At 39.0% G+C, this 72,089-nt stretch overlaps 4 protein-coding genes and 3 non-coding genes across 7 annotated transcripts in view; 4 read left to right on the top strand and 3 right to left on the bottom strand.

The window, feature by feature from the left end:
- The window catches only part of LOC115823846 (butyrophilin-like protein 2), a 24,750-nt gene extending 10,411 nt beyond the window's left edge, over positions 1-14,339 (top strand). Inside the window, exons 2-7 of the mRNA XM_030787869.1 lie at positions 10,690-10,744; positions 11,282-11,338; positions 12,547-12,900; positions 13,071-13,229; positions 13,408-13,557; positions 14,248-14,339. Of these exons, the coding sequence (XP_030643729.1) occupies positions 10,690-10,744; positions 11,282-11,338; positions 12,547-12,900; positions 13,071-13,229; positions 13,408-13,557; positions 14,248-14,339 (867 nt within the window). The remainder of the gene's footprint in view (positions 1-10,689; positions 10,745-11,281; positions 11,339-12,546; positions 12,901-13,070; positions 13,230-13,407; positions 13,558-14,247) is intronic.
- A 17,310-nt stretch (positions 14,340-31,649) lies between these two features.
- On the top strand, positions 31,650-45,761 carry LOC115823845 (butyrophilin subfamily 2 member A1-like). Its single transcript, XM_030787868.1, has 9 exons — positions 31,650-31,704; positions 34,077-34,430; positions 34,767-34,925; positions 35,122-35,286; positions 35,427-35,516; positions 36,811-36,843; positions 39,532-39,624; positions 41,221-41,561; positions 45,483-45,761. The coding sequence occupies exons 1-9, from the start codon at positions 31,650-31,652 to the stop codon at positions 45,759-45,761; spliced, it is 1,569 nt and encodes a 522-aa protein (XP_030643728.1).
- On the bottom strand, positions 43,288-43,360 carry trnav-uac (transfer RNA valine (anticodon UAC)). The gene has a single exon. It is a non-coding gene; the product is annotated as a tRNA-Val (tRNA).
- On the bottom strand, positions 43,517-43,589 carry trnav-uac (transfer RNA valine (anticodon UAC)). The gene has a single exon. It is a non-coding gene; the product is annotated as a tRNA-Val (tRNA).
- trnav-uac (transfer RNA valine (anticodon UAC)) lies at positions 44,295-44,367 on the bottom strand. Its single transcript has one exon. It is a non-coding gene; the product is annotated as a tRNA-Val (tRNA).
- A 4,730-nt stretch (positions 45,762-50,491) lies between the features above and the next one.
- LOC115823844 (butyrophilin subfamily 1 member A1-like) lies at positions 50,492-56,611 on the top strand. Its single transcript, XM_030787867.1, has 7 exons — positions 50,492-50,579; positions 52,890-53,243; positions 53,603-53,758; positions 54,219-54,404; positions 54,584-54,673; positions 55,951-55,977; positions 56,070-56,611. The coding sequence occupies exons 1-7, from the start codon at positions 50,492-50,494 to the stop codon at positions 56,609-56,611; spliced, it is 1,443 nt and encodes a 480-aa protein (XP_030643727.1).
- Positions 56,612-68,411: 11,800 nt separating this feature from the next.
- The window catches only part of LOC115823843 (butyrophilin subfamily 1 member A1-like), a 7,924-nt gene continuing 4,246 nt past the window's right edge, over positions 68,412-72,089 (top strand). The window contains exons 1-4 of the mRNA XM_030787866.1: positions 68,412-68,469; positions 68,575-68,928; positions 69,207-69,365; positions 69,830-69,982. Of these exons, the coding sequence (XP_030643726.1) occupies positions 68,412-68,469; positions 68,575-68,928; positions 69,207-69,365; positions 69,830-69,982 (724 nt within the window). The remainder of the gene's footprint in view (positions 68,470-68,574; positions 68,929-69,206; positions 69,366-69,829; positions 69,983-72,089) is intronic.

Below are 72,089 nucleotides of genomic sequence, written 5' to 3'. Positions count from 1 at the left end.
TGAAGTAGAAGATTGCAGAGCAATTGCAGAAGTATCTCTTGAGAAATTCTACTGAATCCCACTGTACTTTACACTTCAACTCCCTCTCACTCTCTCTCTCTCTCTCTCTCTCTCTCTCTTATGATGAATCAGCAAGAAATAGAGAAGAGTTAAATTCATAGTTTCATTAAGTGAAATTTAAATATAGCATATCACTGTAATATTTACTTGTGTGTTTGTACAGTTAAAAATTGCTTTCAGTGATCATTAGAGACTAATACTATGCGTTATAGAGTAGACTTGTTGTCTTATTTCAGAGCACCCTCTTGAAAACTGAAAAACAGTATACCTCAGAAACAGAAAGTCAGTTTATTACTTTTCCTTAACTAATGCTATGACAGAGTGTAATAAGAGGGCATACAATTACATCACAGTTTGCACAGTCATAACTGACAAAATTTCATAGTCAACAAGCTATGTCATCTGTCATAGTGTAAACTGGAGTCTTTGTCATAGACATTAAACATTATTCTGATTATTTGCCAACAGATCAAAGACCCACAGAGGAGGTTGAGGATCAGGGGTCACAGAGAGCAGCAGGTACTTACAATATTTTCAGGCAGTTTCCCCTGAAATCCTATATGTGTGTGTGTGTGTGTGTGTGTGTGTGTGTGTGACAGTATATACAGTTCTGCTCATGAGTTTACATACCCCGGCAGAATTTGCAAGATGTGTACCATTCTTTAAAGGAAACATGAGTGATCAGGCAAAGCACATTTCTTTTATTTTTAAATGGGATTCAAATTAATCTATAATCACAGAATAGCACAATCATTAAAGAAAACATAGCAATAAAGAAAATAATGAGATGGTCCCTGTTGAAAAGTTTGCATACCTTTAGTTCTTAATACTGTGCATTGCCCCCTGTAGTATCAGTGATGGCTTGCAGTCTTTTGTGATAGTTGTGGATGAGGCCCATTATTTTCTTGATTGCAAAAGTGGCCAGTATGTTTCACTGTGGAGACGAGTGTTGGATTGTTTCCGGCACAATTGCTTTGAACGTTTCAGTGTTTCACGAAGCCTCGCTTTGCCCACCACTACATTCAAGGGTATGTAAACTTTTGATCAGACCCATTTGGGTGATTTCAGTTTTCATTATTATTCACAAAGGGCACACACAATTATCTGACAATAAATGGCTTCACCTGACCAGTATCGCTAAATAAAATAGAAGTTTTCTGCATGATCAGTAATGTCTTCCAAAGAAAATGACCAATATTTCACAAATCCTGCCAGGGTATGTAAACTTATGGGCACAACTGTATATGTATGTATGTATATATGTTTTACATAACATTGATGTGGAAATCATTTAGATGATGTCCATTGTATGTGTTATTGGTCTCACTTGGATGTTTTTACATCATATGTCGGAGGGAGAAGATTGTGCAATGGTGTGCAAGAAATATACGCATTGGTTAATATAATGAACAGGGCCAGCACATGTCTAACAGGCATCCAATAACTGTAAATATAGGCAAAATTATAACTGCCATCTTTCAACACTTGAGGACCACAAAACAGAGGAAAGCATAATTTCATCAGCAATTTTGCCTGACACCATACCAAGACATCACCGTGTAAACGTCACCACATATACAAAGAAGAAATTGCTATTTACTCATTTCCAAATAGGCTAAAAATGAAAAGTGAATTATGAAACATCTATCAGTGCACCCACATCCAAACAATGAAAATAAGCAAATGCTAGCAACATCGTTGTGTTCCTCATTTAACACCCTACATACCAACTGAAACAATTGACTCACCCTAGAAGTGAATGCCAAAAAATCCTAAATGATTGAACAACTGTCCAGTACGTGAGAATTTTGGAATTTGTACTTTGTCACATTTTCAGCCATTGTCAGTCGAATATAATTCTTCTCAGATTTCACCTGAGAAAAACTTGGTGTCAGAGGAAATCAGAACAATGTTGAGATTTGGATTGAGATCCAGTGGGTTTTCTCTGTAAATGTAGTTAAGGATATCATAGGGTGAATGATCAGGTGTACCTTTGGGGTAGCTCCTAACAGCTATGCTACTTTCAAGGCTCAGCTTACTGGCATTGATGCCACCCATTGCTTCAGATAATGTTGGGCACTTGTCACTAGGTGGTTGTCGTTGATTGCTGTTCTCATATCTTTGATGCGGAAGAGAACTCTAAATAAGTCTGAAAAAAAAATATCCAGACCTCCTCTGATTATTGCTGGTTATTGCTGGGCTGTGTTTTGAATTTTAGCCAGAAAACATAGCTTTTCTGTTCTGTCATCTTTGTTCTGGGTCCGCAAGTTCCACTCAAACTTTGCTTGCAATTTCTTTACTGTCACTATAAGCAAAGCAGCAAAACCATTCACTTCTCTGTCAGTTCTGTTCCATCTTCATCTGCTGGTCACTGGGCTACATCCATTTACTGTGGTGACATTCCAACTGTCTGTGCAGTTGATCCATGTCTTCGTCCCTAGCAACAGGATTCTCATGTTCCACTCTAGCCTCTGCCTCAGTTGCATGTGAGCTTTGAGTTGACGAGCTTGAAAAACTATAGTGAGGATTCAAACTGTTTTGCTCTTTCCTGAGCACGGCACCTATTTCAAGCTCCTCTTAATTTTAAATGCTACATCTTAACATCAGAGAGGGTGGAACATTCTTAATTAACCGGATAACAGTCTGTCACCCTACTGGTGCCATAAACACAAAGTGCCACTTTCATTGTAAACTTGCAGCAGAATGGCACCCATCAAGTCCTGTGCCCCCAGTTAATTGCCCATTCTACCCTGCCTATACGCTAACCCTGCTAATGAAGTCTAAGTTGTCCTGAGCTTTTCCCAGGTCATTTCTGATAATGAGTTGTTCTTGTTCTGTTAGGCTCTCTGTCAGGTTTACAAGGTATAACACTGTGCTTTCTTCTAAGAATGCCAATCAGAAGAAGATGACAGCTATACAATGCTTCAAAATGGTGGTTTGGGCCCTGAAAACACTATAGAGTGTACTCCTGTCGAAGACAATGGTAATAAACCGTTTCTCACTCATATTACCCTATTTTAATTTGCTGGAGGACACGGCCCTTGAAAAGCAGACTGAGCAGTGGATTTGTCTTGATCTGTTTTACTGATAAATACTGCGATCTGATGATATGGCCTTCAAATAAATGCACTTACACATATCTCTATATTTATGAGATATTCTCCCACAGGCTGAAATTATTCTGTGCTCTGATGGTTCCCAAAGGCATGTTTCAATAGATTTTAGTGAAACATGGAATCATCAGGGCACAGAGTAATTTCAGCCTGTGAAAGAATTATAAACAAATTGTGTATCTCACAAGCTTTTTGTTTTATGTTATATTTGCACAAGGGAATTATTTCATGTGAGATATGATTTTTGTCTATATCTTTTTATGTTATATTGTTTGTTTTGTCTCAAGTTTCTTCAGAAAGTGGAAACATCAGTTATGCTTTGGAGGAATTCAGTCAGTCAAAAGGTATAAAACATCTGCAAATTTCATGATATGACAGAAAAGCACAAATAATTACGTCACAGTTTTTAAAATGTCATAACTGATAAAATCTCTCACACAACAACTTCTTTGTCATCTCTTATAGTGTAAGTTAAACTGATGTAAGACATTAAACATTATGTGTTGCTAATTGTTTGCCAGCAGTTGAAACACCTACCAGGAGGAAGCAGACAAACAAGTGACACAGACAGCAGCAGGTATTCACGGCTTTAAACGCGCAGAGCATTAATTTTCTTTCTTTCACTTCAAATCTGAGCTAGGCCACCATTCATTGATATAAAAATAATTAAAATTGTAACGACTGACCTGGGAATTGAACCCTGGGGCTCTGGCATGGAAGCCCAGCGCCTTACGCTTGTGCCACCAAGATCCATCCTGATACCTTACTTCTGGCTGGAGTTCTCCGCACTAGGAAACCACTCGTTACTGCTTAGGATAACCCCTTATGGAAAATGGGGCTGTCTATCTATCTGTCTGTCTGTCTGTCTGTCTGTCTGTCTGTCCGTCTGTCTGTCTGTCTGTCTATTACTTCTTTAACTTGATAATGCAGATGTTCATTTTTCATAGCATTCCCTCAATCTCCTTTATTTCTGTTCTCAGGCATTATAGGCCTTTATGTCAATCTGCTTTTGAAAGACTGGTCATTTTATGAAATTTTAATGTCTTTTCTGTTCAAAAGACTCTGTGGCTGGCCTGACTGGAGCCCTTGGTCGATTAAACCTGGGGTCCATGTCGCCGTAGGAGCCTGCTTTATTCAAAGGTGATGTACAACATCTGTTTTATGTTTAGGCAAGTTAGAAAATTTAATAGATCACTGGTTAAGATAATACATACATCATCTAACATACTGGATACAGAGGACAGTATTAGTTTAATTTATGAGAATGTACATGTAATGTTGACAACCTGTACATAGAGGATATTTTCAGTGAAATATTGACTGTAGACAGACACACTCACATAATTTCAATTAATGGATTTACTTCACAGCAAATAAGAAGCAAAACCTAAAAACATGGAATTTAATTATATGAATGCTTTGACGCATCCCAAATGACACAAAACAGAAAATACTGAAATCAGTTTTGATTTTGTCCACTTTTAGGTCAAAAATATATTTCTCTAGGCTCCTACTCTAAAAGAATGGCAGCGACCGAAAAGCCCTGCAGACTGTGCAGTTATTTCGCTTGTGGATAATACTTAAAGTACAGTTTATGCACTGTTTACTAATACATTCACTACTTATTCAACAGTCTCACCACTACACATGCATGACCACCTGACCCGGAGGCCTGCCATACACTTTGTCTCTTCAGAGGAAAAAAACAGTTGAATGAATGGAGTTGAATGAAGATGAAAGTCTGTGAGAGCAGAAGCTTCAGCACAGAGCAGGACTATGGGGGAGGGGGTGACACTGATGATGATGATGATGATGATGATGATGATGATGATGATGGACAGAAGAAGACACTAGCCATGCAGGACCACTGGAATGATGGGGTGGCCACTGACACATCTAAGCACATGTAGACTGCCACTCTATTCCCATATACAAAGGAATACAAGTTGAAGTTGAGATGTGTTGCCCAACTTTTTAAATCATGCTCTATCTGTCTGCCTGTCTGTTTGTCTGTCTGCTTATCTATCTGTCTGCCTATCTATGTGTCTGTCTTTCTAAATACAGCTATGTAACTATCAAATGAAACTGAGAAATGTTTATATTTTGCTAGCTGCTGTACTGTTTTAAACAAGACCTGTGACTTTTTGTTTGTTTGTTTGTTTGTTTTTACTGCATGTAAATATCTGACCATCAAAAATGATTTTTTTGTAGGTCAAAAGAAATACATGTAATTTGTTCATTATTGTGAGTTGCTTAAGAATAGTGCTTAAGAATTCTCTCTGCCCATAGAAGCCATACATTTATCATACGTATGTAGTAATAATTAATTCCAAACACTCCTTCTATGTAGTTCCTAATAGAAGCTAGTGTTTGGGTCTACATCTCTACTTGCAAAATGTTAATATCATATTCATAGAGGTCACTTTGCTGACTAGGCCATTGCAGGTCATAGTAGTTATTATGTATGCTCTCTCTCCCTCTCTCTCTCTCACTTACACACACACACACACACCTTGTTTTCCAATTATTAGCACATCCTACTGCCTACATACTGAGAAGTCTTATATTTTAATTTCACAGTTATCTACCTTTGTGTACATCATTAACCTTTTATTTTTATTTTTATTTTTATTTTTATTTTTATCTTCATTTTTATGGAGTGGTGATGCATTATTCATCATTCCCAAACAAAGAGAAAATTGTTAACAGTGTACAAGATAGGACAGCTGGTCCCCTAACCGCACACCAACATAGACCACTACAGTAAGTCACACAAAGGTTTATGATAAGTAAAGGGATGGGTTTTTTTTTTTAACGTTTAAGCTACATGCAGAAACATCTGGTTCTCTGTCTCCAAATAAACAAGGTTAATCATGAAAAACACATTTCTGAGCAAATGCTTATCTAATTGTTTTGTAAAGATGAATTTGTAAACTTAAAATAAAAAGTCGAACTGTAAAGCAGATTCAGTATGCTAACGTTCTAACAATACATTATAAAACTAAAACTTACAACTGTTTTGTTTTGTTGTTTTTTTTCCCCCGAAGAGAACAGTAAAGATAATTGATACAGGTGAGAAATCAGGACTCTGAAAACCAAAGACTGGAAAAAGACAATTGCAACTTTCTTCTTTTCTATGAAAATCGACCTTAACGAGGTTTTAAAATGATCCCTCTGTAAATGGTCATTTCTTGGCTATGGTCTCCTTAAATCCAGTTAAAGAGCTGGGAAAGCAGGAACATTTTGGCAGCCCACTTTGGTGGGTTTTCAGTACCTGATGTCTTTTGTTTGGAAGTCCTTTATCTATATAGAATTTAAGGCATCACAAGGAAACAAGAAAAAAGTGGATGAAAAGTGAGTGTTATGAAGGGGTCATTATTAGTATTAATTATATGTAAGTGTCTGTGATATCCATCTCTCTAGCAGTCTGAGGTGTAAGACAAACTGTATACTGGCTGAGAATAATTGGTTTTACTATAGTTCAACCTCTGCGATGGACTGGCGACCTGTCTAGGGTGTTTCCCCGCCTCTCGCTCAATGAATGCTGGGATAGGCTCCAGCACCCGCTGCGACCCTAATTAGGATAAGCAGCTTTGAAAGTGAGTGAGTGAGTGAGTATAGTTGAAGCTGATGTGACCATAAAGGAGAAGTTGATCCTGGTTCCACAGTCAGACTGAGTTAGCATCACAGGCAGGCCTCTGGCTTAGAATGGATGCCATTGCTGGGCCCATAGGCGCTGATTCCATGGGTGCTCAGGAGCTCACTCACCCACAGGAAAAGGCAAGCACTCACCGGGAAACTATGCTATGCTCAGTGAACTTTTCACTTTCAGACCACTCTGGAAATGTTTCTGTTGTCCAACAGCTCACCACTCAGTTTTTTCTAAAAACATCATCTTTAACTGACAGGTGATGCTGTGACCTTATTGGCTCTAGGCCACACGGTCCAGAAGTGAACAATCAAAAGTGCTACATTGCTTTTTACTTTGAGATTTGAAATCAAGGTTACTGCAAAGGTAACTAATATTAGACACATGTCATCATCCATTTTAAACATTACGGAAAATGGTTTAAGTTTTTAATCAAACTTAGAAAGGTCAGCGGTAGCACCAGGACAAGTGCCAGCGGAAAAAGAATTGGGGGGCGACTGAGAGGGGGTGGTGACTTAACCCAAAAAATTACACACACCGAGCACAGCTATACTATTGTTTAACAAAAATTAAAGAGTGGGCCAGTGTCCCCCTCACTGTCTGGCAATACTTGAGATCTCTGTACATTTGTTTATTCCTAGGCTAACATTTTCTTGTACATTTTGCAACAGCTTGACATAATTAAAGAGATGGCCAATTTTCAAAATGTTGTTTAAAAACTATTTATTGAAAACATTCTTTAAAAAAATGACTGCTATACAGACAAAAAAAAAATTGTCAAGAAGGACCACAACCAGACCTTTATCATATTCGTCTTTATTAAAGTATGCTGCTGAAATAAGGCCTGACACATTAAACATGGTCAAACGAGCATTCATGACAAAACAGCCTAACACACTTTTTTACACAACAAATGTAAAGAATCCTGTAGGTTATTTGCATTAGGATTACTATTGTTTGCCCCTGATGAAGACTCATGCTGAAGCTTCAGGCCTCTTTTCAAAAGTTCATCTTGAGTAAAGAGGAATTCAGTAAAGTCTGCTTGTGGTCCCTCTCGACGCATTTTTACGTTCACCTTACGTTCCGAAGCCATCAACAACCGGTGGAAATTATATTGGGTTGAGCTATGTTTCATTTTGATACTCTAAAGAACAGAGCAGAACAAACAAGAGCAAATTGAAACAACAAGAAAAAATACCACTTCTGGTCTGGTGAAGTACAAACCTTTATGTTATATCATTATATCATTTTGCCTTTTCAACCTCTCTCTCCCAATTTAGCTCTGGCCAGTTCCCTTAAAATGTGAGTAACCCTCTGTTGTGTCCTGAAGCAGACACAGAAAAGGTAACTAGAGGCAGCAGAAAAGACAGCAGAAAAGACAGTAGCCCTCCACTGTATTGACTCAGGTTCAAATCCCCATCACACAGATATGACAGTGGTGATGGCAGATGGGAAACTGTTAAAAGATTGCCTCCCCATCGCTGCGGTGGGTCTACCTACTATCAAAGCTTTTAGCGGGATTATAGGGAGGAAAAGAGAAAACACACATCTCAACGTTGGCTTTACGTGGTGTCGGACTATGTCGGATCCTCACAATAGCCGTAAATATTACTTTTTGACTGCATAGTTTTGAAACGCACATTATCCAGACGTGGAATAAACGTCTAAGCAATGGCTTGCCCACGTATAAAAGTGATTATTGGAGCACACATCGCCCAGAGCACAACCACATGTAAGTTAAGCATCAGACAACGCTGTGTCTGTGATGTTGAGATAGTATGAGCAAATGGCATAAGATAGATGCCTAACGGATGAACGTGCAGGAGTCGAATAGACGTCTCAAGGGCTCATGGATGTGTCCTGTCAGGAACATGTCCTTCCCCTCCCTGCCACAGTCATACATTCAGAACATATGTGGAGTGACCAGCGACGTGCTTCCATTAACAGTTTTACTGAAAAAGGAGACCAGGAATGCAGGACACTAAGTTAGAATAAATTACCAAGAGCAATTAATAACTAGTTTATCATAAAAGACCAAGGGTTAAAATCCACCGCACCACTATTCAGTTTTAGCTCAGTTTAAGTTAGCCAATGAAAACTACTGCCCACAAACACAAAGAAACGAAACAGGAAAGGGTGAGGGGGCAGTGCAACCAGGCCAATACTGGCAACTGATGGAGATATTACACACAACACAGCTAACCAACACTACTGCGTTCAGTTACCTCAGCCAGCAATGCAACATGCAGTACACCCAGACTGACTGACACTCAGCCGCCACTGGAGGCAGGCTTCAAACATAGACGAGTAAATACGATTACCTAAAATTATAAGAATCAGGTACGGACATTAAACAAGGGCCTGAAATGTACCTTGCTAGTTGGGACTGCCAGTCATCAAAGGCAAAGACAGGTACCCACTCAAGAAATGCTCTATAACGTTTTAATGCCTCTGTCTTTGTTTTAGACCAGTTTATTATAATTTTATTATTTTATTTATGACCAACAAGAAAAGGAGGGACTGACATCTGACCTCTCACACAGTGTTTCTTCTAGACTGGTGTTTTAAAAAATCTATCTGCTCCACTAATCGTTAATATTTTAATATTAGACAGGGGCAACCAACATCCAAGAAAGAAAGCTTCAGTACGCATTTTGACTGCACAGGGTCCTTAGGAATGCCTTGGAGTCATGTAATGTCTAAATGGCTTATGACAAGCAGACTGAACTTTCTGGTTGCATGTGCAGTGTCACTCCGTTTAATGAGAGAGGATATAACTTGTTAAGGACCTGTCTTTTTGTTAAGCGCTGTCAGTCTTCGGTGGAATGTATGAACAAGAGGAAAGGAAAAGTGGGAGTGTAAAAAATTAGAGATATATACATATGTTTGTGTATATATGTATACACATGCTAACACACACACGGTATATACATGCACAGATATATACACAGTTATCTGTAGATATGGTTACTAACGTCCAAGAAAGAATGCTTTAGTCTGCAGTTCAACTGTGTGTGGAGGGGCAATAAGGGGAGAATGTGGAAAAGAGCGACTATGCCACCTGGGCACTTACACCCCAAGAAATACTGTTCCAGGACGTTTGAGTATTATTTTGGAAATTAATAAAGCACACAGATTTGTTACTGATGCAAGACAGAAACATGTTTTCAAAATAAACCAATTTTTTTTATCAAAAGGATCAAATTAAAGAGGCAGGGATTGGAACTGCTGATGATGGAAAAAAAGACAGAAAACTAAGAATAAGGGGAATAAAAGCAACATTTTATTAGAAATAATAAAGGCCTTTACAAAATCTAAAACAGTAATTAAACTAGATGTATAAAAAACATGTCTAAAATGCCAGTCCCACGGAAACTAAACAGAATTAAAACAGACCTGAGGCCACTTGTGGAGAGGCAGACTATGATGAGGAGTGCCCAGGAGTGCTACCCTTACCCCGCTCACCTCAGGTGCAACACAGCAATCCTCACAGCAAAAAGAATGATGTCATCTACCTTTGTGTCCCGGTGCTTCTACTCACATGCATGAAGTGAAGGGACCGCAACCATGGGTGCCTGGAACTAGGGGAGCTCCCTCACCACATATACATTTATAGATTTACAATGTCAGTACAATAATCCCTACACGTGTTTATAAAAGCGCATGACTAAAAGTAAGGCTGCACGTTAAACGCTGTACCTGCGATCAGAGATGTAAGTAGTTGCAACTAACAACCATTTGTGTAAAATAGTTGGTGTTTGCCTTAGAGTTAATATTTCCCCTCCTAGTTTCTATCTGAAATTCATTTAGAATTTAGAAGGCCTAGATGTTTTCGTATCACTATTTTGACTTCTCTGTTTCATCCAGTCGAAAGTGGCTTTACCACACCAGCCAATCGCCTTCGGAGGTTTAAAACTCGAAAGTGAAATTAACACATAGACTCATTAACCGTTGTTTCCGCTAGTACTGGAAGCCACAAACCGCAAAATAATCAGCTAGACTTGGCTTTTACATTTGTAGACTGCATTCAAAATGAATTTTGAAACGAAGACCCGAGTTGTGTTGGGCTCGCGCGGGTACATAAAAGCAAGTCTTTTTGGTAAGTTTTGGTAAGGCCTCTGAAATGTTTTCTTTTAATCAAATAGGTTCGGGAGTTTTGTGATGATATGGTAATTATGTTCCTGTTTACGTTCTCTATTAATCTTCTCAAATCAGTGAACCATGTTGTTGATCTTGTGTACGAGAAAAAGAGAAAAGTTTTAATTTATTCAGTACATTTTACCACCTGGCAGTCGGGGCCAAAGCGATGCTTGTGAGTAAACTTAAAAAGATTGCATAGATATGCACAGAGATGAGATCCGTTTCGGCGCACACTACGTTTCTTAATTATAGAGAGAGAGACGATAATTGTTAATGGTTAATTTTCAGAAAATCTTTTTTTTTTTTCTTTTATGGACAGAGATGCTAACTGGAGTAGTGTGGCTGATTGTTTCTGTTTCCCTCTGCCACGCCGAAGGTAAGAGTGTTTCTTTACGAGTACAGCATCAAAATGATCACCTCATTGAATTTGTGCTGCTATGGAAGTCTGAGTGCTAAATGAATAAAGTACATCAGTATGTAAATAAATAAAATTATGAGCAATCAAACACATCAATACATGAAACAGTTTGGAAATATAGTTTTTTTGTTTTGTTTTTTTTTAGCTTTGGTATTCATGTATTTTCTTATTTACCAGTTCGGTCGTTCCTTTATTCGCTCATATTTTTTTTCTTCCTGATTTAGTTACTTTCATTTTGTTGTGTTTGTAATATGCATGTTGAAAGGCAGGTGTTGGGGAGGCCCTTTATTTCCTTTAAACAATGCGGAACCATCTCCAATCAGCCTCCAAAAGTCGCTGAAAAGAGATTTCCACAAAGAGTTTGACTTCGTGCCTAGGCATTGGCATCATCGGCTGGTTTCCAAAACAATACAAGCATGCATATTTTCAGTCAGAGAAGTTTGAAAATGTGGGTGCCTGCAAGTCAAGTAGAAATTATTAAAACGCAATACCCTGCCGTCAGTGCACTTGTGCAGTTCAAACCTGTGGATAACATTAACATTAACAATATCAGCTCCTTTTCAGCCCTGGTCGAGTGGAATGTCGCATTTATGTTCTGTATGCGTTATGGTGGGAACGATGTGAACTGTCCGTCTCTGCTTTTTTCTGTGCGCATTTACATGAGGCAGTGCAGTAAAAAAGCAGACTACTGAGAGAACAGCAGCGGAAACAGCACCTCTCTCGTTGGTTCTTAGTACCTTACCAACCGCTCTGAAATGTATGTAACCCTTATATGAACAATGTGAGGCAAAGAGAATAAAGAATTCATGAACACTGAGATTCTGAGTATGATTTTACATGTATAATTCGGAAATCCATATCAATGTCTCTTATGTTCAGTGCACCCCTACCCCCAACACCACTCCACCTTACCTGAAGGACAGGCTTATTATTATTACTATTATTATTACTATTATTATTATTATTATTATTATTATTATTAGTTGTTGTTGTTCATTATAGTGATAAGTCAGTATATAGCAAAACTAGCACAGGCTTAAATCTCACTATGGAATAAAGGTTGCAGGAAGTTCTGGGTACAGACCAAAATGACTATGTATGGACAGAGGCATAACTAAGGCCTTTTCTCACTATCTTTTTGAAACTAATTATCTTTCCTTTCCCAGTTCCAGATACATTCTCTGTGCTGGTCCCTGATGGTTCAGTCTCAGCTGAGTTGGGAGCCTCTGTGGTCTTGCCCTGTGGTTTGTCGCCTTCCCTCAGTGCTGTGGAGCTGGAGGTGCGCTGGCACAGGCCCAGTAAATACAACACCCCAGTGTTACTCTATAAGGATCTAAAGATCCAGGAGAGTCCTGCAGACCCTCAGTACAGGGACAGAGTGTCTCTGATAGGGAGTCTGGAGGAGGGAAATGTATCTTTGAAGCTGGAGAGAGTCACACAGTCAGACAGAGGAGAATATGAGTGTTATGTCAGTAGTGGAATCTGGTACGACAAGGCTGAGACATTGCTGAGCATAAAAAGTGAGTAGAGAGGTCACTTTCTTGGATTTCCCTTAATGTTTCTATGAGTGATATCAGAAAGTAGGAAGCCTTTGATTGGACAAGTTGTTGCAGATGCACTCGCCAATGAATTTTTACATTTTTCCAAACCGAAGAGAGACAGTTTTTGTTTACTCCCCTGTTTTTCCCAGTCCTAGGTTCTCCTCCAGTCCTCTCAGTCACTGAAACAGGAGGAGAACAGGTGAATGTGACCTGTGTGTCAGATGGTTGGTCACCACAGCCCACAGTAACCTGGAGAGACAGAGAAGGGAAAGACATCAAACATGACAGTAATGTGATGTACGAGAAAGGTAAGTTTTATTTTAGCACATTAAATATATTGTAAGAAATATAGACAACAACTCTTAAGACAAGAAGCTTGACGTACAGCTATTATGGAGATCACTTGATTACATATAGGCCTAGTATATGTTTTTAAGTTTCTTACATGTCTCTCCCCACCTCTCTCTCTCCCTCTCTGTGTTTCAGATACTAAGGATCTGGTGAGTGTGAGTTCTTGGCTGCTCTTCTCTCCCTCTGAGTCAGAGTGGATCTCCTGCTCTGTCAGTTTATCTGATCAGAAGAAGAGAGAGGGCAGAGTGATGCCATACATTCATCACAAACCCAGAGATAATGTTGGTAAGTCAAAGAACATAGAAAAATATATGTAAGTCACGGTTTCCATTAGGATACTTTCTTGACTTTCCGGTGTCCGAAAAGAAATTATTTTACCGGACAAATTTGAAACTTATCAGTCACGTTTTAATGACAGTCTGTTAACAAATGCAGATTTAATGTACAACCAGGTTAACGGAAGCATGTCAGTGCCCTCAAATCAGTTTGACTATTTCATGAACTATAAAGATCAAGCAAAACGAACAGTAACGATTGAGCAAATCCTTAAAATTTCGCTAAAATGTAGGCTATTACGAAACATATGTAACCTGTTTTTAAAAGAAGGCTAGGCCTCCACGGATGCCTACGTCATGACGTGCCCCTTGAGACTCATTAAAACAAGAGTCGTCGCCATTTTTGTTTATGTGTTTAGGGCACGTTAGCCATGTTGCTAATTCACCGATGTCACGAGGCATTTTGCATGCTTAGTAAAAACCAAACTCTTTTAATTGTGGTGTTGTGTTACTTTGATGATGAATTCATGGATAACGGTGGACGAGCTTTCCCGGTATGAAAATTTTGGACGAGTCGTAGGTCCTCGAGTCGCGGTGTGGCAGACATGTCTTGAGCTCTGAATGGCATTTTAAGAGCAGGAGACAGCATATTTTGTCACCTCGGTTAATTGTGGTGTTGTGTTAATTTGGGGATTGTCAGGGATGGTAGCTGACGAACTGTCTTTAAACGAAAATATTGGACATGGCACAGGGAAATTTCGCTTCAAGTCATGGCCATGTCTGCTCCGCTAGTGCATTTCACTATACATTTAAGCCTATGCATTTATGCCTGCATGCGTACAAAGGAAATGTTACGGTTGATCTAATAAAGCCCACCTGTTCGTGGTAGCTTTTTGGCAGATTGCTTGGTTCTCGTAGAAGTGATTCTGTTGATGAACCACTGCGTGAAAAGTGGTGTATTCGGAAATATCCAGACAAAGTAAACTTCCGCTAAACCTGATGTTTTCCGGAGTTATTCGGATGCCCGCAGAACTTTGTCATGCGGACCTGAAAACTCCCGCAAATGTCCGAATACAGCTGTTAGACGGCAGTTTTCAGGCATCCGCGTGACCACAGTCGTTAGCTGATGGCTTGGCCTTTCAAATGCTAATAACAGTCAGTGGTCTAGGTGGGACTGGGTATAGAGGCCTGCCCCCCTTCCTCACTGTAACTTTCTATCAGTTAGCCTATATGTAATATTTAGCCGATATTTTGATAACCACACAAACTTGTTAGGTGTTGCATGGTGTATAATATAGCAGTGGTAGGCCCATGTAGCCTTTAATGTCATTGCTCTGTCGTGCAGCTAAATTACAATGGACACTTCAAATGGAGCATACAAAAACACACTGAAAACATCATTTAAAAAAAGTCTAAATGAGAGGTTCATTAATTACATATTTGATGGTTATGCAACTGTCCTTTACTTGGGGTCAAAGGTACAGGGTGACCAGATGCAAACAGACCAAATGGGGGACAAGTAGTAAGTTTGTGTGGGACAATATGGGACATGTTACTAATGCTGAGAGATGATGTAAAACTTAGATATAATGTCAGTCTAACTGTATAAGAAACACTTGTATACACTTGTATTGGTAGACATCCAACATGCATTGGCCATTACAGGCCCATCAAAGGCAACTGTACTTAAGCAAAGCAGCAGGCATCATACAGCTCAAGTCTTTCAAGTTAAACCCCTGACCAAATCCAACTATAAGAATAAATAATGCTCAAAATAAAATATTTCATAAAAAAAACAATTTCATGCAAATCTTTATATCAAGCCAAAATCTCTATTGGATGAGAAGCATGGTCAGAAGGGATAAAAGAACTTTTCCCTTTCTTTTTGACCATGACGTCGGCTGACAGCGTTTATCTTCATATCTGTAAAGTTTTACTAAGTTTGGTTTTTGTGACGTAGCAAAGAAATTCGTCGGCCCCACAGCTGCACAGTTTGATTGACGGCCGCCACAGACTCTTGATGACCGCCCTCAGCGCTCTCCTCTCAGCCATTGGGCGAAAGCAAGGCTTTTAAAAAAACTCGCCTATGTTGCATTTTCACTGCTTTTGACATAGCGCTATTAAATAGATTAGAAACTATGCTCATGTGCGGGCGGGTAAAATAATGGATCCATATATTTTTTATTTCTGACAGTTAAAAACCAAACGACCAGCAAAAATGCGGGACATTATCTCAGTATGAGGGATGCGGGACAAAGGATACAGGACTTTAAAAAAAAAAAAAAAAGTTTACAGGGCATAGGAGTTTTTGTTGTTGATTTTCGCTTGTTTGTTCGGAATGTGTCTCCTCAGTACGAGGACGCGCCCCGTTTTCAAACCACCCACTTAGAATCTAAGGTTGAGTCCTGTCCAATCAGTTTTCTGTGCGTGCATGGCGTAGGGTGACAGGAACCAATAGCATTGTGTGCAACTGCAGCGCGAAATTTGCTTTGGGGAAGGGGTTACCTGTAGTAAGGTAAGGAGAAGCGATTCACTGAAGGATTACAGAAGTTGTACTCCGTATTCTGTCGATTTTGAAGATGGCTTGCAAAAGAACACTTAACTTTTCGAACGGACAGCGGAGTGGAGAGGCTACTCGTGCGCCGGGAATATCCAATTTTTCCAACGGCGAGTCCGAACAAAAACAAACAACTGGTGTCCCCGTTAAATGCATTTTTAAGAAGATGTCTGAACAGCAGTAAACGTTCATGGAGAATGTTATTCGGCGGTTGGACAGGATGGAGTCCCATCAAAGAGGAGCAAGAGGAGTCTGCCCGAGAAAAGAAGACGAGCGGGGAATAACTCTGTTTCGGTAAGTTTATTTCTGTAGCCTTCTGGCTTTCGTCTTTGACTGCCGCGCATTCTGATACGTTCACATTTCTTTATCTGCTTTATCCCTTAATGTGGTTGAATTTAACTCTTGTATTAATTTTGCTTCTACGGGAAGCTGTGCGGAGAATGCATAATGCTGAAAACAACACGCACAGATATGATTCACGGACAAGGTAGGACAGCGTGTTTTGTTGGTAGACTATATCGTCGCGATTGTTTCATAGCAGTGCATGGAATTCTAAACGAACTTTTAATCAATCTTCCTTTCTTCTCCGCTTTTTTTCTCTCTCTAGCATCCTGAAAGACCGATTGAGACTATTCGAAAGAGTTACCGGGTGAATCCAGAGAACAAAGAGGGGGGCAGGATCGCCACTCGAACGAGGCAAAGGAGGAGAAGAGTAAGTCAAAACATCATTTCCCTAGTAGTTCTTAGATTTTTTTCTTCATTTGCTATTTTCAGTGATCTAATTTCTGTTTTCACTGTGTGTTGCATCTGCTCAAGGCCAGAGCTAGTGTTCTTTAAACTGAGGAAGAGGCTGCCATATGGAGGACCGCATCAGTAGATATAATTTCTGACGGGGACTCCGCCATCTTGGATGGAAGGCCAGCGTGGGTCCTCCCGCCTAGCACAGAGTTGTCTGCACTGTGTGGGGTGCTACAGAATAGAGACCACGGAAGCTGGGTTGTTCTTGGGAATGCTCAACATTTAGAGTTTCATTTATGCTCCCAAAAGCATTTGTATTATATACTATGATATTACAGTATATTCTGTTCTAATGTATTCTATTCTGTTATATATTGTACATTGATTATTTATATATATATATATATATATATATATATATATATATATATATATAAAATTGTCAATTTATATGCCTTATATTATACTGTATTTGCTTTATTTATAATAAAATTTGTGTAATTCATTTTTGTTTGCCAGACTATCTAAACAATCTACCTATGAAGATAAAACAACACCACCACCAATAATAATAATATTATTAATAATAATAATAATAATAATAATTATTATTATTATTATATAAACCATATGAATTCATGTCTGGGGACCCACAATGGACCAATGGGGAAGGGTTTTAGAGGAGGGGCAAGACATTGCTCCACCAATCCAAAGTAAGACTTTTGACCAATTGCAGGATACCTGGTGGCCCAAGGTGTGAAGTGCAAATGTTCCCTTCCAAGCACCCCCAAGGGATTATTCACCATGGCAACTAAGGGCTCTAGGCAGACCCCAAAACACGGTACATATTCAGGAGTTTTCCATGCCGCGTAACAGAGCTGCAAACTGCCGGATACAGCCGATAATCTGTGGGGTATCTGGGAATATACAGGAGTATTCCAGGCCGAATACACCTCTTTTCACGCAGTGAACCCGATTGCTTTTTGATGTGACCATGTAGCCTGATGTCATGATCTACAACACCCGTGGATCTATTTTCAGCATATTTCAATATAAAAGATCGCAGTCTCAAATGAACACATTATGTATGGATGATTAATTACATCAAATTCAGACTGGATAATTATTACAGCTAATTAATTACTAGGAATGATTAGCATGTTACGCTAGCCCGCGTGTGCTATAAACATCGGCATTAAGTGTCAGTTTCATTTATCGAAAGGCAAGTCACTTTTACCAAGTATTCGAAATGTCTTCCGACTTCGGTGAATTAGCAACACTGCTATCGTGCTGTAAACATATAATCAAACATAGCAGCGACCCTTCTACACCAACCCCAATGCTACAACTCATTCATTTGATTGGTTAAACATCCTGTCACTCATCAGACTGGCGCGACAACCCAAACGTTGTTCAGAGGTGCCCAAATTATTTTACCCGTGCCCACACTGTTCAACATATCAAAAATCCCTTCACAGTATAAAATCAGGACACCCGTGACTTCTTGTGCGCCAAATCGGAAATGAATCCGATGAACCGTTCAGGAGCACCATAGCCGAGATGGGTGAAAAAATTCTGCATCATGCATGGAAATGAAACTTTGTGAGATGCATATTTTAACAACACAAAAGGGGTTGTGGTACTATTGCACGTTACATGACCAGGTGTTGTGTAAAGATGTGTTAGTGTATGCAGTTATTGGACATAATGACATTTACATGTCTAAAGGTTTTCCTTTTTTTGTAGTTGTATTAAGAATCATGACACTGATGTCTATATTGCCTAAGGACACACGTGAACATTAATTTAATGATAAAATTTGTTTTTATATGCCAATACCTCAGCAAGACAGATGGTCATGTTTTGTGGTGTAGGTGGGAAATATTGAAAAAATTGCACATAGTAATTTAGAAACTTTTATAAGCAAGGGCTTGCTCTATGCATTTAAGCCCATGCATTTATACCTGCATGTGTACAAAGGAAATGGTTATCTTAAAAAAGTCTACCTGTTCGTGGTACTACTTTTGGCAGATTGCTTGCTTTACATAAAAATGATTCTGCTGATAAGACCAAATCCTTTTAGCTGTTTCAATGACAATGTAATTTGGCTCACACATTAAATGGGAGTGCATTGTTGGATGATGAATCATCATGGGTCATGAATCACCAGAGGTGTAAGGACCCTCCATTGCCGCTTGAAGCTATATTCATGTGTCCTTTCCCAGTTCCAGAGACATTCTCTGTGCTGGTCCCTGATGGTTCAGTCTCAGCTGAGTTGGGAGCCTCTGTGGTCTTGCCCTGTAGTTTGTCTCCTTCCTTCAGTGCTGTGGAGCTGGAGGTGCGCTGGCACAGGCCCAGTAAATACAACACCCCAGTGTTACTCTATAAGGATCTAAAGATCCAGGAGAGTCCTGCAGACCCTCAGTACAGGGACAGAGTGTCTCTGATAGGGAGTCTGGAGGAGGGGAATGTGTCTCTGAAACTGGAGTGAGTCACACAGTCAGACAGAGGAGAATATGTGTGTTATGTCAGCAGTGCAACTTGGTACGACAAGGCTGAGACATTGCTGAGCATAAAAAGTGAGTAGAGAGGTCACTTTCTTGGATTTCTCTTAATGTTTCTATGAGTGATATCAGAAAGTAGGAAGCCTTTGATTGGACAAGTTGTTGCAGATACACTCGCCAATGAATTTCTACATTTTTCCATACCGAAGAGAGACAGTTTTTGTTTACTCCCCTGTTTTTCTCAGTCCTAGGTTCTCCTCCAGTCCTCTCAGTCACTGAGACAGGAGGAGAACAGGTGAATGTGACCTGTGTGTCAGATGGTTGGTCACCACAGCCCACAGTAACCTGGAGAGACAGAGAAGGGAGAGAGATCAAACACAACAGTAATGTGATGTACAAGAAAGGTAAGTTTTATTTCAGCATATTAAATGTATTGTAAGAAATACAGACAACTCTTAAGACAAGAAGCTTGAAATACAGCTATTATGGAGATCACTTGATTACATCTAGTATGTGGGGCAGCCGTGGTCTAAAGGGTAGAGAACCGGGCTTGTGACGGGAGGGTTGCCAGCTCGCTTCCCAGACCCAACATCCTCGGCTGTGTGCCCTTGAGCAAGGCACTTAACCCCAATGCTCCCTGGGCGCTCACCAAGGAGGCTGCCCACTGCTCCTGTGTCTGGTGTGTGTTCACTACTGGTGTGTTGGATGGGTTAAATGCAGAGGACAAATTCACTGTTCACAGTGTGTGTGTTAACTTATGTTTCTTTTTTTCTCACAATTCTTGCATTTCTCTCTCTCTCTCTCTCTCTGTTTCAGATAGTGAGGATGTGGTGAGTGTGAGTTCTTGGCTGCTCTTCTCTCCCTCTGAGTCAGAGTGGATCTCCTGCTCTGTCAGTTTATCTGATCAGGAGAAGAGAGAGGGCAGAGTGATGCCTTACATTCAAAATAAACCGAGAAATAGTGTTGGTAAGTCAAAGAACATAGAAAAATATATGTAAGTATGTAGGAGAAATACATATGTCAGTGATTATGAAGGTATCTTATTGAGGGAAAAAACAAAAGTATATGCAGATGTTTTAATGATGTCAGTTTTGCAATGTCATGTGTCCAAGCATTAAAGTAGGCATGAGATTTAAGTATACACTATGAGTATGGTTTTGCAGACAAGCCTTATGACCTGAGTTATTATCTGTGTGTAGGAGTATGGCGGAGAGCCTTCATCATCACTCTGGTTATTTTTCTGCTGAACATCATTATCATTCTCCTTTTTTTCCTGCACAAAAAGAGGTATGAAACTCATTAACACTGATTCTGTACAGAAAAACACACACGGTGTCTAACATCGTGGCTTTATTCTCTTGTCTCAACAGGCTGCGTAATTTTTAGAGTGTCAGAGAGACCATCCATAACAGATACAATGGTATATTCACATTTATCTAGGTGGAGTTATTATTCTGCTCATAAAAGACCACAGTATTTTATATAAGATCATATAAGATCCAAAGTATTTTCAGCACAGTTGTACACTACAGAGTGAAATGCTATTTTACAACATTACATTTGCCTTTTTCAGGTGGAATTGAGTCAGGAAGAGAAGAGAGAAGAGGTACTTGGTGTTTTGTGAAAAAAAGAGAGAAAACTTTCTGAGATACCTTTATAACCATAAAATGAAGTTGAAAAATATTTATTTTTGAAAGCTGTGCTGTTGTAAAAATGACCTGTATTTTTTTTTTTTTTTTTTTGCCTGTAAATTTCTGATCATCAGAAATGCTGCTTGATAAGCTGTTTTTTATAGGTCAAAACAAATGTTCGTTATTGCGAGTTGTTTTCAAGAATTTCATCTATCTAAACAGGGTCGGCCCTAACCAGAATTTGATTTGGGGGCCCCCAAAGCCTCGGCCCTGCCAATACTATCAACTATTGTCAATGCTTGATCATTTGCACACCTGCTGTAAATCCAACACATCCATTATCAGTTTTATTATTTGTAGCTGAGTTGCTTACATCATACCAATGTCAGCCTGGTATGTTTTTACCCTTCTATGGTTTTTCATCTTAAAAGGTAGCAAACTCACAAGAGTGGTCTGGTGTTAATTTGCATTGTAATATTCAAAGTGATACAGTATTAAGTGGCATACTGAACGTGGTGTACTGAAAAGTAACAATATAAACCAGCAGACAATGCATTTACTGTAAACAAGTCAACCACTTTAATTGCTTTTAGTTTAACAAATTTGCAATGCGCAGAAGTGCAAAACATATAGGACCATATTGAGAAAAAACAAAAAATCTGAGATTTCTAGTGTAAGGTCGTAGTATTACGAGAATAAAGAGGTACTTGAAAAAAAGGTCATAATATTTCAAGAAAAAGGCGTAATATTACGAGAATAAAGTCGTAATTTTATGAGAAAAAATCATAATATTATGAGAATAAAATAGTAAATTTCGAGAAAAAAAGCATGCCCTAATTCTTAGGAAGATATATTACCAGCACTCAACAAAACTGGTGAGAGGACAGCCAATGGCAACCGAGCCTGCTTGTGGCGACTGCTGTTTGTCTCAGGCATCGTGCCGTACCACACACATCAGTTGACAGGCAACTTTACTTGATCATCTCATCATTAAACGTTTGATAAATGCGGTTTTGCTTGTTGAGCAATTACAGATTTATAGTTTCGTTCCTCGTTTTAATGCAGGCGGCAGGCTGCTCTCCTGATATTTCCCCTATAAAATAACACGTAGCCTAAAATCACGACTTTATTCTCTTAATATTAGGACTTTTTCTCGTAAAATTCCGACTTTATTCTGGTAATATTATGACTTTATTCTCGCAATGTCACGAGCTTGTTCTTGAAATCTCAGAATTCTTTGTCTCTCAGTGTGGCCCTACTACTCTGTCGTAAGATCAGCAATAAACTACAATTAAAACCAAATAACCTAGATAAACAGAAGGATGTGTCCTTTTTAGCCACATGACATTTTTGTTGTTTTTTCCATCGATGCAGAGGAGAGGGCTGTAGCCTAATGTTAGTTGGACTGTGCTTACCTCAAAATGCTGTCAGTGTCTGTTACAGTGCGCATGTGTATGAAGGTGACACAAACTCTGACAGAATTTATTAAACCGCTCTTTGGCGTCATCTGGTGGCCACGGGTGCCCTATGTGGACGCCTCGTTAGCTTATGTGTCGGGCCGGCTCTGGCCACAGGGCTGGCAGTGTAGCGGGCCAAGTCCAGCAACTGAAAGAGGCAGCAGCACAACGTTACACACATTATAGCAACACTTCTGCAATCAGTTACCTCGGCCAGCAATGGAACATACACCTAGACCGACCGATACTCAATCGCGACTGCAGGTAGGTTACAAACATACAATAAATGGGTGTTTTTTGGGGTTTTTCTTTTTACACATCAGACACAAACATTAAACAAGAGCCTGGAATGCACCTTGCTCAGCCATCAACGGCAAAGACGGCTTAGGAAATGTACGACCCAAACGTTTTCGGCCCTATAACGTTTAAGCTTCTGTCTTTTAGACAGACACGAAGAAACACAGGACCAACAAGAGAGGGAGGGACTGACACCTGACCTGTCACACGTTGTTTCTTCCAGACTGGCCTTTAAAATAAACTCCATGCGCTCCACTAAACTGTTAATATTTTACTATCAGACAAGATAACTGAAATCTAAGAAAGATTGCTTTAGTCTGCAGTTCGACTGCAGGGGAGACGCAGACACAGACGAAAGGTAGGCTATTCTGTTAATAACATTGCGTGATATATGCATTTATAGTTTTATAATAACAGCAAAATAACTCTAACACGTGTTAATCAAATCACATAGCTAAAGGTACGGTTGCACGTTAAACGTTGTACCTGCGGTCTAAGAGATGTAAATAGCTGCAATGAACGACCATTTGTGGAAAATAAATGGTGTTCGCGTTAATGTTAGTATTTACCCTTGTAGCTTGTATTTGAAATGCATTTAGTTTACTCAAATACATTTTCAGCACAGTTATCTTAGTCAGTCAAAACGGTACGAAAAATCATAGTGACATATTGAAACAATACAATGAGATCAAGTGGTTTCTTTCTTTCTTTTTTTGTCCCCTCTTTTTCTTAAACAGACGTTCACCGTTAATAGAAAAAAATGCAATGTTAATGTCAAATAAGGTTTTATGTTGTACCTTGGAACTGAACATATGACTCTCACATGAGCACTACTGTATAACGGTAGCTGCGTTTATGAGCATGACGTAACCTGTCAGAACGCTCTGTAAAATGATCGTTCCGTCAGTTCATGTTAATTGTGATTTGATCGTGTCTCTAACGGAAGAGGAAAAACTTTTAATAACTGAAAAAGAGAGGAGCTGGTCCTTGAAATTTTAATTAAATCTGATTGAATTCCATTTTTTTTCTTTGGTTGACAGAAATGTATATCACTATTTTGACGTGGCTTTTTCTGTCTGTGTCTTTCTGTTACGCTGCATGTAAGTATTTCTTTCACAGTGACTAAATCTATTTACATTAAACCCAATGTTAAACATACAGTGCACTCATTAAAAAAACATTACAGAACCAAAAGCTGCTGATAGAATGAACCATACCCTTAGAGGGAGAACATGACTGTTTTCACAATACAAACAACTTCACTGTGTTTGGGCAGATGAATCAGAGATGAAGTTGCAGCTTCACGTGACAGAATGTGCAGTTTGAGTTTTAACTTTGTTAGAGGTAGAATTAAGCATTTCAGATTATTTTCCCACAGTTGAGCTGTCTATTCACTAAATTTTCCAGATCCAGAGACATTCTCTGTGCTGGTCCCGGATGCTCCAGTGTCAGACCAACTGGGAGCCTCTGTGGTTTTCCCCTGTCGTGTTTTCCCCACCTTCAGTGCTGTGGAGCTGGAGGTGCGCTGGTACAGACCCAACAGTTACAAAACCCCAGTTCTCTTCTATGATGAGTTGAAGATCCAGGAGAGTCCTGTAGACCCTCAGTACAGGGACAGAGTGTCTCTGATAGGGAGTCTGGAGGAGGGGAATGTGTCTCTGAAACTGGAGAACATCACACTGTCAGACAGAGGAGAATATGTGTGTTATGTCAGCAGTGGAACTTGGTATGACACAGCCACTACATCACTCACAGTAAAAAGTGAGTAGACAGGTCACTGTGATTATAGGGAGATATTCTGACATGAAAACGACTTGATTTATTCAACTTTTCTGAATCAGATTCATGTCAGATTGTGTTGTGACATACACTTTTATCTCCAATAGTGAAGCAAATGAAAATATATGTCTATGTTATATGGTTGAAACATTAATCTGAAACTTGTTCAGCTTGTTTGATCACTTAAAAAAAATCCCTCTTTTTTCCTGATAGAATTGTAAATTTATGAATCAACATTAATGCATGCAGAGGTGAAAAAGCTATGCAGGAGTGTCTTTTAAAACCAAAGGAAATGCTCTTTATTACTCTTTTTATCTTAGCACTGGGCTCTCTACCAGTCCTCTCATTCACTGAAATAGGAGGAGAACAGGTGAATGTAACCTGTGTGTCAGATGGTTGGTCACCACAGCCCACAGTAACCTGGAGAGACAGAGAAGGGAGAGAGATCGAACACAACAGTAATGTGATGTACAAGACAGGTGACTCTTACTTCATCACATTAAACAGTGAAAAAACGGACACAGTCATGGTACTTCAAACGACCGTTATTAGGAGATAAATATGATGTGTATATGTGTCTCTCTCTCTCTCTCTCTTTCTGTATCAGATAGTGATGATCTGGTGAGTGTGAGTTCTTGGCTGCTCTTCTCTCCCTCTGAGTCAGAGTGGATCTCCTGCTCTGTCAGTTTATCTGATCAGGAGAGGAGAGAGGGCAGTGTCAGTGTCAGTGTCAGTGACAGAGTGACAGTGTCACTTAGCTCTATAAGTGAGTTTCTATTTATAACTTCTACATCCATACATACTACAAAACACTGCAACAAGTGTTAGTGTGAGTGAATGAGAAAACACTGGTGGATGGCTGATCTGTTAGAAGAGATTTCAGCTGATTCAGGTTGTTTGTGTGTAGGTCAATTGACAGCTCTCGTCATTACTGTGGTCCCTTTACTACTGATCAGCATTTTTCTCATCGGGCTCTGTCTGCTGTGGAAAAAAGGTACAGCACCCTCACACACTCAACAGTTTCATAAAAAAAAAAAAAGATTATAATCAACATGTTAACACACTTTTTACTTTTTTCTTAATAGGTTTAACATCATTTGATGACACAAAGAAGGACAGGAAACAAGGATGTAGTTGTGTGTAGATTTCAATCATTCATAAGTATTAGCTTGATAAAAATCTTAATTATCAAAGAGTGTCCAGCTGAAGCGAAGCATACAAACATTATAGAAGTATCTCTTCATAAAGCCAGGAAAAGAAAATGACTTCATTTCTTTTTTTCCAGTCGAAGAGGGAATTCCCCTTCAAGGTAAAACGTTTCCGTCACTTTCTGTCTTTTCAGTAGTTATTTCATGTTTTTGCATGGCTATGTCATGAATTTTGTTTGATCTCCAGCCTCTCCTGAATTCGCCTTGCTCCATAGGAGCACTGTCATGTCTAGTCAGCCACAGGGTAAAATCCCCAAACATGATGTTATGAGTGTCATGTAAAGATCCCATAGTTACTGTCAGACTTGGAGTTTGAACCCAGGTCACCAAGCACTTATCCATTCAGCCACCAGAGACTGATGGAAACTCAAGTGCAGAGCAACTCAAGAATTAGTTCAACAGGTTTATTTCAAAAATAAAAATTTCAGTAAATCCAAAAGCACAAAAAAATCCAAGCAAAAGACAAAAATCCAAAACAGGGAAAGAAGCAGTACGCAAACAAAGTCCGAAATCAGAATCCAGAAAGCAGGCCAGAGTCAGGTTGACAAGGGAAAATCTAAAAGAGGTTACCATGAACAAGCAGAGTCTGGCCAGGCACACAATCCAAAAAAAAACCCCACAAAGGCCAAAAGGCTTAGAACTTGAGAGACACAAGGAATCGCAAAGACTTAGCAAAGACAGAGACAGAGGACTGGGCTTAAAGACACTGGGTTAACAAGTAAACAAAGCACATGACAGAGACAATAAGGTACAGGTGAGCTAGGTAACAAGAGGGCAGGTTCAACACAACAAGGTCAAAGAGTCTATGGCGACCTCTAGTGGTCAGAAATGGTCTAACCCACTACATTTACATCACAGTTTGTAAAATGATATAACTGGCAGAACTTCTCACACATCAGCCTCTCTGACATCTGCGTTCATAGAAACTGGACTCTTTATCATAAGAGGATGAACACTGTATTTTGTTCATTGTTTATCAGCAGATCAAAGACTTACTGAGGAAAAGAACAACGTGAAAGACCGAGTAGCACAGGGAACAGCAGGTATTTATAATAGTCTCAGTCTATCTATGGTCTCATTACACAGAACCCTGCAGACTCCAGTGTCTCCAGCTCTTAAAAATCCATAATCCATAGAAAGAACACATAAAGAAATGTATAACCTGCCAAAATGTACATTTAAACTTGCCTTCTCAGACTGCTCTTTGATTAACATTTGGGAGTTACCCTACTACACAGATATTCATAATGGGAAAATTTCATCTGGGCATTGACTGATTGATTGATTGATTGATTGATTGATGGATTGAATGTCATTTTCACTGTTTTGTTTGGTTTTCAGTTCCTCCAGAGACTGCAGATGTTTCTGCTGCTTTGGAGGATGACAGGCAGACAAAGGGTAAGGCGAAAAAAAAAAAAAAACTTCCACAAATGTTTTTCCATAACAATGTCATAACTCACAGAGCTTCGCACCCATCAACCTCTCTGACATCTGCGCTCATAGAAACTGGACTCTTTATCATAAGGGGATAAACACTGCATGTTGTTTATTTGTCAGCAGATCAAAGACTTATAGAGGAAAACAACAGCGTGAAAGACCAAGTAGCACAGAGAACAGCAGGTATTTATAATAGTCTCAGTCTATCTATGGTCACCAGTGTCTCCAGGTCTTATAAATCCAGCCAAAGCGTTAAAAAAAAGACAAAAACAAAATCAAAACAACAACAACAAGAAAAACCTTCCACAAACATTTTTCCACAAAAAGGTCATAACTCACAGAACTTCACCCACCACCACAACCTCTCTGTTATCTGTCATAGTGGAAACTGGACTCTCTGTAATTAGAGGTTGAACTGTATGTAGTGTTGCGTGTTAAAGTTTAATTTGTGAATTAGTTTCTCCTGAAACAGGTCTCAGTTCTACCGAGCACCACGACAATCTTGATGATCAAGGTACTCAGTATATCCTCAGTCACTTCAAGTCTGCAACACTGAATTTAGTTTTTCTGTTAAAGGTGAATTGGGCAGTGATTCATTCAGTTGCAAGGTTGTTAATGTTGTCATTGACTTATGAACATGTGTTTTTGTGTTAGACTCCACATTTTAGTCATACTCATTAGAGTCATCACAGTTTGTAAAATTTCATAACTGATGGAACAACACCCTCTTTGCCATCTGTTACAGTGGAGATTGGACTGTTTGTCATAAGAGATTGAACATTGTTTATTAATGAGTGTTTGCCATCTTCTAGTTAGAATAAATGTGAACTCTACTCCAGTTCTGTGATCTATAAAGACTGATACAGAATTCAGTCGGAAATATCCAGTGTCAATCTCCTCTGATACGTTCTGTCTGATGTCAGAGAGAGAACACTTTGTGGGCTGTCGAAGCTTTAGGTTTATCTTCTTTTATTTCATTTTATTTTATTTTTGTTTGTTTGTTTGTTTGTCCAGGAAAAGGATTCACTTTTACTGATAACCACTTCACTCCAGATGAACAAGTGACACATGGCAGCGAAATGGCAGCAGGTACTGAAAATATCATCAGTTTACATGAAGTCGGTAACAGTGAGTTTTATTAGTATGAACTTATAGAAATAACTGGACAGTCATTAATTTTACTCCACAGCTCTTAATGTTCTTAATTACATAAGAGACACTCAGTCAGCCAATCACTGATTCTCTATGTTTATGTAATAGACTCCAAATATCAGGCATAATAAGAATATATAAAAGCAATGTTCTTATGTGTATGAATAATCCTTAAATATCTGACATACTCTTTTAACTAAAAATCATATTTATGAGGTTGTAAGTGAATCATAGTAGGTTGAAACAGCAGAGGACATCCAAGCCAACACGACACAAAAGTTATTGTGTTAGTCATATAGATTATACTATTAAACTTGCTGCATTACAGCACGCCTGAACTCTTCCTTCCGGTCCTGGTTTTCATCTGGGGCCAGTCTCCTTGGATTGTTTCTTTGTACAGCTGATTACATACTATTCTGTTCTATTCTATTCTATTCTATTCTATTCTATTCTATTCTAGGTGGTGAATTAGAAGAACTGTTCACCAGTTCAGTCATAGCACAGATACAAATCTCTTGATTGACTGGAGAGCACAGTTTTCCCCCAGCCCTGGAGCAACACACTGGATTGATAAAACTTTGAGGATTTTGATTGATATACTTGTTGGATAATGTGTTTCAATGTTTAAAGCAGATGTGTTAGTAGGTTGACTCTGAGGATGGAAATTAAACAAAACTCTGCACATGACAACATGATTAATCCAGTCCAAACTTTTAGTCTGATTTAATATTTTCCTTCTAGGTCCTAAATCTTGTGTTTAGGATATAGTCAGCTATAGGCAGGTTACACTCTTGAGATAGTGAAATGTAAGCCAACTGATCTGAGTGTTTCTTATCACAGAACCTGCAGAGTTGGAGGAGGTGAAACATTTTAAAGGTAAGCCATAGATTCAGTTAATCCTATGACAGAACAACAGTAATTCACACAGTAATTCTTACAGTAAGTTTCAGGTAATGAGATCTTTTATTCTTCCCTTACAGCGAAAATCACTCTGGATCCTAAGGAAACTCCCATCACATTAAAACAGAATGGAAACAGCATCCTCTGTCATAACCCAAACAACACTAGTCCAGATGAAAAAAGGGAAGAGAGGAGAACGTTTGCATTATGTAAAGAACAACTGATCTCAGGAAAGCATTACTGGGAGTTTAAGGTGTGGGAGAAACCTAAAGCCAAACTCTCATGGTATGTGGGTGTGGCCTGTGACAGTGCTGAGAGATTTTATAAAACCCCATTAACCCCAGAGAATGGTTTCTGGGTTCTGTCATATGAAGAAGAGCAGGGTGTCTACATCAACACTGACCCAATAAGACCAATACAAGTCAGTGATACATTCACTACTCTAGGAGTGTTCTTAGACTGTGACAAACACACACTGTCCTTTTATGACATCAGTGCAAAATCTCATCTTTATACTTTTCACAATGTGACATCAAAAAAATTTCTTATTCCATTGATCAACCCTGGATGCAGAGACAAACTTCCCATGACAATACTTTAGAATAACAGAGATGACAGCTTTGTTCATCTCTACAGATGCTCTGTGATGTAACAGTAAGATGAGATTCTCTGAGTGGGATGGTTTCTGTCTTTATCGCTTTTGTGTTAATGCTTTCAGGTTTTATTTTACTGTTTCTGTCGCTTGTCCCACCTGAGACAGATTGTTTCTGACTTGACGTAATCATTTATATTCAGAGTTTTGGTTCAATTGTTTAATACATACATTGTATATTTATTGATGCATTATTTGTTTTTATACCCAAAAGAATATAACTAAACAGCCTGAAAGGTTGCATGTTTGAACCTACCATGGAGAACAAAACAAGATACAAAAACAACATAAAAAGGCTCTTCATATAGTATATCACCTTGTTTCTTCCATCTAACATAGACTTGCAGACTTCTGGAAGATTCTCACATTTTCATGTATGTGGTCATTGATTAACAGAAGTTCAGCTGGACCACTGGATTTGTACTGGCCAAACTGAGTCAACTGTAACTCGTGATCTCTTATGTTCTGTATGAAAGAACAATGCACACAGCAAATGTTCCTATAGTAAATGCACACTGAGCAATTTCTCCATATCCTGTGTAATTTTCATTCCACTGATCAGTCCTGGAGGAAAAGACATTAAAGACACTGACAATATGAAATCCAATTATATTCAAAATTCAGTTTTATTTGTACAGCTCTTCTATAATGGATGACGTCACAATGCAGCTCTACAGGAGGTCAGACGTGACACCTGAGGAATCCCAGGGCAACAGTGCCGCTGTGTTAAAAGGGTTAACAACCCATGTGTTTTCCTGAACTTTCTGTTTGTGATGTTTCAGTAAACAACACCTTTATTTAATGTATATACCGGTAAAATTTTAGATATCATTACAGATAAATGTGGGGGCGAAAATGCGAAAACCAGCAAGCTGAAAAAGGGTAGTATTCTGTTTGGTTTGGGACGCAATCTGGTGGCACAGCGCGAGAATGTCGTTCCTGAGTTTTTATTAGTTCAATAAAGGAAAAGAGCGGGAAAGAAAAAAACGTCCTTACTTGTCAACTACTCTCAGCCAATAAGGAACGTTACTCAGCCTTACAGAAATTTTAAATAACAGTGGACCGTTTCTTACTCACTAGCTCCCCCATGAGGCCGTGCGCAGTTGCATTCATTGACATGTATAAATTAATGTGCATAGTACTTGTAGTCCCTTAACATTTACATTTTTCTATCAGGAAGACCCCCCCCCATCCCTATCTCACACACACACACACACACACACACACACACACACACACACACACACACATGCTCATCGCTCTGGCTAAGCCGTGTTTTTCTCAGTATGGTTGTTCATATAAAGTTATGTAGGCTCCAGGATTTTGCTCTATCTTTAGTTAAACTGATAACAGACGTTAGATGGATATTTTGCGTGTTTAATCTCTAAACATTCGGGGCTGAACTGTGCGAAAATTTGGATCCGCTGTGTGCTGCGAACTGATGTCGATAAATATTTTTTTTGTTTGTTTCCTGTGGGAGACACTAAATTGCCTCTAGGTATAAATGTGTGTGTGTTTGTCTGTATGTCTGCCCTGAGATGGACTGGCGACCTGTCTAAGGTGCTCCCCCGTCTTTTGCCCCTTGAACGCTGGGATAGGATCCAGCACCTGTCTCGGCCCCTAATTAGGATAAGCGGCTTTGAAAATGAAATGAGTGTCCTATTGGAAAATAGTTTCGCCGGGCTTTCCTGATGTTTTTTTTTTTTTTTTTTTTCATAAATATGGAGGCACTGGCTGCGATGGACGGGCGACCTGTCCAGGGTGTAACCTTTCGCCCTATGAGCGCTGGGATGGGCTCCAGCACCCCCGCCAGCCCGACCATGATTAGGATAAGCGGCTTAGAGAGTGAGTGAGTGAGATGGAGGCACTGGACGAATGCTGGCCGCTCTCAAGTGCATGTACAATATCAAGATGCTAGAAAATAAACTCTGCAAAATGCTTTAAAGTACTTTTCAGAGGGGCTACGTATAACGTATGAAACCATTTTGGTTAGACAACGGTGAAAAAATGGAGTACACACTCCTATTTCTGTGAATTCGGAGGTCTCTTAGACCGTGCGAATTGGCCAGAAACAATATAGACGTACCGTGATGACAGTTATTTCACAGACACTTGTTTTGAAAACCTGTCCCGCCCGAATAGGACAAGTGTGGGAACAGTGCAGCATCGGAACCAGTCTGTCTATAAAACATGACTTTAACAAAAGTCCATATGTAAGGTCTAGAACATAAGCTTAACGTCACAATGAAAACATTTAAAAGGAACCATTCCAGTCGTCTGTAGAATATTAGGGAGTATTTAAACATGACTTCACTTCGAAAATGTTTTCACTGTTTACTGTCTTACTCGTGAAAGATGACAGTTAAATGTTAAGATAAGTAGCCTAACTGATATTGGATTTTGGTTGGATTTTAACACGTAATTACACTTATTTCAGAGAGTAAGTTTCAACTGGTAACCACTACCGTCCACACATTGTAAGATTTACTTTGCGATTTAGAAAGTCGCAGGTTACCATCCATCCATGCATCCATCCATGCATTTTCTGCCGCATATCCGGGACGGGGTGGCAGCAGGCTGAGGAGGGTAGCCCAGACATGCCTTTCCCCGGCTACGGTCGCAGATTACACTCTTACCTAATCGAAAGCGAAAGAGATTTACATGAATCTCAGTAAGGCGTTTCGGAGCCTTTAAAAGCCCTACATGTTTTGTTACTTTGAAACTTGGATACAAGAGGTATTACAAAGTAAACGGTAAATTAAATGATCTTTTGAAGGAAGCTCAATTGAGGTGAGTACTTACAGCCAAGGGCAAGATATTAACGAACAACGGGAGGTAGATGTCTGGAGCTATCAGGAGAGTTCGTTCAACGACGAACTGTGAAAAATAAATGAGTGACCACCGCCTACTGCAATGATCTATCGTTTGTAGCCTGTGACAAAAAATATGATTTTTTTACTGAATAGTAAATATTTTCACATTTGTATTGATTACTACTGTTTGTTGTTGCATTTAAAGAGGTAGAAATACATGAATGAAAGAAAATGTCTAAGAATCTGCCAAAAAAAATTAAATAAATAAATAACGTTTGTGGAAAGAGTTAGGCTTGCTCATTAAGTTTCAAGTATTGTGCCAAGGAAACAGAAAAGTAAGCCTATAAGCCTTGAAAGAGTTAGGATTTTAAAAAAATACTAGAGCAAGTGATTTCCTTGGAGGTAAAGTAAAGCATTACTGACTGAACTGTTCAATGAAATTAACAATTCTGTAACTTAATTGTTTGAGTCGGACATTGTCCTGAAATGTATTTAGTGATACTTTCTGAATTTTAAAATACCCACACTGTACTTTGATAGCCTGTGTAACTGTGTAACCTTGAATGAATGCACATATTTCACTAATCTCCAGAATGTAGCAGTTCATTTAGTTTTAGGCATTTCCCTGAAGTAATAAGAGAAGAACAATAACAACACTTCTGAGATGAGAGGATTGTTCAAACTTGCAGACTGAATCTCCGACTGATGATAAATTTGTTTGATAAGAGTTTGCGACAAATGCATATGTGTAGAAGTAGAATCCAGGTGAAAATGAATAAACTATAAAAATGACAGATTTTATCAAACACGTTCTCAAGATATTAACATTAAGAAAAGCAGAAACTGGCAGAAGGGACTTATTTACTTTTTTGTACAACAGTGCTAGAGGATTATAAAACTATTCTATGACGTACAGCCTAATACCTGTTGATCAAGCAATGCAGTAGACACATGATATTTTATACTTGGTACATTTGCTTTATCATATTTGATTATGCTAATATATTTACCTCTCTAAAGTTTTACTTCACAGTGACCCAGTGAAATGAAACTGGGGGAAAGTGAAAAAATGAATAATGAACTAATGTGATTCCACCAAACAAATATTTCCCAATGATCAGCAAATCTTTATTATGTGATATACCGTAGACTGTGTTGTCAAAATTGAATTTAATTCTGATTGTAATTGTCATTTTTCCATTTATTGTCAGACATGTTAATCATCACATGGGCGTGGTTGTTTGTGTCTGTGCATTTCTGTCAGGCTGTAGGTAAGTACATCTTTCACTGTGACCAACTCTTTCTGTAAAAAAAACCCATTGTCCAGGGTTGTACTGTTTATGAGAAATCCACAGTTTGGGACATAGATTTCTGAACATGTTTCTGCATGTTCTCATTCCCCAGTTCCAAATGCATTCTCTGTGCTGGTTCCTGATAGTTCAATCTCCGCCAAGTTGGGAGCTTCAGTGGTCTTGCGCTGTGGTGTTTCCCCCTCCCTCAGTGCTGTGGAACTAGAAGTGCGTTGGTACAGACCTGCAAAGTTCAACACCCCAATTTTATTCTACAGTGAACAAAAGTTCCAAGATACTTCTGTGGACCTGGACTACAGGGGCAGAGTGTCTCTGATAGGGAGACTGGAGGAGGGGAATGTGTCTCTGAGACTGGAGAACATCACACTGTCAGACAGAGGACAGTATGAGTGTTATGTCAGTAACGGAACACGGCACGACAATGGTATGACATCACTCACAGTAAATGGTGAGTGGACGGGTCACTGGCACCACTGACTTGGATCTCTCTTAATGTCTGTGATTGATATAAGAGAATAGGCTGACATGTCTCCAAAAATGTCCCTTTCACTTAAAATGGAAATAGTCATTAATATAAATTCTGTCAGATCTTCCACTGCCATACCTCTCTTCTGTCCCAAAAATCACTGCATCTTAAAGTAATAGTTCCAAGAGCCCTTAAGATATTTGACATGTTTGAAGTCATTTAAACTCGCTGGACTGAAAACAAAGGTAATAAGCATGTGCAGAATTACTCAGCTTCACAAAGAATAGAAATAATCTCTCCCTATCATTCTCTTATCAGTTCTGGGCTCTGTTCCAGTCCTCTCATTCACTGAAACAGAAGAAGAACAGGTGAATGTGACCTGTGTGTCAGATGGTTGGTCACCACAGCCCACAGTCACCTGGAGAGACAGAGATGGGAAGGAGATCAAACACAGCATTAATGTGATGTACGAGAAAGGTAACTCTCATTTCAACACAATAAAAGCTAATGCAAGAAATCTAGATACTCTCTCATACTGATATGTCAATATATGCTATGAGAAGCACTATATATATGTGAGTATGTGTGTGTGTGTGTGTGTGTGTGTGTGTGTAGATATATGGTCTCTTTTCCTTTTTTATTCCATTCTCTTTTCTCCCTCTCTCTTTGTCAGATATCCAGGATGTGGTGAGTGTGAGTTCTTGGCTGCTCTTCTCTCCCTCTGAGTCAGAGTGGATCTCCTGCTCTGTCAGTTTATCTGATCAGGAGAAGAGAGAGAGCAGAATGTTGCCAGTCAGAGGAAAAACGTCATTCAGTTCACCCACAGGATCTGAACCTTGTGAGTCCAAAACAATTCCAGTTGTATAATAAAATCATCTGTACAGTAGTCCTTCTATTTGAACTTTGAGTTAATCCCTCAGACCTGTCTCAGATACACTGATATTTTTCAACTGATGTCTCTTTCTTTGTCTGTTGAAGCATGGAGAGCATTTATTGTCATGCTGGTCATCAGTCTGTTGACCTTCAGTGTTATATGCATTCTCCTCTTCATTTTATACAAGAAGAGAGGTAAGTAACATATTTATATAGTTAGATACACCACTAAAGTCTAATGTGGTGGCCACAGTATGTGAGACACTTTATCTGTAGTCACTATTCATTGAATTCTAATAAAATTAGATAGAACATTCTCTCTCCCTTATATCTTACATTTGTTTATTGTGTTTCTCATCAGTCTCAAAGAGCCAGAGGCATCTGGTTTGGAAAACAGAAGCAGCTGGTATGTAAGCATCCGTCCATGAAGACACTGATTGATTTGTTCCTCAGAACATTTAAGTTCTCAATATGCAATTTAACAAAAATGACATCAATCCTTTCTTCTTGAAAACTGCTTGAAAGCTAATTTCTGTCCGATCAAGGTGTATACACATAGATGCATAGATAAGCAAGGCATCAGAAGACAATTTTAATCGAAAGTTAAAATGAACTGAAAACAGAGAATTTATATATGACACTCGTTAAAGAGTTTATTTGAACCAAAAAATAAATAAATAAATAAACCCTCTTGTTCTCAGCCTCAGCTGAGGAAACAGGCCTACTTGCAGGTATGTTCATTTTTCTTTCATTTTGTATGTTTGTTAGAACCTGACGCTTGACAAAACATGAACTACAAAGGTTTTTAGTAGAAGTGGATCCTGTAATAGCTGAAACAGTAACTCCTAACAAATTTGTCATGCAGAGTTTCTAAATTTCACATTATGATAATTATTATCCCCTAGAGAGTGACAAAATCCCCCTTCGAGGTAAACAAACTTTCTCTTTCTCTTTTTCTTTCTCTTTCTCTTTCTCTCTCTCTCTCTCTCTCTCTCTCTCTCTCTCTCTCACTCTCTCTCCCCCTCTATCTCTGTCCCACAAAACCCACCTCATAAGTTCATACACAAAGTTATTAAAGTGAATGGACTACTGAGATGGTGGGTAAATTAGGATGACATCCGAATAATGTTTTAACTTATAGTTGAAACTAATGAAAAGCACAGATTTTTCTACTTTATATATGATACTCATTAAAGACTATCTTTGAACCAAAAAATGTCAAATATTTCTGATTTTTTTTCTTGTTTTAAGTCTTAGCAGAAGAACCTGGCCTACCTGATGGTACGTTTATTACTCATCCTCTTGTGACTTTATTTTGTCTTGATACTTGATCGTACATTGATACCTGGTCCCTTTCTCTCATTCAGCATACATCAGCAGAGATTCAGAAATTGAGAGCCAGTTATTTATAAATAATAAATATCAGTCTACCCAACTTTCTCTCTGCCAGTTGTCTTATGTGTCTTGATATATTATATTCGTTTAACAGACCAAAACAACCAGGAGGACACAGAACCAGCAGGTATGTCGGATTCATATCGATGTTAATTAGTGCTCCAGCACAGTTAGGTATGCAATATGTAATTTAACAGCAATGACCATTAAATTACTCTTTTCTCCATGAAAATAATGAGAAAGCTGACGTCTATGTATGCGCCCCAGATATGTGTTGGATTGTCGAGAGAGCAGACTATACAGTATTTAAAATTTCTTTGGCTGCTTATCAAAACATTGCTGACTGATTCTCCTCTTCAGTCTTGCCAGGGGAAACCGGCCCACTTGATGGTATGTTAACTTTTCCTCTTTTTGTGTATTCGTTAGAACCTGAAACTTAATGAAGAAAAAGTCAATATTTATGCTGAGTTCCTTTCTCTTCCTCCTTGTTCCAAAGTTTTTAGTGGAAGTAGATAACATAATACTTGGAAAAGTATCTCATCCCAAATTTATCACGAAAACCAGAATTTCCAAATGTAATGTCTTGAAAATGATTTCTTTCCAGAGAATGATGGAAATCCCTCTCAAGGTAAACGAATCTCTCTCTCTCTCTCTCTCATGGTCGTTGTACAATTCTGTAACTATTAAAGCTGTCAAATGAATGGACTACTCAGATGGTGGATTAATGTAATTTTGCTATCTTATTTTTGAGGGAAGACAACGTGTGATAGATCTGAGAGAAATTGGTACATGCATTGGGTATCATTTCTCTTGGTACTCCCCCTACTGAAAATAACTGTAGTGACTCATTGGCTACATATCAAGCTTTAATGGTCTTAATTGGAAAGCCCTCTGGCTTGAAAAGGCTTACTGGCTTATTGTGTAGCATAGTTACATTTCCTGATACGCTCCTCTCCAGTGTCCCCATGATATCCATCCCTTCATTGTTCCAATCCTCTGTGGAAACCAAACTTGGCACTCTGGAGGCCATGCATCAGTTTGAGTTTCCCCCTGTAAACGATTCACTAAAACAGTAAAAATATGGCTACAATCCAGGCCCTCAATTCTTACTGGACTAGGGCTGGGCACACAACAAACATTGTGTATTTACTTCATTTTGTTTGCTTATTGCCCTTCTCACCACCACAATACAGCCATGTTGCTTTTCCTGCTGATAGAGAGAGACACTTCACTGAGCTGTACTGCTTCCTCTGCAGACTTAGGATCATGAGCTTTAATCCATAGACTTCAAATTCCCAGTTCACCAGGCACTTGGGATCACATTTTCCGAGACTTCCTTCACTGTAATCTGCTCCAGTTTAATCCATTTAGTGAGGAGCTCTTAGAAATGCACATAATGGTCCCTTGGTGTTTTACCTTAATGGACGTCCAAGGAGTGAAACCTTTGGTGGTAGCTTTCTCCTGTGATCAAGTTTTTCTTTACTTATTTATGATCCAGCGGTCTGAACCTTCAGTGTCCGTGGCTCCGTAAGTGCCGTGCACCTCTCTGCTTTGCAGGGGACTTAGATGGATTGCTCAGTCTTCTTCAGGCTGGCAGCAGACCCTGACTACCATCTTCAAAGTGCTAAGTGTCATTGTCAGCTATAGGACAGTGAAGTTTGTGCTCCCTTTAAGCTAGGTGGATCTCCCTATGCTTGCAGGTGTTCATCTCAAAATTGAATCCTGGCATCATCGGAACATCTTTGTGTACATCCTCTTCGCGACAGGGACATTGATCCACTTGTTGCTGCAACTACTGATGATATATACCTTTGCAGCTTTTCTCCTTTTTTTTCTGTACTCACCACATACCACACCTGAACAGCCGAGCTAGTTCACTCACAACTACCTCTGTTGATGTTGGCTACCTTCCAGGGCAAACGTCACTGAGCTGGCAGCAGTTCATAATGTTCATGAACAAAGTGAAAAGCAAAAATGGTTACCCTCTCTTCGTCCCCCAGCACGGACCCAAGGAACCTGTTATGGATTGGATTTTTGATAATGCAGAAATTTGTCATTCATTCCAGCTTCCCTGCATACACTTGGTCCCTTATGGAGCAGACTGGGATTTTTCCTTATCTTCAGTGTGTAGAAGTCTTTTTGACAGTGACTGCCATGTCCTGGACTGGCATCTATATTTATAGTCAAACACATGTACTAAATAGGGATGTATGTGACGGTTAAAAAAAAAAAAAAAAAACATAAAACTTACATGTACAAGGGTTGCCAGTGCATCTGTAAAGTCATGTATTATTTGTAAGGAAACAGAGAGCAAAAAACTTTTTTTTTTTTTTTTTCGAGAAATCCTGACTACTGCTACATGTTCCAGATAAACGTGTTGTTTGATTTCACTAGAATCTGTTGAAAACAAACTCTCAGGACCTTCAGTGGATGAGAAGATTTCTGGTGACATAGCTCAAACAAGTAGGATGTCACACAAACTTTTCTTTGTCTGATTTTTCTGTGGATTACAATGGATTGTGCATGAAGGGAATTCATTCTTTCTGTTTGCATTTTGTTTGTAATGTTTGGCATCTAGTCTCTCCAGAAAGTGAAAACACCAGCACTGCTTTGGAGGAAGACAGTCAATCAAAGGGTAAAAAACACAAACACTATGATTTGATAGTGTCTCATAACAGATCACATAGTTCCATCACAGATTGTAGCATCAGAACTGCCGGAACTTCTCATACAACAAACTTTCTGCCATCTCTGATGGTGGATACTGAACTTTTTGTCATAACAGATAAAACTCTGTACGCTGCTAAACCTTCAGGTATAATTTGCCCAGAAATAGGTCTCACCTCTTCTGAGGACCATTCCAGCCCAGATGAATGGATTGTGATTGAGGAGACAGAGGCAGAAGCAGGTAATGAAAACATCTTCAATCTACATTAAATCTGTAACACTGAATTTTGTTTTGCGTAGTACCAACTATAAAAAAGAACCAGACAGTTATTCATTTGCTTGCACAGTTGTTAAAGTTCTTTATAAGATTTTGACTCACAGTCACTCAGTCATTGATTCTCTATAAATACGCTCATGCAGTAGACTCCAAATATTTGGCACAGTCTGCACACCTAGACTTCCTCATTTAGATCCAGCTGGTCCAATCACACTGCATGTTTTATATGCAGTACTGTGAGGCTAGTTTGTCACTGAACAGTCCTCAAAACCTCTGACACACTATTCTGGCAAAAATTCATACCTATGACAGGTTGAAGGCAAATCATAATTTGTCAAAAGAACATGGTGCATGCAAACCAACATGATGCAAAGATCATTGTGTTAATAATTCAAATGATTCAACTAATCCTGATTAATTACAGTGTGTCTAAACTCTTCCCTCTATTCACTCATGTTTGTTTTGGGATGAACTGTCGTTTGGAACAGATAAAATATTTTATTCTATTTTTTTCTATTCTATTCTGTTCTGTTCAGTTCTATTCTATTCTATTTATCCCCTCATGTTTGAAAGAAGAGCCAAAAGATAAAAAAAAAAAAAAACGTTAACCAGTTCAGGATGCTAACACTGATGAAAACGTGTGGACTGACTGGATAGAAAATATTTAGATTAGAGATGAAAAATACCCCTTTTCCACTGACGTAGTGCAAGTGCCAGTGCCTAACCGAGCACCGGGGCCACACTTGTCTACTGAAAAAATACTGGTGCCGGTGGCAAAAACCTGGCACCGGCACGGCACCGCAGAATTACCGCAGGAGTAACAAGAAAAGTCTGACCAAGATAGCGGTAGGCTAAAGGCTATATGTAGCATAGAAATATGTATATGATTAAAAGATGTATGGGCAACAATTTGTGTCTACATCTACACGGGCTGTTGTTTACATGTTACACAAATGTAGTCAGACCTAGAGCGGTAGAAAAAACTCTCTCTCGGCTCTGACTGGTGCAAATAGACAACTACAGACCTTCATTTAAGCACTCATTTAAACTTTTGAGGTAGGTGACAGACTTACTATTTTCCTCACGGAAATTACCCAGACGTTTAGCTACGTAGCGTTTGGTTCCCAAACCTGTGGAAATGTGGGCTGGTTCTCAAAAGGCACCAAGGCAGCACTGGCTTCGCACCGGCACCGGCACCGGCACCGGCACCGGCACCGGCACTGGCACCGGCACCGGCACCAGCACCAGTGCGGTCCTAGTGGAAAAGAGCTAAAAGAGACTCTGCAGTATGACATAGTGTGACCTATCCAGTCCCAATTTTTATTCTGACCAAACATTTTCATTCTAGGTTTTGTGTTTTGTACGAAAAGCTTTCAGATAGCAAAATATATGCCAACTGATCTGAGTGTTTCTCATTACAGTACCTGCAGATTTGGAGGAGGTGAAAAATTTTAAAGGTAAGACATAGATTCCTGTAGTCCTATGACAGAGAAACAGCAATTCAAACAATAATTCTAACAGTAACCCTAAATAATGAGATCTTTTATTCTCCCCCTACAGTGAAAATCACTCTAGATCCTGAGGAAATACCCAACACATTAAAACAGAATAGAAACAGCATCCACTGTCATAACCCAAATAACGCCAGTCCAGATGAAAAAAGGGAGGAGACAAGAACGTTTGCATTATGTAAAGAACAACTAAGCACAGGAAAGCATTACTGGGAAGTTAAGGTGTGGAAGAAATCTAAAGCCAAACTCTCATGGTATGTGGGTGTGGCCTGTGACAATGCTGAGAGATTTTATAGTGTTCCATTAACCCCAGAGAATGGTTTCTGGGTTCTGTCATATGAAGAAGAGCAGGGTGTCTACATCAATGCTGATCCAATAACACAAATACAAGTCAGTGATAGATTCACTACACTAGGAGTGTTCTTAGACTGTGACAAACACACACTGTCCTTTTATGATGTCAATGCAAAATCACATCTCTACAGATTTAATGATGTGATATCAAAGGAATCATTGATTCCTCTGATCAGCCCTGGATGCCGAGATAAACTTCCCATGACGATATGTTAGAATATCAGAAACAAATTTGTTCATCTCTACAGATGCTCTGTGATATAACAGTATGATGAGATTGTCTGAGTGGCATAGCTTCTGTATTATCTGAATTCTGTTTACGTTCATTGAAAGCTTTGATTATACTGTTTAATAGTGACATAAAAACTAAAATGCGTTATCTGACAGCCTGCCAAACTGTCTTCCCATCAAAAATATCCTCACAGCGCATGGTCATGAGCTTTGGGAAATGATCAGTTAAGTGTGTTTGCAACATCCTATATAATTTTCATTCTAGTGACTATATGTTACAAGTGTCAGTTATGTATCTGTTGTTACGAATTTGTGGCGTCATTATTGCTGAGGAAAGGATGACAAACATTGTTGAAAACACTGTCCTGATGAAGCAAATGGGATAATCACTGATGTTTCAGTTTACTGCAACATTGACTTAAACTTCACTAACAGTTCAAATTCATAAAGGTGCTGTAACTCCATTGTAAGGAATTTAAGAAATAAGCAGTTCATTCAGACAAAACAGGAAAACTGAGACATTAAATCACTTCTGGTAGGACATACTACATAGACCATGTTTTAGACTTACATTACACAAATGCAACATTATACTGAACATCAAGACACAGAGCATAAACTCAACATTAGATTTAAACCTTTTATGGGGACTATGGCACTGGAATGCAATATAAAAAGAGTAAGAGCAAAACTGTATTGTTCTGTGAAATTGATGTTAATTTTGTCAATTGTTTTATGCATGTCTTTCATTTATTAACCTTATGGATTCATATACTGTAGGTTTTAATCAACATTAATGTTTGTGTATTACAGCACAGCACTGCTAATGTATGTGGTAACCATTGTAAATATAGTTGCCAATAAAGAAGTTTGTTTATTTTGCTGGATGTATGGTTAAGAAGACATGGATCAGAAACTAGGCAGCCTACAGCCACGAGAAGTTTGAAAGTATGTTACAAGTAGTATTTAAAAGTAGTTGTACCTTATCATTATTTTATGTTATTCTTTAAAGTGGAATCTTTTTTATATGTAATGACAATTAAGTGGTAGCTGATCATTTTTTCTGGGTTGTCTGTTTTCACCGTAAATAAATTTCTGCCATTAGTCCCGAGTACTTTCTTTCTTTTTCTTTTTTTTTTTTGATTTCAGAAATGCTGAATAGTGAGGTAACAGGAAGGTGCTGAAGGATTTTGTTTTTGCAAGACCTTAACATGGTGTGAGCAATAAATATAACACAATATAAAATATGACCCTATGTGTATGAAGGAGGCTTAAAATCTAAAGTAAAGTGGCACGTGTAAACAACAGTATTGCACATGAGGGTATGTAGCAGCTTTATGTAAACAAAGCATCATAGAAACATTGTAGTATCAGTGCAGTGGTCCGTATGTAACAGCGTAGTAAACCCTGCAGTAAAGAGTGAACAGTGCGGTAGGCAGTAACCAGTGCAGGTAAACAGTAGCAGCACAAGGAAAGTAAACATTGCCAATAAGCAGGTAGGCCAGTCCACAACGTGGGATATGAAGAACTTTGGTTCCACTGGGGATTGAACCCAGGACCTTCTGCGTGTAAAGCAGACGTGATAACCACTACACTATGGAACCTGCATATTGTTGTTTCTGAGACATGAGTATCTTCACAGCAATATGTGCTACCTCTGTCCTTTTGAAGTTTAATTAAACAGTGCAGATAAACAATAGCAGTGCAAGGAAAGTAAACATTGTCAACAAACAGTCCGCCATGTGGGATATGAAGAACTTTGGTTCCACTGGGGATCGAACCCAGGACCTTCTGCGTGTAAAGCAGACGTGATAACCACTACACTATGGAACCTGCATACAATAGCTAGGCATTGTGCTATCACCCCCATTCTTAGGCCCTGTTTATACCTTGCATTAAGATCCAATTTTGGTGATCCTATCACAAGTGGACAAATGTCACATCGAGATCCGATCACTCAGACCACATTCAGGGGTGGTCTGGACCGCATGTGACCACATTCTCAAGGCAGTGTAAACACGAATGCGAACTCGACCACATTGAACGACCGCCTACTCAACTGACGTCCTCTGCTTATGCGGAAACAGGAACTCATTCATGTATGAACACATTCACTCGCCAAAGACATCATATTAAAGTGCGACAACAGACAACAACAACAGGCAAAATTGATATAGTTTCGATTTCTTCTTCTTCTTCTGTTAATTTCCGACAGACTAGGCACGGGTAACGCATTGATGCCTCCTGCCGATTAAAAACAACAACGTTTAACGTGAAAACGCTTAACTTGGCTTAATGTTCTAAAACTGCATATAGCGCGGGGAAGTGACATCCGATCTCAAGTGATCATTCGAGACACGGATTCTAAAGCCAGTTGTAAACGGACGTACTTAGAGCTGTCCATTTGTGATCGGATCACCAAAATCGAATCTTAATGCAAGGAGTGAACAGAACCTAAGTTTAATTAAAGAGTGCAGGTAAAGTACACATTGCCAACAAGCCAGTAGGCCAGTCTGCAATGTGGGATGTAAAGAACTTTGGTTCCACTGGGGATTGAACCCAAGACCTTCTGCGTGTAAAGCAGACGTGATAACCACTACACTATGGAACCTGCATGGTGTATGTTCTTAGGCATTTCAGAGCCATGTGAGCCACCACTGGCCTTTCTAAGTTTAACTGAAAACGTATCCATTTGTAGGGTTGACTGTATCTGTAATAATTATTGTTCGCTTTTACATTGAAGATGTCACCAGAATCCTTTTGTCGTGATTCCACTACCTCCTTGTTCAATAAAATTCAATTTTACATCTGAAACCACATCTCTGGCTTCCTGGTATTAACGAACCTGTGTTTTGTGCTAGTACTGGGTTGAAATTCTCTGGGTGAAATTCCCAGGGTGGCGTAGCTGGCTACAATTTAAATATTTCTTTTATTTGACTTGGTGTACTTTAAGCCCTTACCATCATGCCACAGTTAAACCAAGCATTACGTTGGCTATTCATTATGTTGGAAGGGACAGTAGCACTGTTATACACTGTCTTTGACACTCAATTTAAAGCATCAAGCACCAAGCTAGAAATGAGGATTGCACCTCCTGCAGGAGACCAGATGCTGTCAGTTATTACAGTGGTTGTGAGGAGAACCCTGCAGATGGATAACTCACACAAAGCCTCTGACCCAAACAACATGCCCGGTCACCCTCTCAAGGAGTGCGGTCACTAGCTCCCAGATATCTTCGTGGGCATCATCAACATCTGCCTGGTGCCAGCTGCTGCTACCACATGTTTCATTTTAGCCACCATCATCCCAGTCTCTGGTTGTATGCCTGAATGACCACTGCCCCGTTCCACTAACCCTGGTATTGGGAAGTGCTCTAAGTAATTGATCATAGCAGCATGGCCTTCATTCCAGTCGGACCTGCATGTGTACTTGCAAAACTGCTCCACCGGGGACGATGTCTTATTTGCGATTCCCCATGGATTCATTGTACCTGTATAACAAAGATGTTAGAAGACTATTAATTGACTGAGAAGATTCCATTGTTCACATTTGTTTCATTTTTTTTGTATTTTTTGTCACTCTCTCTCTCTCTCTCTCTCTCTTTTTCTCTCTCTCTGTGTATCAAATACTGAGGGTCTGGTGTATGAGAGTTCTCGGTTGCCCTTCTCTCCCTCTGAGAACACACAGCTTCTTCAAATGTTTCATTGAGAGTCTCCTGATCTGTAGTATCGCTGTCCACGGTGTGGAAACCACTCCACCTCAGGCAGAAAGGTGCTGGAGCAGGTGGTGACAACTGCCTGGTTCATGGTCAAGGGTTTTCCTGTTATCAAAGTCACCCACACCATGTGGTATATAAGGAAGGCCTACGGTACCAGGATGGATCCCTCTCACTCCTCCCATGAACTGTATGCATCCCTCCTACCAGGAAGTAGGTTAAGCAGCATCTGGGCCAAAGCCATCAGATTCAAGAACACTTACTTCCCACAGGCTGTCCAGAACACTTAAACTTAATTTCAAAACCCTGCGAAATGAAAAGTGTTCTTTTTCAGGAATCAATAGTCTTGTACTAGCAATATAGATGTGGATGAACCATTTCTGAAGATGTTCGTGCACTTTCTCCCATTCCAACTCCTAGTCACATTTCCTGTGCTGGTTCCTGATGGTCCAGTCTCAGATAAATCTGTAGCTTCACTGGTTTTTCCCCGTAGTCTCTCACCTTTCTTCAGTGCTATGGAACTTGTATAGGCCTCGTAAATACAACACATTACATTTATTCTACAGTACTGCTATAATTCCCCTAAAGCACAGGCAGAAACAAGTGACGTTCTTGCAACTGATTTATTTGGATGTTTCTCTCCAAACCAACCATGAAAACTAAATACATAGTATTGATGAAAAATGCACAGACCATATTATCTTAACATGAAACAACATACACGGCATGTTGAATGACGTTTTATCAAAATAAAATACAAACAAACAAAACAAGTATGCCGTTGTCTGCATGCTAAAAAGGGAATAAATAATCTTATAACCTTCCTTATGTCCATTTACATCTTAGTAAAATCTGTTGTAACAAAGATAAACCTTCACCGCCAATCTGCAACGTCCATGTTCACTGCTTGCTGATCTTTTCTAAAATCTTACCCACGTGAGAGCTGCCCAACAGGATTTGGATGTAACTGAGCTTTCAAAATGAAAGTAAAGTAAAAATCTCACTTGTACTAAACAAAGTAAATAACAAATGCAACTTAGATATATTCTTAATTATGAATTTGGTGTTAAAATGGTAAACAAATGTAAATTTTGTAAACAATATAATGACAACAGTTACAAGTACAGTTATATAATAATCTGAAGATCCAGGAAAGTTCCTTAGGACAGAAACAGAATGTCTCTGATAGGGAGTCTGGAGGAGGGGAATCTGTCTCTGGAATGAGAGAACCTCACACTGTAAGACACAGGAGAAAATGATTTTAATGTCAGGAGTGAATCCTTGGAAGATAAAACTGGGATATCATTGGCAGTAAACAGCGACTAGACACCTCATTATTGTCACCAGTGGCTTTGATTTCTGTGTATAATGTATAAGGGTGTTAAAAAAAAAGGCATTTCACTTGGATTAGAAATTCATTAAATTACGCCCCATCCACTTACTCCAGATGTTCTAAGAGTTTCAGAGAGATCTTTAGGCATTTTATGTGGGTTGAGTCACTACAGTTTAAAGGAATTAAAATGAAGGTGAAAACCAGTAATAATAGTTGCAGGATGATTCCATTGAACAGAAAATGAAAACATGCTCTCCTTGTCTCTCTTCTTCTTTAAGTACTGGGCTCCATGCCAGTCCTGCCATTCATTCAGTCAATAAACAGGAAGTTACCTGAATGTTACATGTGCGCCAGATAGTTGGTCACCCCAGCTGACGGTAACTTGGAGATACAGAGAAAGGAAAGAGTAAAAAAAAACAAAACACGGATGTATCAAAAATAATACTAAATTCATAGAGAAAATAAATCTTTTCACTCCAGTAAATACAGTATCAAAAATGCAAACAATAACTTCCAAGAAAAGTGCATTTGAAGTCAGCAGTGGAATGCTTAGGTGGCACAGTGGTAAATTATACACAACTACTCAAACCTCAGCAATAGACTCAGCAATACTTTGACTCAAGTAATGGAGTTGTGAACGTTGTCCACCTCTGATCATCACACATACAGAAACATGTATGATTCATCGCTCTTCACAACTAATTCCAAGAGGAATGTTCGAATTTCTCATTGATGATGTCACGCTGGTGGTGTGGTGCAGGACCCAAGTGCAAAACACGATGATTGTAGTGACAAAAAGGAGGACTTTACTAACAAAACTGAAGATCAAAATACAGGTGTCAACAGGAACAGAACCGATAACAAACAGGCGCAGCCTGGCAGCGTGCAAAAAACACAAACAACGACAGACAAAGAACAAGGCAAACACAAGGGCTTAAATACAGAGGGAGAACTAAACAGGGCAAAACAGGATTGGTTCACATTAACAAGGTTAATAATGGGACAAACAGGAACAGGTGAGGGGCGGAGACAAACACAGAACAGGTGCACAAAGACATATCAAACTAAAAGTCCAAAATGAGGTGCAGGCTGTGACAGATGAGTGATCTCCATCGAATTGTGTTGATAGTTTTCACCACCTAAATCCAGGTGAGCAAGCGACACAGACAGTGGCAGGTACCCAACATTCCATCCCTCCTCATGAAATCTGTAACACTGAATGTTGTTTTGCGTTGTCTGTACTTAAAAACAAACTGCACAGAGATTCTTTCATTTGCAGAGCTGTTAATGTTCTTTATTAGCTGTTAATGTTGTCACTGATTCATCTATGAACAGCTTTATTGTATTAGACTTCATGTCTATCATCTCAACAGACTTGTTTAGGTCCAACCGGTGTAACGACAGTGCATATTTTCATTGCAGTGTTGTTTGAAGGTGAATGCTCCTCAGACATCTGACGTGCTTTTTGACTGCATGCCATAACTGATCTGAGTTGTATTGAATTACAGTACAAGCAGATTTCACTGTGTAAACTTAAACTGACGTTTTTATAAAAATAATGACAGAAGCAATTGTCAGCTCCCTCTGTCAACAAGTTTCTGTCATTAGTCCTGACTTTCTTGTTGTTCTATTTTTTTGAGAACATACTCAATAATGATCAAATGTGAAGGTGCTGAGTGTTGTAATTTAGTAATGACTTTAACATGTGATTAAAGAGGGTGAATCCTTGAACTGAAGCTGCCTCTGGATTCAGGGTATAAGATTTACTTTATTTGATTTACTTTGCTATGAACAGGTGCCACACCCCTGAATCAAAAGCAAGCCTCAAGCATCTCGACAAACTGGCAAGGGAGCGCCTATCACTGTCGAGAGGATATTTTAAAACAGACGGTACGTGAGTGGCGGTCTCGCGGGGGCACATTGGTACAGGTGAGTAATCAAAGCCAAGGCCACGACATGAAAACTGACTTTGCGTTCTCACAAGAGGGTGCGTGTTTTAAAATTCAAAGCACATAAATCGTTAAACAAGAGATTGTAAGAAATCTGCGGGGCATATAAAAGCGCCTGAAGAGAGAGACATGCTACATCTGCTTGGATGGCATAACACCAAGTATGCACTTCAACCGAAAGATTACTGCAGTCATCCTGTAATCGAAAACTAGCTGAAAATAATACGAATATGCGCGAAGTGGTGTACATTTTTCATGTTTGAGCTGTTTTGCCAACGCCGTGGTGTGGTTATTGTCTTAATCGTTTGTGGCTGAAAAGAAGGTGAAGTACATGAACGAGACGGGAAAGATCTTTGAATTCTTGGATTCTGACACATTCTCGCTCTCTCTCACACACACACACACACTCTTGGGGTTTACAGTATAAGTGTTACTTTCTGCATTAAAATACCCACATGACATTTTCATGATCTCTGTAACTGTGAGTGAATGTACATATTTCAGCCATATCTGGCTGAATGTAGTTTTGTTTATTTCCCTGTAGTAACAAGGAGAAAACAATAACAAGACTGACAAGATTAACTGACTGCAAACCTGAATCTTGCAGATAGTGCGGTTGATAAGAATGTGACAGATGTGGAAAGATACAAATGCTACCCAGATGCAAAAATGAATGGGTTTTAAAGCTAACTGACATTCCTTTGAGGATTTTACACATTAGTCGAACCTAAGAAAAAGCATAAATCGGCAGCATAAAGGTTTGACACCTTGTCATTCAAAAGTATTCTGTGTACTGAATAATATTTATGGCATGCACTGTTTGCTGATAGTAAACACAAAAACTTGTTCTCCCTGTCTCACACCGAAGAACTCTCATTGAACAAGCTGATTTGATTATAATGCCATGGCTATGTTTAAAGGATTAAGCTTTTTTTTTTTTTTTTTTCGCCAGAGTACCCCACTGATGCAGTCAGAACGAAGCGCGGTTGCGTCTACCTCTGAATAATACCAAATAAGAGTATTCCGATAAACAAATTGACTTTGGACTTAATTAACTCAGTTTCTAGGGAATACCCTAAAAGCTGAGTTAAGAAGCTTGTACAGTTTGCTTGTTTACGCTTTATTTATGTAGCACTGTATAAGTAAAGATAGTATTTAATTACTTACAAATATGAAATTTTACAAATTTCACGCTAAAGTGCTGTTGTGGAGATGCGGAGCACATTGCAGCCTTGACTGTGATCTTGGATCTCAATCAGCTGGTCTTCAGCGTCATTAGAGAAAATATTTGCTCACATAGGTATGTGGCTCAGAGCGAACTCATCATTTTGGTGTGACGCCTCATTAGTGAAAAACTGAAGTTTTACTAGTTTTGTATAAGTCTGGCAATGGGAGCAGCTGGTGGCGACTACGGAGAGAACGCGACGTGTCAATGAGCTCCAACTGTTCTCCTTCACTTCATCCACGTAAACAGAGAAAGGGCTTGCTATCAGGTTTATACACCTCTGAATGGCAGCATTTTGATGTAGGTACTGTCACATCTTTTCCCATCTTTCAAGGAATGCGAGCATTTGGAAGTTTCCTAGAGACTGGCGAAGTGTCCGGCGATTTGTCTCAAAACGCTTCACAGCAAACAATGATGCACGCATATCTAACATGCTTTGCTCAGCGTGGTTAACTAAGATTGAAAACTGCCAAACGTAATGGTTAACGCTGCACAACAATCACACTTATAGAAATGTGGCCCACTTCCCAGGAGAACTGGGACACACTCGCACCATTCATTTACCATTGCACTAACCACAGTGTTGCTCAGATCATCAAGGGTCAGAACTATTCCGCTAAAAATGTATCGCAGATCTCATGAAAGAGATTCGATTTAGAGTGGAGTCGCGCTTAAATCACCACCAGGGGTGGACAGTAACGAAGTACATTTACCTTAGTACTGAACTTAAGTACATTTTTTCGAGAATCTGTACTGGAGTTATTTTTTTTTTGGAAACTTATGACTTTTACTCCGCTACATTTGAAAGACTTTTCACTCCACTGCATTCCAATGAAGGTTCTTCTTACTCATTACTTTGAAGTCAGAGGACTATTTTTTTCTAAAATGCAATAGGCCATATTGTGTTCATCAAAGGAGAAAAAAAAACAATCACAGTAAACTACTCAAATGCTGTCAGTCAAGTGCCTGCTGCATTTTTTTTAACAGTTGAACTTGGCAGTCTTACTGATAGCTACAACTATGGCAGATAAAGATAATAAAGATAAAAGGTTCCTCACCAGAGCACCCATGGCCATAGCTGTCATGCTGGTGGAGTGGTGCAGGGCCCAAGCGCAAGACAGATTGTAGTGACAAAAAAAGGAGGACTTTACTGGCAAAATGAAGATAAAAATACACATGCAAACTGGAACAAAACCGATAACAAAAAGGTGCAGCGAAACAGTGTGCAAACTAACACAAACAACGATAGACAAGAGACAGGGGAAACACAAGGGCTTAAATACAAGAGGAAAACTAAACAGGGCAAACATAATTGGACTAAATTAACAAGGGAGAACGAGGTTAATAAATGGGACAAACAGGAACAGGTGAGGGGCGGAGACAGACTCAGAACAGGAGCACAAAGACAGAACAAAACAAGAGTCCAAAATGGAGGTGCAGGTTGTGACAATATCTTAAGTCTATGTCTGAGATTTTTGAAATCAACTGATTTTCAAGCTAACTGCTTCCCATACATGTTCATGTGCTGTGTTCACCTAACTTTTTTCGTATGTGGCTGTGATGCAGTGCTCACTGCTCACTTATAATCATATTCGCCGCAGTAGATATGAGATGCGACTTGAAAATCACGATTAATATGTTTGTGAATGTGTGACGAATCTGGTGACAGAGGCAGGCCACAACTGCTACTGTTAACACAGCATGTGAAAACATACAGAAACCAGTTGGCTTGGAAACCATCTGGGACATAACACCGGGTCCTGTGTGAATCCACTGCTGATGCATACTAATAGTTAGCTAGCAAAAATGCTGAGTTAACATTACTGACAAAATTCCGTTCAGAAATGTATGTTTTAATCTTGTCAGATAAACACAATACTATTAGGAAGTTCACGCGAAGGCAGTGCATTTACTTAGGACCCGGTCCCAATAAGACAAGGACGGGGACGAGGGAGGCGGGAATCAAGCGGTGACGAGGGTCATCAAGCTGTTTCACATTTGGCAGTACTATGTAGTGGGCCTAAAGGTAAAATTAACCTAGCCTACAACATTATGAAGTATGAAGGAGAGGAGGAGCAAGTATAGCTCATCTCTTTTTGATACGATTTTATGTGATGGTGGCACTCGCCGTTCTAAATATTAATGTTTTATTTAAAAAAAAATCTCAACAGCGGGCAGCTCCGCAAGTGCCCTCCACCATTCACACCATGATTGGGCGAACGGATCAATTTTCAGTTCACTTGTTGGGTCATCAGGATGGCATTTTGTTTGCAAAACTGATAAGATTTTTTATAAGATAAGATATGACAAATATGAAGGTCAGAAATACAATCCAGACCACAAACAGAAATGTTATACGGTTGATAAACTGTTTTTGATATATAAAGCGTTTTAAGTAAATAAAGACTTTTTGGTTATTTTAAAAAAAAGAAAAAAAAGATTGTGCTCACCTGTCTCTCGTTGAAGTTGTAATTAGTCTGTCTATTTAAAATTTGCCTGTTCTACCCTTTGTTTGTCAGTTTGTACTGCTTTCCCCAGTGTGTCATGCTAGCCTTTTCATATTCTGATTGCCTTCTGTGTTTGATCTCTGCCTGTTTTTTTTTTTTATTTATTTTTTTTATTATATATTATATATCTAGATGGCATCTTTGCACAGTTTGTCCTACAATACTCTTTTTATTAATGTAAGTGTGTTGTGACAACTACTGAGTGAACTGTATTTTTTTCTTTTTCTTTTGATGGACAGAAATGTTGATCACAATATGGATGTGGGTGTTTGTGTCTGTACTATATTGTCATGCCACTGGTAAGTCTGTCTATTTGTAAAATCCTAAAGTCCTACATCCATGGTTTGAGTCTGAAGTTCCAAGATATGAACAGGATCATGTTTCCACACACTCTCCTTTACTAGGTCCAGATACATTTTCCGTGGTGGTTCCTGATAGTCCAGTCTCAGCCAAATTGGGATCCTCTGTGGTCTTGCTCTGTAGTCTCTCTCCTTCCTTCAGTGCTGTGGAGTTGGAGGTGCGCTGGTACAGACCCAATAAATTCAACACTCCAGTTTTATTGTACAAGGATCAGAAGATCCAGGAGAGTCCTGTAGATCCCCAGTACAGGGACAGAGTGTCTCTGATAGGGAATCTGGAGGAGGGAAATGTGTCTCTGAAGATGAAGAACATCACACTGTCAGACAGAGGAGAATATGTGTGTTATGTCAGCAGTGGAACTTGGTATGAGAAGGGTACAACATCACTCACAGTAAATAGTAAGTCGATACAGTAGGTCACTGCAAACATTGTCTTGGAATTTATTGAAATTCTCTTAAAGATTTAAGAAAGTACAAACGCTTTGGTTTCAAAACTCCTCCTTTCTGTTGGATTTTTTTTTTCTTTTCTACGTAAGCTCTGTCGGACCCAATAAAGCTTCATTTCTTTTCTGAGGTTCTCATAGTCAATTTTTATAGATGACTGTTCTAAGATTGCCAAAGATATCATTAAACATTTTCTGACTTATGTTATTGAAAATTGCAGGAATTGAAACAAATGTAATAAGCTTGTACTCACCAGATTACTCTTTTCACAAAAGATTAAAAACAACCTCTCCTTATTGTTCTCTTTCTCTCAGTCCTGGGCTCTGTACCAGTCCTCTCATTCACTGAAACAGGAGAACAGGTGAATGTGACCTGTGTGTCAGATGGTTGGTCACCACAGCCCACAGTCACCTGGAGAGACAGAGAAGGGAAAGAGATCAAACACAACAGTAATGTGATGTATAAGACAGGTAACTGATGCTTCAACATTGTAAACACAATGTAAGAAATGTAGACGATTCTTTAAAAGGAAATTAGATTTAAAGCTGTAAGGTGTTTTGGTGGTGCTGTGGCACACTGCATGCTGAAATCTCAAAAAATAAATAAATAAAATAAAACACAGTCTAGATCTGGAATCACAAAGAAGTCAAATGCCTGTGTTTTTTGGGTGTAATTCAGACAATCTGCTCTCTGCATCATTGTGATTTGGAACTCCTACACTATGGGAAATAACATTGTCCTCTGGATGCACTTGATATTACAGGGAACTGGTGATTCAAAAAAGGGAGGATTAAAACTAAATCTGGTGTTATGTGGAGCATAAAATATATATGTTTAAATTATGGGAGGATTAAATGTTATACAAGTTTAAATTTTGTGCTACATTACAAAATTATTTACCCTTTTTTCTTCTTTCAATCTCTGTATCAGATAGTGATGATCTGGTGAGTGTGAGTTCTTGGCTGCTCTTCTCTCCCTCTGAGTCAGAGTGGATCTCCTGCTCTGTCAGTTTATCTGATCAGGAGGAGAGAGAGGGGAGAATTGTACCACACAGGACAAAAATATCAAACTGTGCAACGCAACCAACAATGTTGGAGCCCACAGCATCCAAACCCTGTGAGTCCAACATGATTTGAAATATAATGAAATCATCTACAGACTATAGAGAAGCATGCTCAAAAGCAAGAATGCTTATCCACTATAAAATTAGGCTTTGTTCTACTTAATAATACATCCATGTGTCATATATACTGACATTTTTAAACTTTAAGTTCGTGTGTGTGTGTGTGTTTAAGCATGGAGAGCATTTATTGTCATGCTGGTCATCAGTCTGTTGGCCTTCAGTGTCTTATTCATCCTCCTCTTCATTTTATACAAGAAGAGAGGTAAGGAGTTCCCATTTCTATTCAGTTTAAACTCATATACAGCATTTAACTCCATATATTGTGATGTCAACAAGGAGTTGTTCCCTGAACAGAAAAGTCTAATAAACAGACCACAATGTGAAAAAAGCCCATTAAATCGTTTTTTCTTCAGGAACTACATGCTTGAAAATATGACAACCTATTGGGCTATTTCTGTCGCTTGTTTTAAATAAACCTTCATATTCCACATTCATATTCAGCAGATCATCAGAAACCACTGGGCACAGATCCAGCAGGTATATGGCAGTAATTTATGTTCCTCTGAAAATTTAAATATGCAAATTGTAAGCTGGTAAAAATAAATGAAATGAAAGCTTTTTTTTTTTTTTTGAAATCGGTGATAGTGTCTGGACTAGATCTGTCTTATTTTGCCATACTAAATGAAAATCAGAACTTTTAGTTCAATAATTATGCTCCTTTTTTCTCTGGGTTGGGGATTGAAATGATTGAATTATGAATTTTTTGTGCAACACAAATTAATTTAACCAAAAAATTGTCAAGCATTTTGGATTATTTTTCTTTTTCAGTCTCTGAAGAGAAAGCAGTTTTTTATTCTGGTATGTTTGTTTACCTTTGTTTTGATTTCACAGTTTTATAGAAACATGGATAAAAAGAAACATTTTCCTACATGGGATACTGTGGATGATTCATTGATGTCCGATTCTGTTTTTGCATCACTTCTTACCTTTGCTTAATCATGGTAAGAGCCACTGAAAGTTTGATCTTTCTTTAGGCCAACACAATAGGATGAGTGGAGATGGAGTTTTGTCCTCAGCAGAAACTCAACCACTGAAACAGGAAACTGGGATAGAAGAAACAAGATCACAAGGTACACGTCTATACCAGCACTTTCACTAACAGAAGGGGGGGAAATGATACTTTAGGCATGCACACTTTTTTAGAATAGAGTCATTCATGCAAAATATGTTTGAGGTTAAATTTAAAGTATCACAAACACATTCCAAAGAATATCAATGATATTGTGTGTGTGTGTGTGTGTGTGTGTCTGTGTGCGTGTGCAAAGAAAAAAAAATTAAAAATGAGTCTGGGATAAAGAAACCAGAAACTGCAGACAAAGAAACCAACACAGACACTGTGGAAATACCAGGTAAATACAACCCACAGGTACCAAAAAATCAAACCAATTTATCAGAATATAACTGAGTTTGGAAATTCACTGATCAAATACATGACAGTATAAAGACATATTACAACATACTTTGTCTGTTTTTGCGCAGATTGGGATAAGATGCGTCTTTCAAAAAGTAAGATCATAAATCATTAAACTTTTAGTCATATTGGAGATAAATCCTATGAGTTGTGCTTGACATGCTCTTCTTTCTATTAAATCCCTCAGAGCGTCTCACACTGGACAAAACAACTAGTCACAAAGGTCTGACAGTTAAAAACAAAGGAAAGGAAGTGAGCTTTGACAAAGGGGTTTTCAAACATTCCATATCCTCTGGATACATGGTTGATGTTCTGTGTAAAGAGATGTTTAAGTCAGACTGTCACTACTGGGAGGTCATTGTTTTAGATGTGGAGAAGGGTCTTCCAGCCAAACTGTCCTGGTATGTCGGTGTGACTTCTCATGAAGAAAAGGAAAGAAAGAAAGAGACATTAACTCCAGAGAATGGTTACTGGGTTCTCCAGTATGAAAGAGGGAAAGGATTCTATGTGAATACTGGCCTTCCTACCCCAGTGTTAGTAAGAGACTCATTCTCAACACTGGGGGTGTATTTAGACATGACTAAGAACACTCTGTCTTTCTATGATGTAGATTCAAAATCACATCTTTACACTTTCACTGATGTTAAGTCTAAAAATGTATTGATTCCTTTGTTCAGTCCTGGAGACAGATGTGATCATTCTCTCATACTCAAGTATACAGATAAATGACTGTAGGAGAGAGTAGAAGATAGGTGGAGGTGTTGATGAGAATTACATGACAAATATAGTAGAAATATTCTTGTCCCACTCATTTCACAAATAAATTAGAATGAAAAGATATTATTGGTATGTATTGTTGTATAACAACATGACTTTCCTAACAAATTATTTTCCATTTAATGACCATCTCGGCAAGTAATTTATGTGACAAGAAAATAATCTGTATTTGCATTTTACTTCTCTGTGGACACAGTAAACTGTACTGTAAAGTACTGTACATATATCTTATGCATTTATGACTTAAACTTTTTTCTTTCTTTTTTTTTATGCTTTCTTTACACGCTCTACTCTACACTCCCCCCCCCCAAAAAATCCTATTTAATTATTGATGGCAAACTCATGAATAATCAAATCCACAGAGGTTAAACCTGTGAAAGTCGAGGTTTGACTGTACTACTGGCACCATTATATTTTTTTAGGTCTGCTCATTGATTTTACTGTATATTAAATGGCATCTTCCTTAATGTCATCCTGGACTTTTCTTTCTTTTTTGTTGAAGTTGTGTCTTTCAAAGTGTTACACAACATATTTTTACTTCTTTCAGCCTGCTGAATATTAAATTATTACTGTTATACATATTATTTTGCAATTCTAACAAAGAAACGTGTTATTAGGTTTTATTGTCTGAGTTTATTAACTTGTGCTTAAAAATGTTCATATTGACCAACAGGCAACCTTTCAACATAGTAAATTGTGTAATATCTTTTTTGCTTTAAATTTGATCTGATATACTGATACTTCTATTACTACCACTACTACTAACAACAACAACGACAGCAACAATAATAATAACTGTAAGAGCCATATACTGTTATTGTTATTTGTTTATATTGTTTTGTTTGAATTAGACCATTTTTGTGCTGCCTGTAAATTGTGGAGTCGGGGTTAGTGCAAACGGTGGATTGTGATTGGTTGATGATGGATCCCCTGGTGCGCATGTGTGGGATCAGGTTGGTAAGAAAGTTTGGATGCCGCTGCAGAGTGAATGCTTTCTTAGACATGTGCGCACATTATGACAAACAGCTTTTTGACCGTTTTCTGTAAAATTACAACGACTCTGATTGATGAAACTGAAAATAAACGGCGCCGACATTCACCCGAAGTTGGTTGTGAGTATCATGCTTCAAGGCTTTGGTGAATGATAAAAGTTACAAGTGGATACAGATGCGAGTCGAAATTACCTTTTGTGCCCACGTGAAAGAAGTGGTTTAATTATAACGAAAACAAAATTTTGCCACTATAATCAAGTCAAAAAGCTGGCTATGAAGAGTAACTAAGAAGCAACGAACCTGTTAACCAAACGAGACCTGAAACGCTGCGCATTAACTGAACGAAAAGGAGTTTATTTGGATGGAATTGTGAATATTTGTGCTGTGCAAAGACCGAAGACAATTGTTTTCAACCGATACAATCTACTGTGAGTGAATCAGCTGAAACTTCTTGAAATCCATTTGAACAATGGCGGACGAAATGGAAAATGAGGCTGTGAATGTTCGTGATGACCGCCACAGGGTTCTGACGGCTAAGGGTGTGGAGGAAAGATTTCATCGTTTCACAACCGCAAGAAGAGGTAAATTAAGACAAATGACGGGAAAATCAAACGAAATTGAGAGGCTTTTGGACGATGAAAGTTTGCCGCATTTAAACGATGTTGTTCAAGAGGAAATGAAAGTTTACAAGCGACTTTATGACGAGTTTATGGAATTGAATTATTCAGTGCTGTTATATCTCAACGATGATGAAAAGGAGGCTGATCAACAGTTTTGGTTTCAGCCAAAGGCAGATCAATGCTTACCAACTTCATTAAGCGGCCGACTGTCACAGCCTGCACCTCCATTTTGTTTTGTTTGGTCTTTGTACTCTTGTTCTGTCTGTTTCCGCCCCTCACCTGTTCCTGTTTGTCTCATTTATTAACCTCGTTAATTTGTACCAATCCTGTTTTGCCCTGTTTAGTTCTCCCTCTATTTAAGCCCTAGTGTTTGCCTTGTCCTTTGTCTATTGTTGTTTGTGTATTTAGCACACTGTTATGCTGCACCGTTTTGTTATCGGTTTTGTTCCAGTTTGTACTTGTATTATGATCTTCATTTTAAGTAAAGTCCTCCGTTTGGTCACCTTCATCATCGTGTCTTTGCACTTGGGTCCTGCACCACACCACCAGCGTGACACCGACACACCTATTATGCACCAAAGGATATTTATGCAGGGTGTTAGTCAAGGGGGAGGATTTACTGGGAGAGGAGGAAGTGGAGGAATGATCCATGTGGTGCCAGTTTTACAGCTCTGCAGCAACTACTAAAAGAAAACACTTCTTAGTTCATTTCCATATAAGTATTGATAGTGAAGAAATGTAAATGAAGTGTGGAGTGGACTAACCTAAGGACTAGTGCAACCAGGGGTGGGTAATAACATGCTACGTTTACTCCGTAACTTTTTCCAATAAATTATACTTACAGGAGTAGTTTTAATGCACAATACTTTTCACTCTTACTCCAGTTTCCAATTTAAAAGGTGTACTTATACTACACGCTTCTTTCTACTTTTAATTAACTTATTAAATTATTTTTATTCCCATGTGCACATCATCTACGATGTCAACTGCTTTGATAGATGTTTAGACGGAGAACAGATTTCGGGAGATTTTGGATGTTGCACCAAACTTTCAGTAAGCTCTCTGCATGCTCTGGTCTCTGTCTTGTGACGGGGTAATAGCAACATTCTCTGTTTCTTATTCTAACATAATAAACAACAGCAGAGAGACCTTCTTACTGGTTGCTTTACGTTATGAAATAAACTCAAAAAAGGTTACAACAACCCACCTCTTGGTATTGGAGCATGGGGACCCAGAATTCTTAGCTACAACCCTGCACACATCAATACATCTTTACTCCCTGTCTAACCTCATTGCACAGCACTCTCTTTGACTCTAAGCTTGATTAGTTCAAAGATGGCTTCGTCATCCCTTTGAGCCTTAACTACTTCATTGTGGTCAATGGCAGGAAGTGATGCACTCATCTGTGGCTCTGGACCTTGTTCCTGGTTCATTGCAGCAACATATGCAACGTCTTGTCTCCTGGTTTGATAGTAACTCAGGAACCCAAACAACTTGCGGACTTCCCCAATGGTGGCAGGTGTTTTATCCCTCAGTGCCAGAGCAGCGTCAATATCTTTTGGGTCAATCTTTACACCATCAGCTTAGACCAGTCTGCCCATGTACCTGACCTCATGTCTGAAAAGCTCACACTTTGTGGGTTGGAGCTTTACACCATGGCACTGGAGAGCTCTTAGGACTTGCTGCACCACCTCAGCATGGTCAGCAAAGGACTTGGAGTGGCAGAGGATGTCATCAAGGTAGGGAATACAGCAGTCATCCCGCAGGGAATCTAACATCTCCTCCATGCTGCGCTGAAAGGCAGAGGGGGCATTAGCGAGTCCAAATGGTATTCTCACCCACTCGTAAAGCTCCCAAGGGGTGTTGAAAGCTGTCTTTTGTCAACACCCTTCAGCTATAACGCCTTGGGGGTAGGCCTTACCCAGGTCTAAAATACTGAACCAGCTGTGGCCTCCTAAGGTATCAATCAGGTCCTGAATGCGAAGTAATGTGTGGTGACCTGGTAGTGCCTTTTGGTTTAAAATGTCTATAGTCAATGCGAAGCCTTACAGAGCTATCGCACTTTCGGACACATACAACTGGTGCTGCAAAAGGTGACTTTGACTTGACTATCCACCCTTTAAGAAGTAAGTCATGGATATATTCTTTGACCTCTTTGTAAAGGGGTTTAGGCACAGAGGCATATGTACGCTGAACTGGGATATCATCCTTGAAGGTGTTAGTCATTTGCAGGCTTGGGATACACCCAATGTCCCCATCATTATGAGCAAAAGCTTCAGACTCTTCATACAATATCTGCCTCACCTCTCTCTGTTAATCATCTGACAAAGGGCTGATGTCCACAGGTGGCTGCCAAAGGGCAGCACTGGACAGGCCCCCATCAAAGCTGGGCAGTGGTGGTGAAGAGTCAGTAATATTTAACTGGGTTCCGTTATTCCCACAGCTGGAACTGTCAGTTACAGTTAATCTGGGGAGGGTCACACTGTGTGTTGTGATTTGACACAGGTACCTTTACAAATGCTCTGCTAGCTCGGTGAACCTCCACTAGTCCTTGTCTAATGCTAAGTGATGCCAGTGCTACATGTCAGATTTGGGCTAAAACAGTTTAACTGAGTCTGAGCAGCTAATATGTTTTGGCACCCTACACTCAACATGACCTATGCTACCAGGCTGAATGGTGACTTCTTTCAAACCTACTTTCACTATAGCATGTTGCTCTTCTGGACATTTCTTGGTCTGAATGAAACTCATTATTGTCTCAGCACTTACACTGTCAATTTCCATGGCCCCAGCAAGTGGGACTTAGCTTGCAGGCCGGTCAAAGGTTGTCCCACTGCCCTGAACGTTCCCATTTCCCTACTGCTTAGGCTTCCTCAGACAGCCAATGACACGATGGCCTTCTTCTCCACAAACAAAACAATGACTGCAACTTGGACTGGCCTGTGCTAGACACTGTGGGCAGCCATAGGGTCTTGGGGTTTTTACTCTGTTGTAACACCTCCAGGGCCTGTGTCAAAGCCTCCACCTGAGCACTCAACCTCTGTATTGTGCCATCTTTAGTGTCTGTCTTATTCTTTCCCTCACCTTTTGTTGTGTCACGAGATGCGAGGGTGCTGTGAGCTTGGGTCACTTTGCAGTTACAGCTATGACCAATCCTGCGCTTTCTCTCACTTTCTTCTGTGGTGGTTTTAATCACCTGTCACAGCAGAGTCTCATCAGATACCATAGGATCAGCCAGGACTGGTTTCAGCTTTCGTCGAACATCCTCATACCCCTCAACCATGAGATGGTAGATGGTGTTCAAGAATACACACTGTGCTGTGGGTGCATCTTACTTGCTCTAAGTTACTGGGATCCTTGGCCACTACCAAGTCCCCGAGGGAGTTCCCTGCTGGCAAATTGCTACCATTACCTGTCCCACAAAGGCCCTGGTTGCACATTGCAATGGATTTCATCACTGATCTCCCCCCATCTGATGGAAACACCATGGTCTTGGTAGTGGTAGATCGTTTTTCGAAAGCTTGGCAATTAATTCCTTTTACCTCTCTTCCCTCTGCCCTCCAGGTTGTAGACGCCCTCTTTAACCATGTTTTTCATTGCTTCGGCCTTCCGGAGGATGTCATCTCTGACTGCGACTCCCAGTTTACCTCATGTGTCTGGAAGGCATTCAAGGAAAGGCTGGGAGTCACAGTTAGCCTCATATCTGGTTACCACCCGCAGTCTGGCCGGCACTTCGCGAAGACTACATTTGCCACGAATGTATGTTGAGCGGTTCTTTGATAGTGGAACTATTGAACTGATAATATTTTCTTGTTATACTGTTGTTACGACCCTGTCTAGGGTAGGGGAAAACATAAATGAGTGGGAGAAACCTCCTTCTCCTGCCACCCGAGTGAACCCGAAAAAAAACACCAATACCGAAACCGATATAAAATAGTCAGCTTTTGTTTTATTACTATATATATAACTATTTACAAGCACAAAAGACTTCGGGGGTGAGCCAGGCCAAAACAATAAACAAAACACATCTAACTAATAGGAAAAAGGGAATAACCTACAAAAGAATACCAAAATAAAGACAAACTCAACTTTCCTCCCTAACTAACATAAACAGGAGAAAATACGTTTAAACGGAAATGGCACCCACCCCCTACGTGTGCTGACTATAATAAAGCAAACACAAAAGAAACCAACACGAAAAATGCACTATTTACACCTATTTACACATTTCACTGGATGTGGACTCACATAGTCATTGTCACAAGAATTTCAAAACTTAGAGATGCGGCAGCAGGAGTTCAAACAGGAGGTTCCGCGCCCAGATGTGTCCTGCACAGCCGTCGTCTTTTAAACTTCCCTCGGATGTTCCGCAGCCAATCGTGACCCGCCAGAAAACCTGAAAAGAAACATGGGGCGGGGGGGGGGGGGGGGGGGGAGATAGAGACAAGGGAACACCCAAGCGGTAACAAAAAATACGTCCAAGGACGTAACACTGTGTTTATCCGGGTTTTGTTTTCTACCTCAAGTTTTGTCTTTTGCCTGTTCACTGGAGCGAACTGTGTCGCGGCCTGTCCTCCCCTGACTGTATCCACTCGTTTTGATGTAATAAATACCTCATATCTCCGCACTTGTGGCCATCTCTTTGGCAGTTGTCCGGCAGACTTTCACCTGAAATGAGATATATTTGCAAAAAGTAAATAATTTACTTTTAACTGCCTTGCTTACAGCAAAACTGAAAAGCTAAGTCTGAAACTGAGTCATGTGAACACAGAACGCAGACCTCGTGTTTGTTTAGATTGCTATTATTTTGCCCTCATAACCCTTTCATGGTTTGTATGTTTAAACTTTTAGTATCATGGGTAACCGGTTACTTGATTTTTGTGTAAATTTGTGAATATTCTATGTGTCAAACATATAGTCATCTTTTTTTCATTCTTTTGAGTGAAATGCCATTGTAACTATAATAATAAAAATAATAATGATAAGAGTAACATAGACTGTAAACTGAACTGAAACATTATACTCTATTAAATAGTTTCAGTTTCCTTGTTTTAGTGTTGAGGCATTCAGTAGCTTGAAATGTTTCAAATTAGTTTCAAATTATTTAGCCTCTCCCTACAGCGAAGATCCCTCTGGATCCTGAGGAAATTCCCAAGACATTAAAACAGAATAGAAACAGTATCCACTATCATAACCCAAACAACGCTAGTCCAGATGAAAAAAGGAAAGAGATGAGAACGTTTGCATTATGTAGAGTTACTAAGCTCAGGAAAGCATTACTGGGAAATTAAGGTGTGGAAGAAATCTAAAGCCAAACTCTCATGGTGTGTGGGTGTGGCCTGTGACAGTGCTGAGAGATTTTATAAGGTCCCATTAACCCCAGAGAATGGTTTCTGGGTTCTGTCATATGAAAAAGAGCATGGTGTCTACATCAATGCTGATCCAATAACACAAATACAAGTGAGTGATTGATTCACTACACTAGGAGGGTTCTTATACTGTGCATTTGTGCATTTCTCAAAATTGCATTTGAAGACAGCATTTGAAATTATACACAACTACTCAGACCTCAGCAATAGTGATGGATGAGTTTGGGGGATCAGCCATACAGACTATGTTCTGTATCATTTCTGTTTTGTTGATCTTTTTCTTGAGAGATTGCATTCTGTACACTGTTAAAATGTAGGGTGTACTCTGTGAGTTTGTCTCTCATGAAACAGGTCTCATTTTTACTGAGCACCACCTAAATCCAGATGAGCAAGTGACACTGACAGTGGCAGGTATCCAAAATATCATCACTCATCACAAAATCTGTAACACTGAATTTTGTTTTGCATTATATATACTTAAAAACAAACTGTACAGAGATTCTTTCATTTACAGATATGTTAGTGTTCTTTATTAGCTGTTAATGTTGTCACTGATTCATCTATGAACAGGTTTATTGTATTAGACTTCATGTCTCTTATCTCAACAGACTTCCTTGTTTAGATCCAACCGGTGTAACGACAGTGCATATTTTCATTGCAGTGTTGTTTGAAGGTGAATGCTCCTCAGACATCTCACACCCTTTTTGACTGCATGCCATAACTGATCTGAGTTGTATTGAATTACAGTACAAGCAGATTTCACTGTGTAAAGTTAAACTGAAGTTTTTAGAAAAATAATGACAGAAGCAATTGTCAGCTCCCTCTGTCAACAAGTTTCTGTCATTAGTCCTGACTTTTTTATCGTTGTTGTTGTTGTTTTTCTATTTTTTTGAGAACATACTCAATAATGATCAAATGTGAAGGTGCTGAGTGTTGTAATTTAGTAATGACTTTAACATGTGATTAAAGAGGGTAAATCCTTGAACAGAAGCTGCCTCTGGATTCAGGGTATAAGATTTACTTTATTCGATTTACTTTGCTATGAACAGGTGCCACCCCCCTTAATCAAAAGCAGTCCTCAAGCATCTCGACAAACTGGCAAGGGAGCGCCTATCACTTTCGAGAGGATATTTTAAAACAGACGATAAGTGAGTGGCGGTCTCGCGGGGGCACATTGATACAGGTGAGTAATCAAAGCCAAGGCCACGATATGAAAACTGACTTTGCGTTCTCACGAGAGAGTGCGTGTTTTAAAATTCAGAGAACATATTTCGTTAAACAAGAGATTGTAAGAAATCAGCGGGGCATATAAAACCGCCTGAAGTGAGAGACATGCTACATCCGCTTAGATGGCATAAAACCAAGTACGCTACTTCAACCGAAACATTACTGCAATCATCATGGAACCGAAAACTAGCTGAAAATAACACGAATCTGCGCGAAGTGGTGTTCATTTTTCATGTTTCAGCTGTTTTGCCAACGCCGTGGTGTGGTTATTGTCTTAATCGGTTGTGGCTGAAAAGAAAGTGAAGTACATGAACGAGACGGGAAAGATCTTTGAAGTCTTAGATTCTGACCCATTCATTCTCTCTCTCTCTCTCACACACACACACTCTTGGGGTTTACAATATAAGTGTGACTTTCTGCATTAAAATACCCACACGACATTTTCATAATCTCTGTAACTGTGAGTGAATGCACATATTTCAGCCATCTCTGGAATGTACAAGTTCGTTTGGTCTTGGTTATTTCCCTGCAGTAACAAGGAGAAAACAATAACAAGACTGACAAGATTAACTGACTGCAAACCTGAATCTTGCAGATAGACAAGTGTGGTTGACAAGAATGTGACAAATGTGGGAAGATACAAGTGCTATCCAGATGCAAAAATGAATGGGTTTTAAAGCTAATTGACATTTCTTTGAGGATTTTACACATTAGCCGAAGCTAAGAAAAAACATAAATCGGCAACATAAAGGTTTGACACGTTGTCATTCAAAAGTATTCTGTGTGCTGAATAATATTTATGGCATGCACTGTTTGCACAACACAAAAAAAACTTGTTCGCCCTGTCTCACACCGAAGAACTCTCATTGAACAAGCTGATTTGATTATAATGCCATGGCTATGATTAAATGATTTAAGCTTTTTTCCCAGAGTACCCCACTGATGCAGTCAGAACGAATCGCGGTTGCGTTTACCTCTGAGTAATACCAAATGTAAGAGTATCCCGATACACAAATTGACTTTGGACTTAATTAACTCAATTTTTAGGGAATACCCTAAAAGCTGAGTTAAGAAGCTTGTACGCTTGTTTACGCTTTATTTATGTACTACTATATAAGTAAAGATAGCATTTAATTATGGCATGCACTATTTATTTACAAAATTTTACAAATTTTACACTCACGTTAGGCTAAAGTGCTGTTGTGGAGATGCGGAGCACATTGCACAGTTGACTGTGATCTTGGATCTCAATCAGCTGGTCTTCAGCGTCAGAGAAAATGTTTGCTCACATAGGTATGTGGGGCAGAGTGAACTTATCATTTTGGTGTGACGCCTCATTAGTGAAAAACTGTAGATTTATTAGTTCCTGTATAAGTCTGGCAGTGGGAGCAGCTGGTGGCGACTACGGAGAGAACGCGACGTGTCAATGAGCTCCAACTGTTCTCCTTCACTTCATCCACGTAAACAGAGAAAGGGCTTGTTATCAGCTTTATGCACCTCTGAATGGCAGCATTTTGAAAGCTTTTCAGAGTGTTGGCTAAATTCCCTGATCAGCGATGCAGGTAATGTCGAATCTTTGCCCGTCTTTCAAGGAATGCTGGCATTTGGAAATTTCCAAGAGACTGGCGAAGTGTTCGGCGATGCGATCACTGATTTGTCTCCCAAAACGCTTCACAGCAAACAATTTGATGCACGCATATCTATCATGCTTTGCTCAGCGTGATTAACTCGCCAGTGAAGTTAACTAAGATGGAAAACTGCCAAACGTAATAGTTATGGTTAACGCTGCACAGCAATCACACTTATAGAAATGTGGCCCACTTCCCAGGAGAACTGGGACACGCTCGCACCGTTCATTTACCATTGCACTAACCACAGTGTTACTCAGATCATCAAGGGTCAGAACTTTTCCTCTAAAAATATATTACAGATCTCATCAAACAGATTCGTTTTAGAGTGGAGTCGAGAATAAATCAACACCAGGGGTGGACAATAACCAAGCACATTTGCCTTAGTACTGTACTTAAGTACATTTTTCGAGAATCTGTACTTTACTTGAGTGTTTCACATTCCAGGCATCCAGCTGTTTCACATTCCAGGCAATGCTATGTAGTAAAGGTGAAATTAACCTAGCCTACAACATTATGACGTATTTATCCTTTTAAGGCCAATCTGAGTTAACCTAGGGCCTATGTAACAGACGCTATACACTGTCTTTCATAGAGGAATCATTAGATTCAACTGTATCTCTATAGGCTTTGTAGCATATTCCACAAGCTTTTTATTCTATGGGTTCTACAAGCTAGTCAGTGCAGTCAGTAGGTTGTTTCAGAGTCATTAGGCTCTGTAAATGCATTGTGGCAATAATACAACAATGCATTGACATTAAAAAGCAAATGTACCCTTGAATAATTCAGTATTTTTGAAAGCAAGCACTCCAGTACTTTAACTCCAGTAAAAATTTAACTGAACAACTTGTATTGGAGTAATATTTGACCATGAGTATTTATACTTTGACTAAAGTAATGGAATTGTGTATGTTGTCCACCTCTGATCATCACACATACAGAAACATGCATGATTCATCGCTCTTCACAACTAATTCCGAGAGGAATGTCTGAATTTTTCATTGATGAGTGATCTCCATCGAATTACGTTGATAGTTTTCACCAGTCTATGGCTGAGAAAAACTAGTGATGCTTCCTTCCATAATGTATCTTTGTGTTATACTATTTCCCTATTACAGCAAATGATTTATGACAAACTAAGCAGATACAGAAGAGGGAGAGGAGGAGAAGGTATAGCTAATCTCTTTTTGATGCGATTTTATGTGATGGTGGCACTCGCTGTTCTAAATATTAATCTTTTATTTAAAAAAAAAAATTGTAAGAGTAGGCAGCTCCACAAGTGCCCTCCACCATTCACACCGTGATTGGGCGAATGGATCAGGTTTCAGTTCATTTGTTGGGTCACCAGGATGACTGAAGTTTTGTTTGCAAAAGTGATTAGATTTCCTTGACAAATATGAAGGTCAGAAATACAATCCAGACCACAAACAGAAAGATTATACGGTTGTTGTTTTTGATAAATAAAGTGTTTTTAATAAAAATAGTATTATAAGACAAACTGCAATGTGTAAAGATGTCAAATAGACCTCTTACATTAACAAAAAACGTACAATTTGTTTTCATAATGAACTTTATATATATGTAAAAATACACACACACACACACACCACTGCAGTGCCACCCCTCTTCGTGGTTACTAAACTGTCTCGTTACACAGAAGCCAAATGTAAAGAGAAAATGTGTGTAAATATATAAACATATATATATATATATATATATATATATATATATATATATATATATGTATGTATGTATATATATATATATATATATATATATATATATATATATATATATATATGGTAATGACCGAATTAGTGTTTTTAAATAATCAAAAAGTCCTTATTTACTTAATGTAACTGTGCTGTGGCAACTTATGAGTGAACTGTATTTTTTTTTTTCTTTGATGGACAGAAATGTTGATCACCATATGGATGTGGGTGTTTGTGTCTGTGCTATATTGTCACGCTGAAGGTAAGTCTGTCTGTTTGTAAAATCCTAAAGTCCTACATCCATGGTTTGAATTTGAAGTTCCAAGACATGAACAGGATCATGTTTCCACACACTCTCCTTTGCTAGTTCCAGATACATTTTCCGTGGTGGTTCCTGATGGTCCAGTCTCAGCCAAACTGGGATCCTCTGTGGTTTTGCCCTGTAGTCTCTCTCCTTCCTTCAGTGCTGTGGAGCTGGAGGTGCGCTGGTACAGGCCCAGTAAATTCAAGACTCCAGTTTTATTGTACAAGGATCAGAAGATCCAGGAGAGTCCTGTAGATCCGCAGTACGGGGACAGAGTGTCTCTGATAGGGAGACTGGAGGAGGGGAATGTGTCTCTGAAGCTGGAGAACATCACACTGTCAGACAGAGGAAAATATGAGGGTCACATCAGTAGTGCAAATTGGTATGAGAGGTGCATAATATCACTCACAATAAATGGTAAGTAGATACAGTTGGTCACTGCAGACAGTGTATTGGATTTGATCGAATTTCTTTGAAAGATGTAAGAAAGTATGAATACTCCACCTCTCTGTTGTAATTTTTTTCTTTTTTTCTACATATGCTCTGTCAGACCCATCACTATCATTACACATTTTTCGACTTATATGCCATTGAAACTAGCAGGAATTTAAACAAATGTAATAAGCTTATATTAACCAGGTTACTCTTTTCACAAAAGAATAAAAACAACCTCTGTTTATTGCGCTTTCTCTCAGTCCTGGGCTCTCTACCAGTCCTTTCATTCACTGAGACAGGAGGAGGATATTTGAATGTGACCTGTGTGTCAGATGGTTGGTCTCCACAGCCCACAGTAACCTGGAGAGACAGAGAAGGGAAAGAGATCAAACAGAACAGTAATGTGATGTACAAGACAGGTAACTGATGCTTCAACATTGTAAACACAGTGTAAGAAATGTAGATGATTCTTTAAAAGGAAACTAGATTTAAAGCTGTGAGGTGTTCTGTTGGTGCTGTGGCGCGCCGCATGCTGAAATCTCAAAAACAAATAAAAAATAAAAAAAAAAACACAGTCTAGGTCTGGAATCACAAAGAAGTCAAATACCTGTGTTTTTTAGGTGTAATTCAGACAGTCTGCTCTCTGCATCATTGTGATTTGCAACCCTTACACTATGGGAAATGACATTGTCCTTTTGGATGCACTTGATATTACAGGGAACTGGTGATTCAAAAAAGGGAGGATTAAAACTAAACCTGGTGTTATGTGGAGCATAAAGCATACATGTTTAAATTATGGGAGGATTAAATGTTATGCAAGTTTAAATTATGTCCTACATTTCAAAATTATTGACACTTTTTCTTCTTTAATTCCCTGTATCAGATAGTGATGATCTGGTGAGTGTGAGTTCTTGGCTGCTCTTCTCTCCCTCTGAGTCAGAGTGGATCTCCTGCTCTGTCAGTTTATCTGATCAGGAGAAGAGAGAGGGCAGAGTGATACCAGTCAGAACAAAAATGTCCACAGCTTCCAAAACTGGTGAGTCCATCACAGTTCTAATATTACCTCTCTGTGAAATTAGAATATGTTTTAATATATACCTCACACCTCAGATATACATATATGAGGTATATATATAATAAAGATATAGTACATGACTCAGATATCCTGACGTCTTTTATTTAAACTGAGCTATTTTTGTGTGTTTGTGGAAGCATGGAGAGCTTTTACCACAATGCTGGTTGTCAGTCTGTTGTTCTTCACTGTTGTATGTGGCCTCCTCTTCATTTTACTCAAACAGAGAGGTAAGGAGCTTATCTATTTATAGCTACAGCATTTAGCTTCATATACCGTAATGTCAATAGAGGGTGGTGTCTTAGAGGAAAAAAAAGTTTATTAACCAGACAATAATTTGTAAAACATTCAATGGTCATCTTTCTAGGCACCATATGGTTGAATAAATATGATAATCTAATTGTTTCTGTGCCATATTACTTATTTAACTTTATATACCACATTCCCTTAGCAAACCTGAAGAAACCATTGGGCATAGAAGCAGCAGGTGTGTAGCAATACTTTCAAATGCACTTGGGTACTTCATATGGACACTTAAATGCACAATATGTAACTAATGCCAATGGCTCTACCAATGATTCACTCATTTCTACTTTAAAACAGTTTGGAAGTTACATTTGTCCCTTGGTTAGGATCTGGTTTAGGTCTATCTTATCTTGCTATTGTAACAAAGAAAGTAACGTCCAATCTCTTAACAGAATATTTACTTTTATCTCTGTATGTCAGATTGTAATTTGGATGTTTACCTGATTTTGTGTATCCCAAATATATGACATCAGCAAGACATCAGAACACCAATAAATTCATCAGTCAAAGTAACTGTATAAAAAAAATTACTGAATTATTAAATTTATGTGTATAACTAATTCAAGAATTTCATTTAGCCAAAAAAGTTTCAAATATTTCTGATTATTTCCCTTTTTCAGCCACATCACATGAAACAACCCCAATTTGTCGTAAGTTACTTTCATTTCACCTTGATTTTATGTTTTGTTTTTAGTTTTTGTTATATGGTCCTTTGCTCCTCAAACAATGAGAATGAATGTACTTTATTACAGTGTAGTTTAACACATCTTTATGAATTGCTTTATGAGCCATATCAATCAAGAGACTGATCTGATGCAACTGCATATCTCATACTCCTGGAAAGTGGCCAATATTGTTATAAATATCATATTATAAAAGATTCCCTTTTTTCTATAATAGTAAGGATACTGTGAAGCATTCATTTATAGATTTGATTCTGTAGTTCTATTTTTTTCTGTAGTTTTATTTGTTCTATTCAAGGTACCTATCCGTACAAACGCTTTTACTAACAGTTTCATGTAAAAGTCTCACAAAATTCAGCAATGAACAAATATTCACAGCAGATTAACTTTTACAAAATGTTAGCGTGATATTACAATTTTCAGCATCTGAAATGCTATAATTTATACTGTGTTCTGAATTTTCAAAGAACAACAAAACTGTGAAACAGAGGTTGATACAGAGAGACCAGAAGCTGCTGACAAAGATCCCAACAGAGACACCCTTCAAATACCAGGTAAATCTGCAGTCTAAATATGGTCAGCACAAACATTAACTATGACCTTCACAGTAAATACAATTCACTGGTGTCTAACAATCAAACCAAAGTGTCAGAGTAGACATGAGTACACTGTAAGAAAAGACACACCATATCTACTCAGTAAAATTGAGGCAACAGATTTCAAGCAATATTATTAATGTTCACTTTGTTTTAAATGTTGCATAAAACCCACTAATGGCACATGGGGATTTTGACAGAGAAAACCCAAGAAAACTTAGCCTGATGATAACATTTGTTGGTCAATGGTGTGGTATAAATATTAGGCTACAATAATAATTGCACTGTAACAGTGTGTCTAATCAGTTCACAGTATGATAAATATGTGTTTAATATTGTCAGTTTCTTTGTCCGAATCAAGTCAAGTCACCACTCACTGTAAAACAAAGGAAATGTGTTTCTAAACCAAGCTAAGAACAATATAGTAACAAATGTCTTGCAATGCATGCTGGGTAGCACTGAGGTGATAAATGAAGATGGAGGGAC

Source organism: Chanos chanos, chromosome 11 (assembly GCF_902362185.1).
Source record: "Chanos chanos chromosome 11, fChaCha1.1, whole genome shotgun sequence".
Lineage (NCBI taxonomy): Eukaryota > Metazoa > Chordata > Actinopteri > Gonorynchiformes > Chanidae > Chanos > Chanos chanos.
This window is presented reverse-complemented; position numbering and strand designations above follow the sequence as displayed.

Bases quoted from the DNA above. Each gene is read 5' to 3' on its own strand.
- LOC115823845 (XM_030787868.1), top strand. From the start codon at position 31,650: ATGGGCTCCAGCACCCCCGCCAGCCCGACCATGATTAGGATAAGCGGC. The intron at 35,517-36,810 runs GTAAGTAACATA...TTCGTTTAACAG, and splicing joins CATTTTATACAAGAAGAGAG to ACCAAAACAACCAGGAGGAC. The intron at 41,562-45,482 runs GTCAGTGATAGA...CCTGATCTGTAG, and splicing joins ATCCAATAACACAAATACAA to TATCGCTGTCCACGGTGTGG.
- LOC115823844 (XM_030787867.1), top strand. From the start codon at position 50,492: ATGTGGCCCACTTCCCAGGAGAACTGGGACACACTCGCACCATTCATT. The intron at 53,244-53,602 runs GTAAGTCGATAC...TCTTTCTCTCAG, and splicing joins AACATCACTCACAGTAAATA to TCCTGGGCTCTGTACCAGTC. The intron at 54,405-54,583 runs GTGAGTCCAACA...TGTGTGTTTAAG, and splicing joins GCCCACAGCATCCAAACCCT to CATGGAGAGCATTTATTGTC.